A 72,089-nucleotide genomic window follows, 5' to 3' on the forward strand; every position below is an offset into this window, starting at 1 on the left:
TTGTATGGATTCTCAGTTTGATTCAGAAAATTAACCTAAGTCATCCTAAAGGAAAGAGGGGGAAAGATAAAGGGCACCTTGAAAGTACTTGGTTATCTATTTTAAACTGTTCTGTCTTTTCTTTTCTCTTCTCTTTTCTATCCTTTCCTTTCCTTTCTTTTTCTTTTCTTTTCTTTTTTTTCTTTTGAGATGGTCGTGCTCTGTCACTCAGGTTGAACTGCAGTAGCACGATCATGGCTCACTGCAGCTTTGACCTCCCAGGCTCAATCGATCCTCCCACCTCAACCTCCCAAGTAGCTGGGACTACAGGCATATGCCACCACACCTGGCTAATTTTTGTATTTTTTGTAGAGTCAGGGTCTCACTGTGTTGCCTAGGCTGGTCTCAAACTCCTGGGCTCCATCAGTCCTCCCACCTTCGCCTCCAGAAGTGCTAGGATTAAAGGCTTGAGCCACCACCCTTAAAGTCCTTTTGACTTGCATTATAATTCCCATTTGCACATGAGAAAATGAGGTCCTGGGAGATTAAGTGATCACTCAGAGTGTAAGGAAGTGGCAGAAGTAGTGTACAAACCCAAATCTGCCTGGCCCTAAACCCTGTTTTCTCTTCATGCAACACATAGCTAGGCAAGGAGGAGATGCAGTAGAATGGAAATTTCTAGCAACGGCTTTTGAGTTAGCCAGCCTCTTGCTGTGTTAGCTTGGGCAAGTTTCTTAACCTCCCTGATCTTCAGTTTTTGAATCTGTACTTCTGGATTTACAGTACTCCTGTCCACTTAGGTTGTTGTGAGGACTGAAGGAGCTAATTATAAATCACTTAGCAAGCGTGATGGCTCGGAAGATGATGCTATGTCAAAAAACGTGGGCCTGATTCACAAACATTAGACTCTGACATTAGAGAAAAGTAACTTATGTTGCTTGTATTTTTTTCTGTGCACAAAAATGATGTTCATAAAAACTATTCTAAGCTCGGTGTGGTGACTCATGCTTGTAACCCCAGCACTTTGGGAGGCTGAGGCAGGCGGATGGCTTGAGATCAGGAGTTCAAGACCAAACTGGGCAACATGGCGAAACCCCATTTCTACAAAAAACACAAAAATCAGCTGGGTGTGGTGGCATGAGCCTGTAGTCTCAGCTACTTGGGAGGCTGAGGTGGGAGGATGGCTTAAGCCCAGGAGGTTGAGGTTGCAGTGAGCCAAGATAGTGCCACTTCACTCCAGCCTGAGCTACAGAGTGAGACCCTGTCTCAAAAACAAAAACAAAAACTATTCTACAGCTACGTAAGCTTAAAGATCTCTTTACCTAAGAATAAAGTTGCTAAGTGACATATGTGTGCACAGACACATGAGAAATCTTAGCATGGTGCTTAGCAAGTGTTAAAGCAGAGGTTATGTGACTTGCAGGAGTCATGTGGCAAGCAGGTGAAATCAGTCTTTGAACTGAGTAGGTGCCTGGCTCCTGGCTCTTGGACAGACATGCACAGCTGCCTTGCTGCCTTCTAGACCATTCTGGTTTCCAGCAGTGTTGCATCATGGGTTGCCTTAGGAGATAAGACAGCACTTTGCAAACTCCCTCAGGGGACACAATATTTGGCCGTCATTGCAACTGCCCTTCCCCTTTGCAGCACTTGGGACAAAGTGGAGCACTTAGGAGACGTAGGACTGACCATGGCAGTGGGATGTGGCCAAATCCCATTAGCTCTCCTCTCCAGAGAGGGTTGTGGCAGCGCTGGGGTGCCCAGGTAGCCCTAGAGAGCCGATGGGGCAGGCAGACAGCTAATCAGGCCACTGCATTGAGCTGGGAATCAGACCCAGCAACGTTACTTCTGGCACTGGAAGAATGTGGTTGAAATGTGAGCAATACCCCCTATGCCTTCGGATGTAGGCAGCCCTCTATGGAGCTGCTGATCACCGGCTTCTGTGGCTGGGGTAATGACGGGGACCAGAAGGCAACAGTGGGGGACAGGAAATGGGAAGGCTGCAGCCTCTGTTCAGGGCAAGTCTCTGAACATACCCGCTGGGTGAGTTGCCCTGGCCTTCCTACACCTCCTTGAAGAGGTTCCTGCTTGGGGTGTCCTGTTCACCCGCGCTGAGTAACTTGATGGCCCTGGCTCGGACATACTTTGCGTAAGGAACAAGCATTCTGGAGCACCCTGCGCAGTCTGGGCAACATGCTCTGTGGGCTAAAAGAGGCACCTTCCGGTGTGAATTGGGGTAACAGCAGGGTCTGACGGCCATCCAGTACTGACCCATAGCCTGGGTAGCCATTTGCATTTCTTCCTCTTTCATAGGCTGAGATTTCCTGGAGAGCAGAAAGATCCAATTTGGGTTCAGATCCCAGCTCTGCCTCTTTTAACCACAGGATTGTGGAGAAATCCCCTCAAGTCCAACTCAGGCTCACTACGCTCATCTTTTATTTTATTTTATTTTATTTTGTTTTATTTTATTGAGATGGAGTCTCACTCTGTCGCCCAGGCTGGAGTGCAGTGGCGTGATCTCAGCTCACTGCAACGTCCACCTCCCGGGTTCAAGCGATTCTCCTGTCTCAGCCTTCCAAGTAGCTGGGATTACAGATGTGCACCACCACGCCTGGCTGATGTTTGTATTTTTTTAGTAAAGATGGGGTTTCAGCATGTTGGCCAGGCTGGTCTCGAATTCCTGGCCTCAAGTGATCTGCCCACCTCGGCCTCCCAAAGTGCTGGTATTACAGGCATGAGCCACAATGCCCGGCCACCATGCTCATCTTTAAAACTGGAATAAAAACATATCTGCTAGAGCCAAGGTAGAGGTACAACTGAAAGCGGTGTGGGTGATCGCATGAAGCACAGGGCTACTTTTAGGGCAAGAGTACAGGTTAAACTCAGGGGTTAGGTTTAGGTCTAGTGTGAGGTCAGAGTTAAAGGTTAGAGTTAGGGGTCACTATTGGGAACTTAATGAGTATTAGAATTAGTTTGGATTGACCTTAAGGACTGTGCATCTCCCAGGACTTTTGTAGAGTGATGAGTCAGCTCAAATTCAGTGCTTAGCATGTATTGAATCTTATCAATTCTGAGAGACTTTTTTGTTGTTTGCATTTTAACATCTCTGATATTGGGGTGGGTTTGACTTACACTTTATAGTGGGCCATAACTAAATTGGCAGCACACTTATCTTTTTTTTTTTTTTTTTTTTTTTTGAGATGGAGTCTCACTCTGTCACCAGACTGGAGTGCAGTGGCACAATCTCGGCTCACTGCAACCTTTGCCTCCCAGGTTCAAGTAATTCTCCTGCCTCAGCCTCCCTCCCAAGTAGCTGGGACTACAGGTGTGTGCCACCATGCCCAGCTAATTTTTTCATTTTTAGTAGAGACGGGGTTTTACCCTGTTGGCCAGGCTGGTCTCAAACACCTGACCTCTAGTGATCCACCTGCCTCAGCCTCCCAAAGTGCTGGGATTACAGGTGTGAGCCACCATGCCCGGCCACATTTATTTTTGTATACATAAAATAAGCGTGCATCTTTATGATGGACAGCATTTTTGGTTGGAAGGAATACATTATCTGGTTGCTGTTCCTGAGCACCTGCCTGCTGTGCACACGGTGTACACCATCAGCTTGGTCAGGCAAGTCACCTGCCCATTCCCGCTGGGCCTTGGAGGCGCCCGTCATGACTATGGCATGTGTTACATGGTGTTTTCTGCTCACTAAGCCAGTACTGTTCTATCCTGCTCCAGTAATATTCTCCAGGAAAGGAACTGGTCTTCCTCATACCTCCATCCCCACCTGGCCATCCCCAGCGCAGTGCCAGGGGAGCTGATAGGAACCATGATGTCAGCAAAAGCTGCCATTTTTTGGGTACTTACCACAAACAAGACCATTGCCACAGGCATTTTTTTCCCTCATTTAATTCTCAAAATAACCCTCAGAGGCAGGTATTATGATTACCACCCCAATTTATAGGTGAAAAAACTGACACCCATAGGGCTTAAGGGATTTATTCAAGGTCCATTTTTTTGTATTGTTTTTGGGGTATCTTTAAAGGCAATTTTTTTTTTTAAAAATGGCTTTATCATGATATGATTCACATCCTATAAAGTTGACCTTTTTAAAGCGTCTACTTCACTGGCTCTTAGTGTATTCGCCAGATGGTATAACCATCACCATGGCTATGGTGCGAATGTGTGTGGCCCTGCAAAATCCATGTTGAAATTTAATCCCCAATGCAGTAGCATTAAGAGGTGGGACTTGAGGAGGTGATGAGATGAGGGCTTCACCCTCATGAATGGGATTAGTGCCCTTATAGGAGGGTTTGAGTTTGGTCCTTCTGCCCTCTCTGTCATATGAAGGCACAGTGTTCAGCCCTTCTGCCATGTGGGGATACAACAAGAGGTACTGTCTGTGAAGCAGAGGGTGAGCCCTCACCATATACCAACCCTGGATCTGCTGGTGCTTGGATCTAGAACTTCCCAGGCCCCAGAACTGCAAGAAATACCTTTCTATTATTTATAAATTACCCAGTCTCTGTCATTTTGCTATAGCAGCCTGAACAAACCAAGATAGCCACTATCTAATTTTAAAACAATTTCGACCAGGCATTCTGGCTCATGCCTGTAACCTCAGCACTTTGGGAGGCAGAAGTGAAAGGATCCTTTGAGGCCAGGAGTTCGAGACCAGCCTGGCCAACATAGGGAGACCCTGTCTCCACAGATAATATAAAAAATTAGCTGGGCATAGTGGCATGTACCTGTGGTCCCAGCTACTTGGGAGGCTGAGACAGGAGGATCACCTTAACCCCAGGAGGTGGAGGCTGCAGTGAGCTGTTAGTACACAACTGCACTCCAGCCTGGGTGAAAGAGCGAGATCCTGTCTCAAAAAAAGACATTTTCATCCCATAAATAAATTATAGTCACACTCCATTCTCACCTCCCCCCATCCCCTGACAAACACTAATCTATTTCCTATGTCTATGGATTTGCCTCTGGTGAACATTTTATATAAATGGAATCATATGTGACCTTTTGTGTTGCCTTCTTTAACGTTACAGAATGTTTTCAAGGTTCATCCATGTTTAGCATGTATTAGTACTTCATTCCTTCTCATGGCTGAATAATATTTCATTATATGGATATGTTACATTTTGCTTATCCATCTATCGGTTGATGACATATGGATCGTTTCCATCTTTTTGCTATTACAAATGATGCTGCCATGAATGTTTGTGAACAGGTTTTTGTGTGGATGTCTGTTTTCATTTCTCTTGGGTACCTACCTGGGAATGGGATTACCAGGTCATGTGGTAACTATATTTAACCATTTGAGGAACTGTCAGATCATTTTCAAAGCAGATGCACCATTTTATATCCCAACAGCAATTGTATGGGGGTTCTAATTTCTCTGCATCCTCACCAACACATATTAGCCTTTCTTATTAATTTCAGTCATCCTCATGGTATGATGTGACATCTTATTGTAATTTTGATTTGTTTGTCCTAATGACTAATGATGGTGAGCATCTTTTTATATGCTTATTAGCCATTTGGATATCTTCTTTGAAGAAATATCTATTCATGTTATTTACCTTTTATTTATTTATTTGTTTATTCTTGCTCTGTCACCCAGGCTGGAGTGCAGTGGCATGATCTCGGCTCACTGCAACCTCTGCCTCCCAGGCTCAAGTGATTCTCCTGCCTCAGCCTCCTGAGTAGCTGGGACTACAGGCACACGTCACCACACCCAGGTAATTTTTATATTTATATTTATATTTTATTTTATTTTATTTTATTTTTTGAGACGGAGTTTCCCTCTTGTTGCCCAGGCTGGAGTGCAATGGCGCGATCTCGGCTCACCACAACCTCTGCCTCCCGGGTTCAAGTGATTCTCCTGCCTCAGCCTCCCAAGTAGCTGGGATTACAAACATGTGCCACCACGCCCGGCTAATTTTGTATTTTTAGTAGAGACGGGGTTTCACCATGTTGGCCAGGATGGTCTCCATCTCCTGACCTCGTGATCCACCCACCTCAGCCTCCCAAAGTGCTGGGATTACAGGCGTGACCCACTGCGCCCAGCCTTTACCCATTTTTAATTGGGTTATTGATATTTTTATGTTGAGTAGTGATTTCTTTTTTTATAAAAAGAGACAGGGTTTCACCATGTTGCCCAGACTTGTCTCGAACTCCTAGGGTCAAGTGATCCTCCTGCCTCAGCCTCCCAAAGTGCTGGGATTACAGGCATGAGCCACTATACCCAGCCAAAAATTATTTATGTATTCTGGATATAAGTCCCTTATGAGATATATGATTTGCAAACATTTTCTCTCTCACTGTCTTGACTATATCTATTGAAGCACAAAGGTTTTTAATTTTGTTTTTTTTCTCTTTTTAAAAAAGTCAACTGATTATAGGCTTTAACAATTTTGATGAAGTCTAATTTCTGTATTTTTTCTTTTGTCACTTATGCATTTGGTATCATATGTAAGAAACCATTGTGTAATTCACAATCCCTGAAGAATATTTTTTCCCTTTTCTAGAATGCCATATAAAGGAAATTATATAATAGGTGGCCTTTCGTATGGCTTCTTCTACTTAGCATGGTTTTGAGATTTATCCCTGCTATTCTGTGTATTAGTAAATTTTTTTCCTTCTTATTGCTCAGTAGTATTCCATTGTGTGGATATTCCACAGTTTATTCATTTACCAGGTGATGGACATTTGAATTGGGTCCTGGTTTTGGCTATTATAAATAATCTTATCAATATTCAGGGATAAGGGCCAGGTGTGGTGGCTCACACCTGTAATCCTAGCACTTTGGGAGGCCAAGACAGGCACATCACTTGAGGCCAGGAGTTCGAGACCAGCCTGGCCAATATGGCAAAACTCTGTCTCTAAAGAAAATACAAAAATTAGCCAGGCGTGTTGGCACGTTCGTAATTCCAGTTACTTGAGAGGCTGAGATATAAGAATTGCTTGAACCTGGGAGGTGGAAGATGCAGTGAGTTGAGATCATGCCACTGCACACCAGTCTGGGCGACAGAGAGAGACTCTGAAGAAAGAAAGAACGAAAGAAAGGGAGAGAAAGAAAGAGAGAAAGAGAGAAAGAGGAAGGAGAGAGGGAAGGAAGGAAGGAAGGGAGGGAAGGAAGGGAGGGAGGGAGGGGAGGGAGGGAGGGAGGGAGGGAGGGAGGGAGAGATCTGTCCACACAAATACTTATCCCTGAATTTTGTTTGTTTGTTTGTTTGTTTTTAAATAGAGTCTCACTCTCGCCCAGGCTGGAGTGCAGTGGCATGATCTTGGCTCACTGCAACCTCGCCTCCTTGCCTCCCAGGTTCAAGCGATTCTCATATCTCAGCCTCTCGAGTAGCTGGGATTATGGAGTTGCACTACCACACCCCGCTAATTTTTGCATTTTTTGTAGAGATGGGGTTTCGCCATGTCGCACAGGTTGATCTTGAACTCCTGGCCTGAAGTGATCTGCCCACCTCGGCCTCCCTCAGGGCTGGGATTCTAGGCATGAGCTATCCTGCCCAGCCCAAATGTTTTTATTTCTCTTGGGTAATCTTTTCCAGTAACCTAGAAGTGGAATTGCTGGTCGTCTGTTAACAGTATGTTTAACTTTGTGAGAAACTGCCAAAAATTATTTCCAACGTGATCGTACCATCTTGCATTCCTCTGCATAATATATAATGTATGTTCTTTTCCCTTTATTTACCAGTTTTCAAACTAATAAGCTGGTTCTTTTTTTTTTTTTTTTTCTTGAGACGGAGTTTCACTCTTGTCCAGGCTGGAGGGCAATGGCACGATCTCGGCTCACTGCAACCTCCGCCTCCTGGGTTCAAGTGATTCTCCTGCTTCAGCCTCCTGAGTAGCTGGGATTACAGGCATGTGCCACCACACCGGGCTAATTTTTGTATTTTTAGTAGAGATGAGGTTTCACTATGTCGATCAGGCTGGTCTCGAACTCTTGACCTCAGGTGATCTGCCGGCCTCGGCCTCCCAAAGTGCTGGGATTACAGGTGTGAGCCACCGCGCCCGGCTGCGGGTTCTTAATATACTCCAAGAATGACCCACTAAGTTCTTTTCTTTTCCCCCCAAGTACCAAGAATTCATGTATTTAAATGTATTTTATGGGCAAGGCATAGTGGCTCATGCCTGTAATCCTAGCACTTTGGGAGGCTAAGGCGGGAGGATCACTTGAACCCAGGAGTTTACAACCAGCCTGGGTAACATAGAGAGACCCTGTCTCTACCAAAAATTTAAAAAATTAGCAGGCATGATGGCATGTGCCTGTGGTCCCAGCTAGGGAGGCTGAGGTGGGTGGATCATTTGAGGCTGAGGTGGGTGGATCATTTGAGCCTGGTACATTAAGGAGCCAGGAGTTCGAGGTCGTAGTGATATATATATCACTGCAAACTCTGCCTCCCGGGTTCAAGTGATTCTCCTGCCTCAGCCTTCCAAGTAGCTCACAGTAAGTTTCTTTCCTCCAATCCAGGATGCAAACTGGGATCTCATATTCTATTTTGTTGTTACGTATCCTTAGTCTCCTATAATCTGGAAAAATTTCTCAGCCTTCCTTCACTTCTTAAGATGCTGGCATTTTTGAAGATTACAGAGCACCTGTTTTATAGAGTACCCCACCATCTGGATGTGTCTGATTACTTCTTCATTATTAGATTCAGGCTTAAAAGGCTTTGCAAATATGAGACCTAAATGATGCTTTTGGCTCCCACTGCACACTATAACAGGGCTCACGGTGTCAGTGGTCCCATCCTGGTGGGGGTAACTGTGATCACTGATTGAGGTAGTGTCTACCAGTTTTCTCCCTTTGAATTATTAAGAATTGTTTGGTCTCCTTTTGTAATTCATCACTAATCCCTAGCTCAAGTAATAAGTAATCCATAGCTCAAAAATTAGATATTTTTATTTATTTATATTAAATTTTTGAAATCTGGGTAATGTGTTACAGTGAGAGCACACTTTGATTTGTAGCAGCCATGCTTTAAATCCTCAGGAGCCACATGTGGCTGGCCACCACCATGTAAGACGTTTGTCACAGCATTAGACCATGAAACAAGACGACAGCATGGGGGTTCAAATCACAGCCCCATTACTTATTAGCTTTGTTAACTTTGGGTAAATCACTGAATCTCTTTAAACCTTAATGCTTCCTAAATTGTAAAATGGGATTTGACAAGGGAACCTATCTATCTCTTAGAGTTGTCTAGAAGAGAAAAGGTAATCATCTGTGTAAAGTGCTTTACGAAGTGTTTGTTCATTCATCCATTCAACAAGGAGGGCTTGCCACACTCTGGGTGGAGCTGAGCAAGAAACAAGCCCTCCACTCAAGCATTCTATTTATACTGAGCAAACTACTGATCAAGTATAAAGTAAGACAAATGTTGGCAGTGCCATGCTTGTGATAAATGCATTGAAGATGCTGAGGCTAGGGTGCTGGCTCAAGCCTATAATCCCAGCACTTTGGGAGGCCCAGGCAGGATATTTTGAGCCCAGGAGTTCAAGACTGGCTTGGACAACAAAATGAGACCCCATCTCTAAAAAGGATGAAAAAATTAGCTGGGCATGATGGTGCGTGTGTGTGGTCCCAGCTACATAGGAGGCTGAGGCAAAAGGATTACTTGAGCCTGGGAGGTGGAGGCTGCAATGAACTGTGTTCACACCATTGCACTCCAGCCTGGATGACAGAGTGAGACCCTGTTTCAAACAAAGAAAAAAAAATTAAAGTTGCTGAGAAGGGATCTGCATTACCTGTAACATCACCTGAAAATTGTGATGACTCTTAGCTCCACGGTGGACCATCTTCTGAGTGCTTGGGGGCTTAATTATTCAGGTTGTTCATTCTATAAGTATTTGTTGTGGATGAATCGTCGTGCCAGAAACTGGGAGAGGAAATAGCAATTCACTGAGACCAGGGCAGAGGAGCTTAAAGGTGAACCAGGCAACGAGCCTGGAGATGTGGGAGATGGGAAATGGGCAATGAGAGACAGTCAAGATGGAGAGGGAGAGAAAACAAGACAAAGCCCACAGTGAGGCAGAAGGATGACAATGCAGTACGTCGGGACTCTCTTTCAGACCAAAGGACTGAGAAGGTGGAAGAAGTAGCTCCTGACTCCACTGCCTGGACATTCAGTGGCATCTTTCACAAGTAAGAGGAAGGAGAAGCCAATGGCATTCTGAGAGAAAAGAGCTGCTTGTGCAAAGATGAAATATCGGAAAGGGGCAGGACTTTGGGGACTGGGCAAGGCTGAAAGCAGAGGTGGAATTGGAGGACGGAGAAGGAGGGTTGGAGGCAGGAGGTGGGAGCACGGTGCAGGGCCCAGTAAAGGTATTAAGGAAGTTTGGACTTTTATCTAACAGCATTAGAAAGGGGTTAAGTGGTTTTACTGAGGAACAGGAAGCAGGCCCTTGAGCGGAGGTGGGCTGCTGTCAGGGAAGATAGCAGAGGGATGGTCAAAGAGGAAGGGGTCCAGGCTCCCCTCAACTTGCCCTAGGTCTCAACTGGGGAGCGGAAGAGTCAGAACTACATTCCTGGAAACTTGGACCCGTGGAGAGGTGGGCTTGGCCTGCAGCCTGAACTGAAGAGATAACCCAGGCCCCAATTGCTTGACAATGGAGTTAGGGAGGAGGGCCGCCTTGGGTGGGTTCCTCCTGAGAGGATTAACAAATTTCGTCTGACAAATCTGTCTCAATCCATTCTTATCTCAAGGCCTTTACACTTGTCCTTTCTCCTTGAGCTAAGCTCACCCCTCAGTTTGCACAGCTGCCCTTTTCTCTGCAAGCAGGTCCTAGTCAAACGCCACCTACAGAAGGCCTTTTCCTGACCACAGCTCCTGGTGTTATCATCTCCTCACCCTCCTCTTTCTCTACCACCCTGAACTGTTGTCTTTTTTCCTTCTGTTTTAGGATATCTGGCAGACATTCAAAGATATTTGTGTCTGACTGACTACATGGATGATGAATGGACAAATGAATGAAGAATGAATAAACAAACTTGGTGACTTTCTTTTTTTCTTCTTCTTTGAGACAGAGTTTCCCTCTTGTCGCCCAGGCTGGAGTGCAATGGCGCTATCTTGGCTCACTGCAAACTCCACCTCCTGGGCTTGAGCGATTCTCCTGCCTCAGCCTCCCAAGTAGCTGGGATTACAGGTGTGGGCCACCACACTCGGCTCATTTTGTATTTTTAGTAGAGATGGGGTTTCACCATGCTGGTCAGGCTGGTCTCAAACTCCTGACCTCAAGCGATCCACTCACCTTGGCCTCCCAAAGTGCTGGGATTACAGGTGTGAGCCACCGCGCCCGGCCTGGTGACTTTCAATGCCAGTGAGAGAAGTGGCCTATAATCTGAATCTAGGGAAGAAAGTTTTTGGTGTAGTCCTCCTATTTGAGAAATATACCAGAGCTGGACTTGATCTTGGTGACTGACTATGGAGTTGCGCACGGAGGTGAGAGATAAGGAGACTGATTCCAAGACAGGAATGGTACATGGGCCACCCAGGAGCCACATCCAGTCTACACAGATGGTTGGTTAGGACTGCACCATGTTTTAAAAAGTTTTTTGAATTGGTTACCAACATCTAAAAAATCTCTAAAGATTTCAAATAACAAATTTCGATTTTTTTTCTTTTGAGACAGAGTCTCCAAAAAAGGCTGGAATACAATGGCACAATCGTGGCTCACTGCAAACTCTTCCTCCTGATTTCAAACAAGTCTCATGCCTCAGCCTCCTGAGTAGCTGGGATTACAGGTGCACACCACCACACCCGGCTAATTTTTTGTATTTTAGTAGAAATAGAGTTTCACTATGTTTCCCAGGCTCATCTCAAACTCCTAAGCTCAGGCAATCCACCTGCCTTGGTCTCCCAAAGTGCTAGGATTACAGGCGTGAGCCACTGTGTCCAGCCCAAATTTGGATATCCATTTTCACTTAACTAAAAAATCTGACAACATCAGGCCTGTATTTTTTTACAGGGAAAAAATTGGTTGGGGCCAGGCATGGTGGCTCATGACTGTAATCTCAGCACTATGGGAGGCCAAGGTGGGAGGATCTCTTGAGTCCAGAAATTCAAGACCAGCCTGGGCAACATAGCAAGACCACGTCTCTACAAAAAAATAAAAAAATTAGCCAGGCATGGCAATGTCTGCCTGTAGTCCCAGCTACTTAGGAGACTGAAGTGGGAGGATCCCTTGACCCCGGGAGTTCAAGGCTGCAGTGAGCAATGATCACATCACTGCTGTCCAGCCTGGGTGGCAGAGTGAGACCCTGTCTCCAAAAACAAAACAAAACAAAAGTCAATTGGAGCTGAGTAGCATTTGCGCCCATTGAGTACCACTTTGACCTTCAGGTTGGACTCCCCGGGCCCACTTCCTCATTCCCATCACAGGACTGGCCCCCAGTCTTTAGTTTGCTTCTCTTGCTCTAATGCTCTAAATAATCATTCAAAGCAGTGGTTCCCAACTTTTTTAAGTATGAGAGCCCCTTTGTAAAATAACTTTCTCTCTGTAAATATGAAACTAGTATTTACAGAGGCATGCTCACAGCAGGAACACAAGAAACACAGAAAAGTAACAGACAGAAGACAATATCACCCACACACCCAACGTCTAGAGCTAAGCGCTGTTTGCATTTAGTGGATATGGGGGTACTTGAAATTTTTATGGTTCTCACACATTCGTAGTTTTGTATATAGTAAATACTGACTGACCAAAATAAGACGTCATAGAAACTACAATGATTTTAGAAACACTTGACAGAATGAGGTTTCCCTCAGTACATGAGCACTGATGGCCATTTGAAAAATAGCCATACATGTACAGAGACACTCATTACAGATGCACTGCATGGGACTCCTTGGCGCTCACATGGAGGTTCAAATGCTTGTCTAATATTTGTGGGCCCAAAACCTCTACTTTAAGGAAGTAGAGTAATGACCACAAAGTGTGCCACTTTGGCTACATGGTACTATAGATACTCTCAGGAGCTCTTATCACAACTAGGTCCTGGATAAATTAAAGAAAACATATATTTTAATGTATTGATGGGATTATTGGAAATAAGTAAAGTTTTGAGGGCTGTGATAAATAAATAAATGTATGCCAGAGGACTGAAACCAAAGCAAGGAATGGTAATAAACAAGTAAATTGAATATTAACTATAAAACAGGATTGTCCTGAGTCTGAAGACCTATATCAGCACGACCAATAGAAAACTAACTTTTGGTCAGGTGTGGTGGCTCATGCCTGTAATCCCAGCACTTTGGGAGGCCAAGGCGTGTGGATCACTTGAGGTCAGGAGTTCAAGACCAGCCTGGGCAACATGGTGAAACTCCGTCTCTACTAAAAATACAAAACTTAGCCAGGCGTGGTGGCACACGCCTGTAGTCCCAGCTGCTCGGGAGGCTGAGGCAAGAGAATTTCTTGAACCTGGGAGGCAGAGGCTGCAGTGAGCTGAGATTGTGTCACTGCACTCCAGCCTGGGTGACAGAGCGAGACCCTGTCTCAAAAAAAAAAAAAAAAAGAAAAAAGAAAACTAACTTTCAGACTCTTATCAAACTAGAAGAGCTGAACCTGAGACATCCATACTGAGCTTTGGATTCTCTTAACAGGCAAGCAATGAAAAAAAAAAAAAAGCGTAGAAAAAGCACAAAATAAAATGATATAGACAAGTCCAATTTTTTTTTTTAGTTTAATAGACATTTATTCCTTTAGTTGAACAACCTCTACACAATCAAAATGTATGACTTAATATCTTTTCTTTTTTTGAGAAGAAATTTGGTCTCAAGAACTTTTATGAACTTGCTATGAGTACTTCCCAGAAATCAATTAACTGATCCTTTTGAAACAGCTAGAGAAGATAGGAGAAAATTGGTTCAGAGAAACGAGCATTTAAATTAAGTCAGCAAAGTCAGAATTTAGAATTTGGCAATTCCTTGTCTACATTTCCTTTACACTCAAATTCACCCTGGAAAACAGTAGCCTAGCCTCCTGGAAGACATGATACGAACAGAAATGCAATGTGGTGGTATACTTACAGTGAAAGTGGGCGTAGAAGTGATGGCCCAACTTTGTGGAACGGTAGGGATTTTTAGGGTACTTTGGCCAGGAATAAGAGAAACAATTGCAGAAAACACATATGGTTGGAATCCATGCACTTGTATGACTTTTTCTGTAGCCTATGAGAGTTGACAGAGTAGGTAACCCAAGATGTTTTTAAGACTGCCTGGACTAAAAATGAGGTACTTATAGCCAACTACTTTCCCCACTAATGTGACTGAAAGGATTCATAATGATCGCAAATTAGTGTTACGGTTAAGTATTTTAGGGTTGACGTCTGAGCTCACACTTGAAAGGTATTTATCTAATGGCCACCGGCTCGCCAGCTTCCCACCCTAGCATTGATTGCTAGCTTACCAACTTTAGGGCTAATAATTTTATCTCATATTCAATTTCAAAACACACCAGTGTTAAAACCACGACCACTAACCACTGAATGCCATGAAGCGATGGCACTGACCCAGGGGCTTTCACCTTTTATGTGAACCTAAAATGGTACCGTAGAGACTGAGGCAATTTTCTTCACGCTAACCCAGATTGGTGCCCATAATTTTCTGAATACACCATCACTTATTGTCTTCAAACATTATTGCACTTTAATTTTCTTGACAAAGCATTCAGGAAACAATCTGCAGACTAGTTTTAACAGAAAAATAACACCCGTAAGCAGACATGACTGTCCTAAATTGTTTATTAGACATGAATTTTACAAACTTTATTTATATTCACAGTAACGGTGGAGCTGGAGAGTATTGCGCCTTCTCCAAGCTGCCCGGCGAGAACTGCCAACAGTGTGGTGGAACTTATGGCCCTTTCCAAGGCCACGGCTCTTTCAGCCTGCAGATGTCAGCCCACGCATCTCCCTGTGCTTGTGGACTGGTTTGGTGATCCATTGGGTGTCAGGATTTCTTCTGATAGCTTTATGGAATGGATTAATGAGGATAACCTCAAAAAATTTGTATGTGGAATCTTCACCAACCCAGTAAGAATTCAGGACTCTTAAAGAGCCCCACAGTGGCATCCAGCTTGCTCCTCTGCAACGGACTGAAGGCTTCGAGCAAACTTTAGCTGGTTAACACCATGATGGACAGACTTGCCGTAAGTTGCACCCTTAGGAACCGGGTGTTTTCGGCCACCACGGCGAACACGAATCCTACATATAATGTAAACTTGTTTGGCCTTGTAGCCCAGTCAGTGCGCTTTATCAGGCCAGGTGGGGCAGGGAGCACTGTGGAGAGCGGAGAGTTGGCGGTACTGCCAGCAGCGGACCCTCAGAAGAAAGCGCGTGACATCAGACTGCTTCTTTCTCCATAGCTCCTGGATGCATCTTGGCTTACCTGATGGCTGCCTCCAGATGGAAAGGAAAGAGCTGTACTACCCCAAAGTCCAAATATTTTAATAATCACAATAAATGTAAGTGGACCAAACCTACCAGTCGAAAGACTAAGATTGTCATGTTAGATTTTTTCTAAATTTAGCCATATATTAATTATAAGAGACGTAGATGAAACTAAGAAAATAGAAAGTTTATAAGTAAAAGTAGGATAAGAGATACATCAGAAAAATAATAATAAGCATCAAACAAAATAGCTTTTAAGAAAAATGCATTATTAAAGGTAAAGAGGGTCAATATACAGTGATAAGAAGTTTAATTCACCAGTAAGATACAACAGTTATCTAAATCTAAAAAATATAAAACAAAAATTGAAAATAACTACAAGAAGTAGTTCAATCTGCCACAATAGTTGGAGATTTTAATGCACCTGAATTAATCACTGATAGGTCAAAAAGACAAAATGTGTAAAGACATAGAAGATTTCAATTAAAATTGACAGGCATGACTTAATGAACATAATCCCCCAACAGTTAGATTATACTCATTCTTCTCAAGCACATGTGGAAATGCTAACCTGTGTTTTAAGATTTCTTACCATTTCAAAAAATTGACTTCTAACTTAGTTGCATTGTGGTTAGAAAATATGATTGAAAGGTATACACTTTATTAGGCTACAAAATGTGTCATTGTATTGAAAACAATCAGTATCATACAGATATCTGTGGCCTCTGATCACAACAGAATTTAAAAAGTAGGTATAGATAATACAAAGACACATTTTAGTAATTTTTTTTTTGAGAGTCTTGCTCTGTCACCCAGGCTAGAGTGCAGTGGTATTATCTCGGCTTACTGCAGCTTCCTTCTCCCAGGTTCAAGCAATTTTCCTGCCTCAGCCTCCTGAGGCTTCCACGGCTTCCAGCCTATTTTATTTTTAAATAGAGACAGGATCTCGTTATGTTGCTGAGGCTGGTCTGAAACTCCCAGGCTCAGGTGACCCTCCCACCTTGGCCTCCCAAAGTGTTGGTTTTATAGGTATGAGCCACCACACCCAGACTCTCTATTCTGTAACAATACTTAAGTCTATGTATTCCCTTTCAAAGGACTATTTTTGCTTCATAACTGAATTTTCAACATGTAATATCTTCAGCAGCATTCAATTCTAATTATTTTTCAGTTTACATTACTATTTTTTATTTCATTCCGGTGTTATTTTGAAGTGTGCTTTTAAATTTCCAGACATTACTAAAATTTGGCTGGGTGTGGTAGCCAACGCCTGTAATCCCAGCACTTTGAGAGGCTGAGACGGGCAGATCACTTGAGCTTAGGAGTGTGAAACCAGCCTGGGCAACATGGCAAAATCCTGTCTCTACATAAAACACAAAAATTAGCCAGCTGCGGTGGTGTGTGCATGTAATCCCAGCTACTCAGGAGGCCGAGGCAGAAGGATTACTTGAGCTCTGGAAGTGGAGGTTGCAGGAAGCCAAGATCACACCACTGCACCCCAGCCTGGGCAACAGAGCAATATCTTGTCTCAAAAATACATAAATAAATAAAATAATTTTTTTAATAAAAAGAAAATATACCCCCCAAAAACATAGAAGGAAAGAGACAATAAAGATAAGAATAGAAATGACTGAAATAGGAAAAAAAGATACAATAGAGCAGATCAATAAGGCTAAATCTTGGTTCTTTGAATAAAATAATAAAATAGTCAAGTTTCTGGTAAGACTGATTAAAAAAAGAAAGCTCACACACCCAACAATATTAGAAATGAAAATGAACCAAAATTAGAGTGACAACAGAGATTTAAAATAGTAGACCAATAAAATATTATGCAAATCTTTATATCGAAAATTCAAATTCTAAGATGAGATAGTGAAATTCTTAGGAAAAAATGTAACTCCAAAATTGATTTGAAAATAATTTAAAAGCTCAAATTTTTATTTAACCATATAAATATGAATAAGTGTCTGGGTGCAGTAGCACGCACCTGTCATCCCAGTTACTTGAGAGACTGAGGGAGGATTGGCTGAGCCCAGGAGATCAATGTTACAGTGCTCTATTATTGCACCTGTAATAGACTCTGTACTCCAGCCTGGGCAATATAGCAAGACCCTGTCTCAAAATTTAATAAATGATTAAGAGGTTAACTATCTTTCTATTGAAAAATAATTTCATGTCATAGATATATATGTGTATATCCACATATATATATGTGGATATACACATATATATATCCATCCCATACACACACACACACACACACACACACATATATATATACACACACACGGGACCTGCAATTATATATATATGTGTGTGTGTATATGTATTATTTTAAACAGGGGAGTTCTACCAAACTTTCAAACTCATTCCAATCTTACATAAAATCTTCTGGATATTAGTAAAAAACAATTCATTTTATGGGGCTAAAAATGAGTTAGGTGTTGAGAATGAGAAAGGAATGAATAAGAGAAAGGAATAGGACAAGTTAGTCTTATTCATGAATATGAATACAATAGTCCTACATAAAATATTACCAAACAGAATCTGGTGATGAATAAAAATGATAATACATGAGAAACAAGTGGGTTTAATTCCAAAAATGCAAAGATGATTTAGTACCAAGAAAAAAAATTATAAATATTCACTACTTTAACAGATTGAATAAACAAACCATTTATTTTGAACTTATGTGTCAAAATAAAAATTTAGACTGAACACCGTGGCTTAAGGTTGTAATCCCAGCACTTTGGGAGGCCGAGGTGGGCAGATCACTTAAGGTCAAGAGTTTGAGACCAGCCTGGACAACATGGCAAAACCCTGTCTCTACTAAAAATACAAAATATTAGCTGAGTGTGGCAGTGCCTGTCCGCAATCCCAGCTACTCAGGAAGCCAAGTCATGAGAATAGCTTGAGCCAGAGAGGCAGAGGTTGCAGTGAGCCAAGATCATGCCACTGCACTCCAGCATGAGAGACAGAGTGAGAATCTGTCTCAAAAAAAAAAAAAAAAATTGAAAAATTTAATACCCATTTATAGTTAATCAATTAAATAAAAATTACCAAAATAGAAAATGGAAGGGAGCTTTTTTGACAAGGTGAAAGTATCTACCAAAATCACCAATCTTAATGGTGATAAGTTAGAACCTATTTCTAAGAAACTGGAGATAAGACAAGAGTGTATTCTATCATTACTATTGCCCTAGAGGTCTTAGCCAGCGCAATAAGGCAGGAAAAAGATGTAATGATTGGAAAAGAAGAAATACAACTGTTATTCACAGATAATGTGATTGTTTACATAGGAAATCCAAAAGAATCTACAAATTATTGAGATTAATGAGAGTTCAGCAAAGTAGCTAGATATAAAGTCAATAACTTAAACACTGAATTTCTATGTAATACAATAAGCAATAAGCAGTTAGAAAATGTAATTTCAAAAATAATACCTTTTATAATAGCAAAAAAGATAAACGGCACCTTGGGATAATTCCCTCCCCTCCCCTCCGCTCCCTTCCCTTCCCTTTCTTTTTTTCTGTGTTTTTTGTTTTTTTTTTTTGTTTTTTTTTTTAGACAGGGTCTTGCTCTGTCACCCAGGCTAGAGTGCAATGGCACAGTCCTAGTTCACTACAGCCTGGTCTCAAGGGATCCTCCCACCTCAGCCTTCTGAGTAGCTAGGACTGCACGCATGCACCACCACACCCAGCTAATTTTTTTTTTAAATTATTTTTTGTAGAGATGGGGTCCTGCTACATTGCCTATACTGGTCCCAATCTCCTGAGCTCAAGTGATCCTCCCACCTCGGCCTCCGAAAGTGCTGGGATTATGAGCATGAACCACTGTACCTGGCCGATAATGATTTCATAAACATGGAAGACCTTTGGGAGAAAATTGTACAATGTTAGAGAAAAAACATTAAAGTCATAAGCAGATGAAGAAACATTTTCAGTTCATGGCTGGGAAGACTTGATATGCTGAAGATCTCAAGTATCCCCCAATTGAGCCACAGACTTAATACAATTTCAATAGAAATCCCAATTGGATTTTTTTCAAGGAACTGAACAAATTGATTCTAAAATTTATATGGAAGAACAAAGGCCCAAGAATAGCCAAGACTTTCCTAAAGAAGCCTGAAGTAGGGCAGTTTGCCCGGACAACGTTGGAATTTATTGCAGAGCTATTTGGATTATGGCAGTATGCTGTTGGCACAGAGAAACTGACCAGGGAAGCAGAATGAAAAAGCTCAGAAACAAACCCAAACACTTTTGGTAACCTGATCTGTGGCTGCAGTGGCTTTGCAGGCCAGGAGAGAAAGGAGGGACTAATCTGTCAAGGATCCTAGAGGAAAGTGGTCCCTTATCTCCCATCACAGATAAAAACTAGATGCAGATAAATTAAATATGTAAATGAGAAAGGCACAGTTTTCAAACTTTCAGAAGAAAGTATAGGGGGATATTCTTGTGACCTCCAAGTGAGGAAGTATTTTCTGCATAAAGACAATTGTAGAAGATAAGATTGGTAAATGTGACTACAGTAAACTGTTGTTCATTAAATTCACTCTCAACAAACAAACCACAAACGAAGAAGACAATAGCAGCACTGTAACGAAGGATTATAATCCAGGATACATAAATAACTACTATAATCTAATTTGAAAAAAACAAGCAACCTTATAGAAACAATTTTGATATTAAAAAGGGATCTTCCTATCCCCCAAGACATAAACAGAGCAATTCTTTTGATTTTTGGTTGTCTCTGAGTTTGGTGCTAAGAAAAAGAGAAAATATATATTTTACCCAAGAGTCCTTTTACTTGAGAAATGGGTCACTAACTTCTTTGAGGAATGCTATGAAGGAGCGGGGCAGGGTTGTGCAGAGGTGGGGATGTGTAGCGACTCAAATGCAGGTAACCTGGCTCAAGAGGAGATGTAAGTCAGGTGAGATAGTCAAACTGTTTTGTAAATAGGAAAATAAAAATTCTAGTTTTCTAATTCCCTTCTAGAATACAGTAATTATTAAGTTAATGGGATTAACATATGTGCAAAGGATTTTACAAAGGGTAATTTTTATCAGCAGTAGGGTGGGGTCCCTTCCCAGCCAGAGTTATCCTGCTTCCAAAACTTGGTTCTACTGTGAGCTAGAGTAGCCTCCAGGAGCAAAAGCAGGAAGGACTGAGAGTAAATGTGCCTGTGGCGGGAGTTTTACAGACTCCCAGTCATTTAGTTTGCAAGCTGAGACAGCAGCCAGGGAGCAAGCTGCGGACACTGAGCTTCAGGTTCCTCTCCTATGGAAATGGGGTGACAACACCCACCCTCAGGATGTGATGAGATCACCTGTGTCACCTGGGTAGCGCACAGCCTGGCACATGGTATTAATAGTATCTCAGTCAAGTTCTGTCGCCTCCTTCTTTCTTGGGAGACATCTGCTGAGGTTTCAGTTTCTTCCTTCCTCTTAGCCTCCTTTGCTTGTCCCCTTTTTCCTACTCTTCTCCCTTCCACCTTCCACCTTCCACAAATATTTAGCCAGCAGTTTCCAGCTACATGTTGATTTCCAAACCCTAAACGGGGATGCAAGTGACTGTATCACAGAGCACACAGCCGTGAGAGCCATTAGACCTGGGAGAGACAGCTATAGTCGTGATGAAGATTAACATCAATAAAATAAACAATTACAGTAATGAAACTTGCCGCAATTTAACCATCACTTAATCTGTGCCAAGGTTTGCCTACTTTATCCCATTTAATCCCCATTCTTTCCCTAGGACCCTGGCAGCATTGTTATGCCCAGTTTGTGTAACTTGCTGAGGTCTCAAGGCTTGTAGTAGCAGGAATGTGCATTTGCTGTAGGTCTGTCAGTTACTGTTGCGCGGTGGTTGGGATCATGGTCCCTGGGCTGAGATTCCCAAGCCTATCACCTACCAGCTTTCGAACCACAGGCAAGTCCCTCTGACTGCTGTGAGACTCATGTCATCATATTAAAATGGGGCTTGGAAGGGCACAGTGGCTCACGCCTTTAATCCCAGCACTTTGGGAGGCCAAGGCGGGCGGACCACCTGAGGTCAGGAGTTTGAGACCAGCCTGGCCAACATGGTGAAACCCCATCTCTACTAAAAACACAAAAATGAGCCGGGCGTGGTGGTGAGCACCTGTAGTCCCAGCTACTTGGGAGGCTGAGGCAGGAGAATCGCTTGAACCCAGGAGGCAGATGTTGCAGTGAGTAGAGGTTGCAGTGAGTGGAGGTCACGCCACTGCATTCCAGCCTGGGCGACAGGGTAAGACTCTGTCTTAAAAAAAAATTTAAAATAAATAAATAAATAAATGGGGCTAACTTCAGCTTTAGAGCATTTTTGCAAGGATTCTACTATCAGCTAGAAATACCTAAAGAACTTAGAACAGTGTCTGGCACACAATTTGTGAGGATTAAAAGCACCAATTCATGTAAAGCGCTTAGAGTTGGGCTTGACACAGAGTAACTGCTATCTAACTGCTTGTTATGATTATTGTTTTTGTTGATAGGGATGATCCTGGGACCACCCAGGTTGCAGATATGACCCTGCTTATCAATGTGAGGATGTCACTATGGGCTTGCGGAGCCACAGAACCAGATCAGTCATGATCTGAGTCCTGAGTCAGAGCTTCAGCAGCACACAGTCTTCTTCCAGCCTGGATGTCTTTGGGGAAAAAAAGTAGACTTTACACAAAAATCTGAATATCCAGTTTCTCTTGGAAAACTAGATCTGGCAGCCCTGGGCCCACATCCTGTAGGGGACAATCAGTTTTCTCTTTAAGGCTAGCATGTGTGGGTCTTCCCTGCCAGCCTCAGTAGTGGGGCATCACTTACCTGGTCCCTATAGGCAGTGCAGTTGGTGACCCATGTTGGACGTCTCTCAGGAATACAGAAGAGGGTGTGACTTCTTCTTTTTTGTTTTTTGGGTGTTTTGTTTTGTTTTTTTAGATGGAGTTTCACTCTGCCGCCCACTCTAGAGTGCAGTGGTATGATCTTGGCTCCCTGCAGCCTCCACCTCCTGGTTCAAGCAATTTTCCTGCCTCAGCCTCCTGAGTAGCTGAGATTACAGACGCCTGCCACCATGCCTGGCTAATTTTTGTGTGTGTATTTTTTTTTTTTTAATAGAGATGGGGTTTCACCATGTTGACCAGGCTAGTCTCTAACTCCTGACCTCAGGTGATCCGCCCACCTCGGCCTCCCAAAGTGCTGGGATTATAGGTGTGAGCCACTGAGCCCAGCCGAGGTTGTGACTTCTTGCATGGTCCAACAAGGGTAAGAAGAACTTCTAAGAGAAGGTGACATTTCAGCAGGTCTTTTCAAAAAATTATGAGATATAGCATACGTAGTGAAGAACATAAAATATATACCCATAGTTGAAAGAACAGGAAGACCTGGGTGCACTGGCATGTGCCTATAGTCCCAGCTATTCAGGAAGGAAGATCACTTGAGGCCAGGAGTTTGAAGCTGCAGTGTGCTATGATCACATCTGTGAATAGCCACTGCACTTCAGCTTGGGCAACATAGTAAGACCCCCAAAACATCATTAAAAAAAAAAGAAAATGTATACTCGTTTACCTACTACCAGGTTGAGAAATTGAACATCACCTGGATCTCAGAACCTTGGTACCTTTTTGGCCCCTGGACCGGCAGAAGCAGCACCAGCCTCCTGTTGGGGCTAGCTGAAAATGCAGCATCTCCAGCTCCTCGCCAGCCCTAAGGAACCAGGTGACGCATGTGCGTGTTAGAGCTGAAAGGCTACTTCTGCAGCTCCGTGTACAATTCTCAGTTGTGCCCCTCTGTTTCCTGACACCAGAAGAGTCTCTGTCCAACTTGTAGCAGCTTTTCCACTTGTGTATGTATTTCCCCAGAATCCTGTTTCATTTTGAACAGCAGCATGAACCTGGTTGTCTCTAGGGCAAATCCCTTTCAGCTTCCCATTGAGCTCTGTGGAAAGGATTTCACAGGGAGGGCAGATGTGGCCCCCTTTGACCCCATGGGGCATCTGGAGGGCCTGCCACGTGATCAGGGACAGAGATCAGCAAGTGGCTGCTCTGTAGTTTCTGCTTGCAAGCTCAAGAGTAGGTCAAAGCAGAAGACTCCTTGGGGCTGGCATGAGTGTCTCCACTGGACCCAGACCCTGCTGGAGACAGCAGAAACTTCATCAGCTCACAGTCAAGAGCAAGATTGGGTCAGGCCAGGCTTGCCACAACAGCGCTTTGACAGTGGGGATATTAGTGATGGCACCATGGACAACCTGCTTAGGAGACCTCAGGACAGGGGGATCCGTGGGGAGTTGCACTGAGCCAAGAGGCGCAGCCAGTCCAGATTGGCCCCTTTGTTGAAACAAACTCCACGTTGTTTCCACCTTTCCTGCTCTTGCCATTGTGTGTGGAATGGTCTTCTTTAAAAATCCCTTTACTGGCCAAGTGCAGTGGCTCACACCTGTAATCCCAGCCCTTTGGAGCCTGAGCTGGGAGGATTGCTTGAGGCCAGGACTTTGAGACCAGCCTGTTCAACATAGTGAAACTCTATCTCTACAAAACAGAAAAAGCCAGGTGTGGTAGTGCACACCTACAGTCCCAGCTACTTAGGCTGAGAAGGGAGGATTGCTTGAGCTCAGGAGTTCGAGGTTGCAGTGAGCTATAATCGCACTACTGCATTCTAGCCTGAGCAACAGAATAAGATCTTGTCTTTAAAAAAAATCCCTTTAATGTAACTTAATGGGATTCTTTAAGGGAGTAGAATTTAAAATGTATGTTCAGGTTGGTGGTTCATGCCTGTAATCCCAACACTTTGGGATGAGGTGAAAGCATTGTTTGAGGCCTGGAGTTCAAGACCAGCCTGGGCAACGAAGTAAGGCCCCATCTCTACAAAAAATTAACAAAACTTAAAAAAAGAAAAAACAATAGAATGTGTTCTGCCCTCTTGAGCCCAGAAAGTCTTGGCCAGGTCTCTGGACGACAAGGAAGGTTCGGGAAGGCATTCAGGAAACGTGTTCCTGAAGGACTGGGGATATGTGAGGGGTGACTGATAGTGTGTTCCTTTCATAGGACTGCTACAAAGTGCCACAAATAACACAGATTTATTCTCTCATATATCTAGAGGCTGGAAATCCAAAATCAAGGTGTTAAGAGGGCTATACTTGCCCTGAGACGCTGGGTAGAATCATTCCGTCTGTCCTCTTCTTTTTCGCTTTTTTTTTTTTTTCTTTTTTGAGATCGAGTCTTACTCCCTCACCCAGGCTGGATTGCAGTGGCGTAATCTCAGCTCATTGCAACCTCTGCCTTTTGGGCTCAAGCAATTCTCATGCCTCAGCCTCCTGAGAAGTTGGGACTATAGGCACGCACCACCATGCCTGGCTATTTTTTGTTTGCTTGTTTGTTTTGGTATTTTTAGTAGAGTTTCACCATGTTGGCCAGGCTGGTCTCGAACTCCTGGCCTCAAGTAATCCACCCGCCTCAGCCTGCCAAAGCGCAGGGATTACAGATGTAAGCCACCATGCCTGGCGGCTGTCCTCTTCTTAGCTTCTGGTGGTGGCTGGCCATCCTTGGTGCTCCTTGGTTTGCAGCTGCGTCACTCCAGTCTCTGCCTCCATTATCACACGGCCCTCTCCCTGTGTGTCCTTCTGTCTCCTCTCCTTCTTTTTTTTAATTTTTATATTTAGAGATGGGGTCTTGCCATGTTGCCCAGGCTAGCCTCAAACTCCTGGCCTCAAGCCATCCTCCTGCCTTGGCTTTGCAAAATGCTGTTATTACAGGTGTGAGCCACTGTACCTGACCCTCTCCTCTTCTCCTAAGGACATCAGTCATTGGATTTAGGACCCACCTAATCCAGTATGACCTCATCTTAACGAATAACATCTGCAAAGCTCTATTTTCAAATAAGCTCACATTTTGAGATCCCAACTGGATGTGAATTTTGGGGGGACATTAGTCACCCCAATGCAGATGTGTGGCTGGATCTCAGGGGGAGGTGACAAGGTGAGATGGCAGGAGACAGCCAGAAAGCAGATGAAGGGCTGAGTTCCCAGACTTCCCTCACTATTTGGCCTTTATTCTTGGCCCATGGGGGGTTTTAAGGTTGACAGTGATGGCACAGGTTTGTTTTGGAGCAGGCAACATCCTGCCCCACCCCCATGCCCTTTTGTATCTCCACGTTTCTCTTTGCCTGTGATGAATTGTCCCATTCTCCCAGGCTCATGCCAGTGCCTCTGTGGACAGTCTCTGGCCAGCCCCGCCTGGTGAGTCTACCTCCCAATCCCTGCTCTGGCCTCCCTGGCCCTGGGCTCACGAAGCTTGGCTGGCTTGGGCTCTGCAGCGTAGCCTCTCTCTACGTTGTGCTGGGGCACCTTGGGGGCTAGGACTAGCTCTCATTCATTTCTGTATCCCCTGTACCCAGCAAGGGTAAGGCACAGTGGATGGAACATAGAATGGGAAGCCTGAGAAGATAAGACTCAGAGCCAATGCATCAACTTGCCATGGTCATTTTCCAAGGGGTATTTTCTGCATTGCTGTGAGTGATTTTTTTTTCCAGATGACAGATTCTTTACAGTCCCTCTCTGAAGTTATGAAATTAAATGTCCTTCTAAACATGCGCCTGTCCCTCAGCAGCCAGAAGAAGGGACGTCCACCTTTGGAGGCTGCACATCCCTGTGCCCCAGGCTCTGAAATCCCCACCTGCCTGGCCTTCCGGCCAGCAGCCCCCACGTTCCAGGCTGCCTGCTGCTGAGACCCCTCTGTTTGCAGCCCTCCTCTTTGATGACAGGCACCCACGTTGCCAAGACAAGGCATGGTCATAAAATCAACTGTCCACAGCCATTTAGTCTAGGCATGGTTAATGCCAAAACTGGCTTCCAAATTGACAGTTAATGAGGGAAAATGACGAGGGGGCGTGTTAACAGACACAGGCTCAAGGTAATAAACAGGCCGTTAAAGTCAGGTAGTAAACAGCTTGCCAAGGACCATTTATGAATTTATTTTTTTGAAGGAGAAAAAAATTAACCAACAAGGTTGGTCACCTTTGGTGACTGGGTCTGACTGGCAGTAGGAAGAAGTGAGAGATTCCTGGGAGACCTCAAATATCTCAGGAGGCCCCCTCAGGCTGGGATGTGCAGACGTGCGGGTGGAGCCAGGGACATGGGCTCACAGTGGGCTCGCTGTGGGTTCCCATGGACACGCTTTGGTCCCACCTGTTCCTCATGCCCTTGGATGTTGGATGGGGTGTCAGGAATCCCAGCAGTGGTCCTGGTTCTGTCTCTGGTTGATGCTGGGACTTGGAAGAAGTTACCTGATTTTCCAGGCTAGCTGCAAAGACCAGGATGAACTCGATGATCTCTGTAGAGGCTTGTGCTGAGTTACATAGTGTCCCCAACCCCCTAAAATTCATGTCCTTCCTAGAACTTCGAATTCCACTGGCCGGGCACGGTGGCTCACGCCTGTAATCCCAGCACTTTGGGAGGAGGAGGTGGGCAGATCACCTGACATCAGGAGTTCAAGACCAACCTGGCCAACATGGTGAAACCCTGTCTCTACTAAACATACAAAAATTAGCTGGGCGTGGTGGCGGGTGCTTGTAATCCCCGCTACTCGGGAGGCTGAGGCAGAAGAATCGCTTGAACCCAGGAGGTGGAGGTTGCAGTGAGCTGAGATTGCGCCATTGCACTCCAGCTGGGTGACAAGAGCAAAACTCCATCTGAAAAACAAAAACAAAAAACAAATCTGTAGCTCTAAAAGCTCTGCAGGGGGTGCAGATGAAAGTGGATTTCTGGAGGGCGGGCATAGAGAATTCCCATAAACCAGTGGCCCCTCAACAAGGGGAGATTTTGCCCTCAGGGGACACCTGCAACATCTGGGGACATTTTTGGTTGTCACAACCAGATAGCAGGACGGGGGTGGTGTGCTCTTGGCACTTTGTGGGTAGAGGCCAGGGGGGCTGCTAAACATCCTACAGTGCACAGGACAGCCCCCCCACAAATTATGACTCAGGCCAAAATACCAACTGGGCAGAGGTTGAGAGCCCTGACGTACATGAATGTTGACTCGGAGGCCCATCTCTACTGTATCAGAACCAACCCAGGACTGCCTGTGTCCAGTGTAGGCCACCAGAGGTATGAGAGCTACAGAATGATCCAACTTGACAGGGAAAAATGATCTTATCTCTACAAAGTAAACCTTCCAGTTAATATAATCCCCTTCCCTCCTTCCCACACACACATGCACATATTATCAGAATCAACGTAACAGGGTTTGCCAAATTTGTATAGATGGCCACTGCTGGGCTCACAGGTGGGAGTAACAGGGTTAGTGTGGACCTGAGGTCAACACATTGGGGTCATTTAGTATAAAGACCCCGAGAGTTAATAGCTGGAAGACACTTGGAGGGGTGTGTGCCTCCTTTGTTCTCTTGATGCTGGGTGGTGTCTCTGGTCAGGGCTCTGGTCTCTTCACCAGCTTCCAACCCACAAGGATGTAGCCATGCCCACAGGCAACTGATGGACCATTGTTGAGACCACTACAGGGGCTCTGAAGTCACCCTAAAAGAAGATGTGGGTGAGAGGACAGGATATATATTGAAAGGATTAGTTTAGATAGATTAGATAATTTTATATTATTGCGTTGAATAATTCCATAATAAATATAGGTAAATTGAAAAGGTCACCACTGGTTGGTTTCCATGATATTACACCAAAGCCAGTGACATCTTCCTACTCCTTCCACTTCCTTTTTTTTTTCTAACTTCTTGCACCCTCATATTTCACTCGGCGGCAGACAGTTAAACTCTGGGATCTGGCTTCAGAGTGCTCCTTGGTGGCATAGCTGGCCTGTGGCCTTCTATAAGTGACGGAAGCTGCCGAGCTGTAAGATGAGAGTCAGCCATTACAACAGCATAGAAGTCCCAGCAGCACGAGGATGGAGGAGACCCCCCTAGCTATCTAAAGCACTTGGCTCAGCGCCTGGCTTGGAGGACATGCACCAGAAGCCCCCGAAATGCCTGCCTTATACCAGTATCCCTGAGGCAGAAGCAAGATCCCCGCCGCCCCCAAAGCACAGGCTGTGGGAGGCAGACAAACACACAGGCAAACACCAGAAGGGTGGCTTCCGGTTAGTGACTGGATCTGTCTGATCCTCCGTTTGGGCAGCTGTAAAATGGGAATAGTGCTTGTCTTTGCAAATGTTGTTGGGAAAATTAAATCAGATGAAACTCTGAGCAAGGTGTCTGGGGCTTTACACTTACTAAACCTCTCTCCAGGTTCTGGTCAGGGGCTGCTTTTCCTGACACTGAGGTATTCCAGGGCCTGGCCAGGAGGAGAGCTGGGTTCTCTGGTACTTGGTTATTGACACCTGAAGACCGCCAGGCCTATCTATGGATACACATGGAGGCCCGCATTTTAGAATAGGCAATGGCTCCCAGCATTCTGATCTTATAAAAGGAAGCCTGAGACCTGGATAGGAAAGTGACTTCCCACCCCCAAGATCAGCCAACAGGTCAAGGAGGTCAAGGCAGAGGCCCCACTTGCTCCTTTTCTTTTTTTTGAGATGGAGTTTCACTCTTATTGCCCAGGCTGGAGTGCAGTGGCACAACCTCTGCTCACTGCAACCTCTGCCTCCCAGGTTCAAGTGATTCTCCTGCCTCAGCCTCCTGAGTAGCTGGGATTACAGGCGTGCACCACCATGCCCGGCTAATTTTTATATTTTTAGTAGAGACGGGGTTTCTCCATGTTGGCCAGGCTGGTCTTAAACTCCTGACCTCGAGCCATCCACCCGCCTTGGCCTCCCAAAGTGCTGGGACTGCAGGTGTTAGCTGCCGCACCCGGCCTCGCTCCTTTTCCTTATGCTTTGCTGACAGCTTCATTCAGTAAGTGCTTGTGATCTCTAAGGTGCCAGGCTCTGTGCGAGGGGCCTAAATCCCGTGTCTGCCCTCCCCACCTGTAGTGGGTTGAATTATGGACCCCCAAAGAGATACAGCCAAGCCCTTTGGGTTTATCTTTGGTATATAAAGGTTCTTCTTCGTAGACGTAATCAAGAATCTATTTTTTTTTTTTTTGAGATGAAGTCTCACTCTGTTGCCCAGGCTGGAGTGCGGTGGCACGATCTCGGCTCACTGCAACCTCTGCCTCCCGTGTTCAAGCAATTCTTCCACCTTAGCCTCCTGAGTAGCTGGGATTACAGGCGCCTGCCATCATGCCCGGCTAATTTTTTGTATTTTTAGTAGAGACAGGGTTTCACCATGTTGGCCAGGCTGGTCTCGAACTCCTGACTTCGTAATCCGCCCGCCTCAGCCTCCCAAAGTGCTGGGATTACAGGTGTGAGCCACTGCGCCTGGCTTGAAGTAAACAAGAATCTTGACATAGGATTGTCATGGATTATCCAGATGGGTCCTAAATCAAATGATCAAGTAACCTTTTAAGAGACAGAAGCGGAGGAGAGAGAAGAGAGGGCCGTGGGAAGAGAGAGGTGAGGATCAGAGTGATGCAGCTACAATGAATGCCTGGAGCCACCAGAAGCTGGAGGAAGCCAGGAAGGATTCTCCCCTAGAGCCTCCAGAGGGAGCCTGGCCCTGACAACACCCTCATTTTGGATTTCTGGCCTCCAGAGCTGTGAGAATAAATTGTTGCTTTAAGCCGTCCAGCCTGTAGTAATTTATTATGGCAGCTCTAGTAAACTAATACCCCGCCCAGAGCCAATTAAGAAAGATACATGTCACCAGCAACCATTGCCACCACCATTAGAAAATATTAAAAATGAATAGAGCACCGAGTCCCCTCTAACTCTTTCAACTCACTTAATCCTCTAGACACAGCTGAAGCAGGTACAATATTATCCTATTTTATAGGTAAGAAAACTCAGAGTGTCCAGGAAGTCAGAAAATTAAACAAACTTCAGTTTGTTCCTGACCTCAGTTTGCTCTTGATTTCAGTGCTGGACTGTCCAACACCAGGGGCCAGTCAGCAGCTTCTCTTAGGTCCTTTCACCAAGCCAACTTTTTATAGAGACCTTGACCAGGCCAGTGGCTTTAGGGAAACTGAGTCAGCCAAGAAAGAATAATAATACCAACAACAGCAAGGACATTTACTGAGCATCTACTATGTGCCAGGCATTGAACAAAGTATATCCACGAATTGCCTCATTCTGTACTCCTAACAGCTCTACAAAGTAACAACTATTATTATTATCCTATATCACAGATGGGAAAACTGATGCTTCCAATACAGGCCTGTCTGGCCAGAGTTCATGTTCTCAAGTGACCAACCTCACTGCTGCTGCCTCTAAGAGGGGCACAGGACATTGGCTGGAGCATTGGCACATGGCTTGAGTATCATACTCTTCTTATGTCTTCCACTAAAGCTCTTAGAACATCATGAGGTGAGGCCGGGTATGGTGGCTCATGCCTGAAATCTCAGCACTTTGGGAGGCCAAGGCAGGCCGATCGCTTGAGACCAGGAGTTCGAGGCCAGTCTGGCCAACATGGAGAAATCCCATCTCTACTAAAAATACAAAAATTACCCAGGTGTGGTGGTGCGCACCTGTAGTCTCAGCTACTTGGGAGGCTGAGGCAGGAGAATTGCTTGAACCCAAGAGGCAGAGGTTGCAGTGAGCTGAGATTGCACCACTGTACTCCAGCCTGGGTGACAGAGCGAGACCCTGTCTCAGAAAAAATGAAAACAAAAACCAAACAAACAAAAAGCAACAACAAAAAAACATTGTGAGATGTTCACTTGTTCACTTGTTTGTTTTTCACTTGTTCATTTTCCTATGCTAGAAAGGAACCTCACCAAGGGCAGGGAGCAGGCCTGTCTCCATCTGTATTATGAGTCCAGTGCTTGGTACTGAGAAGGAGCTCAGCAACATTGGAGGATTAGTCAAGTATCTGTCACCCCACTGGACTCCGAACGCTTTGGGGCACCAGCATCTAGCATAGCTCGAGACTGAGAGCCTGCATAGCAAATGACCTCAAAGGAGCCATAAACATAAATATGGAGGAGACAGAAACCCAAGGGAGAATTCCTCCTAATCACAAATACCCCCATTTCTGGGCCTGATAGATGTAAATGAAAATGGTACTTAATTAGCTAAAACCAAAGCTGTCATCACCTAATCCAGGAGCCTGATAATAAATTTTCAATGCCTTCCACTTATACTCTGAATCAATGGTGCAGCTGCCCTGGCAGATGGAGGCAGTTGGAGACATCCACAGGCATCTGTCTTTCCAGGGAGCAACTGTGAACTTGGTGATTCCATTGGGGAAGTCTACTGCCACGGAGAGCACTCAGGTGCTGAGGAAATCTTCATTTCCAGTAAGGCAGACACCCCCGTTTGTCACCGTTGCCTAAAGAATGGTCATCATTAGGCTGGGCGTGGTGACTCACGCCTGTAATCCCAGCACTTTGGGAGGCCGAGGAGGGTAGATCATGAGGTCAAGAGATGGAGACCATCCTGGCCAACATGGTGAAACACCACCTCTACTAAAAATACAAAAAATAGCTGGGTGTGGTGGTGCGCACCTGTAGTCCCAGCTACTTGGGAGGCTGAGGCAGGAGAATCTCTTGAACCCAGGAGGCAGAGGTTGCAGTGAGCCCAGATCACGCCACTGCACTCCAGCCTGGTGACAGAGCGAGATTCCATCTCCAAATAAATAAATAAATAAATAAAATAACTGGTCATCATTGTTCTCTTAGGTCCAGCACTTAGCAGTTTGCAGAGCACATTCACAAGTCTTTCCTATGACTGCATGGATGGGGACAGATTGGAATGTGGCCCCAGTGTTATGGTTGAGGGAACTGAGGCCCAGAGGGCAGCCTAGACATGAGCTGTGTCTCCTGCCTTCTCACAAAGTGGTTGCCAGTGTGATTTCCCACCTCCGGGTATTACAGGATCTGTGGGGTGTCGATTTTTCTGGCCAGAAACCTCTGTGGCCATGGTGCCTTTGCCTGAGTTCTTGTCCTGCAACCAGGAAGAATGAGGTACCGAGACAAGTGAAGAGTGAAGAAGAAAAAGAATTTTATTTAGTGTTAGAACAGCTCAGAGAAGTGGGTAGCTCCTCTCTGTAGACAGGTTGTCCTGCCAAGTGCTCAACTCTCAGCAGAGAGGAGGCCCAGAGAGGGTGGCTCTTCTCTGCAGGCAAGTCATTTCGGCATCTCTGCAGGTCTCTGAAGCTCTCAATAGAGAGGGTAGCTCCTCTGCCAGCAGGTTGTCTCTGCAGCTGTCAGTTCTCTGCAGCTGGTCATCCCATCATCTCCAGCTATCACCAGAGAGGGTGCTCCTCTCATCCAGGTATCGTCCCATACAATTGTCTCTCTGCCCTCTTCGTCCTCTGGCCATCCTCTCACCTGCTCTGGCTGAGCCCAGGGCTTTTATGGACTTCAGAGGGGAGGAAGTGCATGCCGATTGGTCCATGGGTGGCCATGGGGGTGCCTAGAAGAGGCATTACAGTCCCCACTCCAGTCCATAGGACTGGCTGCCTGGCCCCCAGCCTTCAGGCCCTCGCTGGCCTCAAGATGTGGCCTTCCTGGGGATCCATCCCCTTCCACCAAGGAATTAATCTGCCTGCCGCTGCCATTCATGGCCCTGGGGCTCAGCCCTAACCCCCACTCTGAGATTGGAGCAGGTGCCAGGAGTGGAGAGAGGCTGGGCAGTGGGAGAAGACACCCCTGAGCCTGCAGGGATGGGTGGGTGGGGTCCTTCCTGAGTCCCTGAAGGGTGCAGGCTGTAGAGACACCCAGCTCCTGCACCTGGGAAGGTGGTCCCAGCAGCACCTGGGAAGGCCAATCCTGCCTACTGCTGGTCCTCCCCCAAAAGCACAGACAGGTTCATATCCACAGCTGCAATTTGGGCGGCTATAGCCCCACCCAAGAGGGTGAGGCTTCTGTCTGCTCTGTAGACCAGGAGGCCTGGGTCTGCAGCTGCAGTTTGAGTGGCTGCAGCGGCACCCAGGGACCTCCTGCACTAAGCCAGCCACTGCTCTGGCTGAGCCCAGGGCTTTTATGGACCTCAGAGGGGAGAAAGTACCTGCTAATTGGTCTATGGTGGCCACAGGGTGGCCTTGAAGAGGCACCATGTGTCCCCACTCCAGTCCATGGGACTGGCTGCCTGGCCCTCAGCCAGCGGCCTGGCCTCCTGCAGTGGCTTTGGCCCCTTTCCTGCCTCAGATAATCTAATTTAGTAGGTCTGTGAGTTGTCTCCAGGACCTGCCTTTTATTTTATTTTATTTTTAAAATTATTTTCTTCTTTTGAAATTTCAAATTTTATTTATTTTTTGATACAGATTTGGCTTTGTTGTTCAGGCCAGAGTGCAGTGGCACAAACATGGCTCACTGCAGCAGCCTCTGCCATCACAGGCACACCCCTCCTACTAGTGGGGCTTTCAGAACTTGCTCTCCTCTGAAGTCTAACGAAGCCATCTATGGGACCCCTGTCACAGTATTCCTCACCCTCCCTGGCCACCCCTCTCCTTTCCTCCTCCTGCTGGGCCCTCATGGGCTCCTGGGGGTCTGTGTTGCTTGCAGGGGCCGCTGCCTCGTGTAAACCCAGCCCCTCCTCACTCTCCGCACCCAGCAATCTTCCCTCTCTGCCCCAGTGCAGGAATCAGGACAGGGTTGTCCAGGAAGCTGCCCCCAACCCCCAGGCTGGTGGACTGACCTTTTTCTATACTCCGATGGCAACCAGATTCCAGAACCTTCTCTCCAAGGCTGGACGTGGAGGCAGACTCCATGTTGACACCAATTGAGGGCTGTGTGGTTGGGGTCCCAGCAGGAAGTGGTTGCCTCCACAGGGGGTGTCACTGAAGAGAGAAGAATGAAGGGACTGAGGCTGGGCAAGGTCGAGGGGTTCTCCAGGGGCTCTGAGGTGCCCCAGGGCAAGCCACAGGGTGGGGAAGTAGCTGTCACTGTTGCTAAGTCTAAGTGGACAAGAGGAGGGAGTAGCTCTAAGAGGGCTCCCTGCAGGAGCCACAGCCTTGCCCACCTGCTGCCTAGCAGTGAGGGAGGATGGGCAGTGGACACCCATCCTCCCTATCCTGCTGTCTCTGGTCCTTACCCTGCCTCTCACAGCCAAACCCCACAGGAAGCTGGAGGGCAAGGCACCTGGGGATGCCTTCCAGGAGGGTCAGCCTCAGGGTGAGCAGGAAGGGTGGCCAAAGTGGGAGGGTGACCTGGGGGCCAGTGTAGGAAATCCAGCAGGGAGGCATAAAGAAAAGCATAGGTGCCCACACTTGCCCATTCTACAGGTTGCCACCTGCAGTGGCTTTGGCCTCTTCCCTGCCTCAGATAATTTAATTTAGTAAGTCTGTGAGGTGTCTCCAGGACCTGCCTTTTATTTTATTTTATTTTTAATTTTCTTTTTAAAATTATTTTTTCTTGAAATACATATTTCAAATTTTTTTTATTTTTTATTTTTTGATACAGATTTGGCTTTGTTGCTCAGGCTAGAGTGCAGTGGCACAAACATGGCTCACTGCAGCCTCGACCTCCTGGGCTCAAGTCATCCTCCCACCTCAGCCTCCATAGTAGCTGGGACTACAGCTATGCACCATCACCTGTGTCTAACTTTTGAATTGTTTTAGAGATGGGGTTTTGCTATGTTGCCCAGGCTGCTCTGGAATTCCTGAGCTCAAGCTACCCATCAGCCCCGGCCTCTCAAAGTGCTGGGACTATGGGCATGAGCCACTGTGCCCAGCCTTCTTTTCTTTTGACTTGTAAATTTCTTGCACAGTAGAATCTGCTTTTTATTTTTTATTTTATTTTTATTTTCATTTATTTATTTATTCATTTTTGAGACAGAGTTTGTTCTTGTTGCCCAGGCTGGAGTGCAATGGTGCAATCTCCGCTCACTGCAACTTCCGCCTCCCAGGTTCAAGAGAGTCTCCTGCCTCAGCCTCCCAAGTAGCTGGAATTACAGGCATGTGCCCCCACGCTCAGCTAATTTTTTGTATTTAGTAGAGACAGAGTTTCACTATGTTGGTCAGGCTGGTCTTGAACTCCTGACCTCAGGTGATCCACCTGCCTCAGCCTCCAAAAGTGTTGGGATTACAGGCATGAGCCACCGCACCCAGCCAGAGTCTGCTTTTTAAAAATCAGTCCTCTTGGGTGGATTTTAAATGCAGTGTCAGCACAATGTCAGTATGCTTTTCAGCAGCAGGTTTTGAGATCAGACCTCACGGGGAGGTCTGAGCTCTGGTATTATCCCACTTCTGCTGTGTGACCTCGGCCCAGTCACTTCTATGTGTGAGGCCTCAGTTTCCCCAATACTAAACGGAAGGATTTGGAGTCTTCCAGCCTGAGGTGCCAGCCATGAAGCCAGCCCTGTTAACTCTTACCGAAGCTGTAGAGGGAAGATGGTGGTAGCACGGGGGTGGCTGTTCATTCCCCAACTCCAGATGTCCCTCAGCTCTTTGCAGTTGACAAAAGCCAAAGGGATCAAGCCAGCTGCCCAGAGGTACACAGCTGCGCTCCAGGGCAGTCTGGGAACTGTATGCTGTCTTGATAGCAATGCCTGAATGGATGTCATTGATGTTGGGCACTCAAGACAGACATGGAGTTTAAAGGGAAGGATGGGTTTATACGGATTCAGGGTATAGCCACACCCCACCTATTTGCCTCCATGGCAAAAAGGGGCTGGCTGGATGATGATGAGTGATAGCTTATAATCCTCGGGGAGCCTCACAGGTCTTCCTGTACCCCTTTCTTTGGTTGGAGGACACCTAGGTAGATACAGAGATGACCCGCAAAGGGAAGGGCTGCAGAGCAGTCTGTTCCCAAAGGAGACTGTGTCCCCAAGAGGCTCTCATGCCCACTTCCCTGAACAAGACCCGTGAGGACAGCAGAGAGGAGCACTCTCACCTCCATCGTAGCCCTAGGCGCTTGGAGATGAGTGCGGGGCCGGCCTGCTCTTTTCCCCGTATGTTGTCACAGGGTCTCACTTATCTTTTTTTGTTTTTTCAGAGAAAAGGTCTCACTCTGTCACCCAGGCTGGAGTCCAGTGGTGCTATCACAGCTCACTGCAGCCTCGAACTTCTGGGCTCAAACGATCCTCCCACCTCAGCCTCCCTAGTAGCTGGGACTTACAGATGCAAGTCACTGCGTTGGGCTCTGGTGTTTCATTTATCTTTTATCCTGAGAGCCCAGCACAAGCCTGGAACCCAGGAGAGGGTCAGGCCATGTTTGGCATATAGACAAACACAAGATCTGCTTGTACTTTCCTTGGTTATTGCCAGAGCCTAAGGAATGCGTGTTACTTCCCTAACCTTCAATCCCACTGGCAGCAATTCCCACCACCTTCCCTACTGCCCAGTGGAAATCCAGTCACCATTTTGTAGCTGATTCTTGCACATCCTCTAGTGGTCGAAAAGGGCTGCAACAGAATTCAAAGAGCCTCCTGGGAACCAAGCCTCAGGGCAGGGATCCATCATCCTCAAGGTCTATTATTCCTCCTGAAGTTACTCTTCCTACTGAGAACAGTTAACTCTTAAAGAAGCTCAGAGAGGTTGGGGAATTTGCCCAAGTTCAGTCAGTGAATGAGCAGCCTCATCCCCACCGGGCATCTCTGCCAGCATCAGCTGCTGCTGGCCGCCACCTGTCCCTCCCCCAAGGGCTTGCTCTTTTCTCCCTTGATTCCTCTGTCATCAGCTCCTGAGAAGAGAGCATCTTCTTAGTGTCTTCAACTTCTCACACTTTTCCCTCTCAGTCTTTTCATCTTCCTGTCTCGAGTTGTTGCCCTCCCTATCTAGCTGTGGGCACTCTGAGGGGTCTAAGAATCCTCTCAAGGGCAACGTGCCATCTGGACGAATGGAGCCACAATTGCCTGAAGCTTGGTTGGCCAGTCATCTGCCAAGACCTGAATGCAACACTCTTGGAGGGATCCCTGGTCCTTGTAAATAAACTCTGTATCTGGAATCTCCCTGATTAGCTTCCCTCAAGACCCCACCCTCTTCCTCACCTTCCAGACAGTGCTGCTAGTTAAAAGCATTCCTCCCATTACTTGGACTCATGGGGGCAGAGGCAGGGGCCAGGCAGAGCCCAGGACTTTAATCCAGGTTGGTCTGAGTCCAGAGCTCAAGTGCTCAAGCTCTTCACCGCTCCGTGAAAGGGACAAATCAGTGATTAGGAGCATATTGGTTGTTGTGTTTTTTTAAACTGCAAATCTTTATATATAGACAGATTTATATAAATATATTTGAAGACTTTTCATCACTCAGCCACAGGCTTCCCCTACAATCATGCCGTGGTGTCCCTGTTGATGTTCTCAGAGGCCACTACAAAGAGAAGCCTCTTGTTTGAAGCCTGACATTGAGTCACGCAGCACTTGCACCCTGGTATTAAGCTGAGTCATGCCAGGTTTTATGTTTCTAAAGCACTGAGAAGCTCCTTGGTTGGCATTTCCCACCGCTAGGGACACTGTCAGAGCCTCAGGCCTCTGAGCTGGGGATGCTCCTTGCCTTGCGTTTATATATTCCCCAAATGTTTATTTTGCACCTAGACCCTGTTCTAGACTAGAGTACAGCAGGGAACAAGACAGATGAGGTCCTTGCCTTCCTGAGGCTGGTACACAAGTGGGAGAAAACATGATTACAAGGAAAGATCATTTCTGAGTGTGATAACATTAGGAAAAAAATAAGACTTATATGATATACAATGAGGGTGGGAGGCAACACCAGCTAGAATGGCTAGGAAAGGCTTCTTTAGGGTAGGGACATTGAAATGGTGAGAAAGAGCAACCCAAGTGGAGGGAGGAGTGGGGAGCAAGTGCAAAGGCCCTGAGGGAGGAGCCCTGGAGGAGGCCCATGAACCTGGAGTAGAGTGGATGAGGGGAGCGGGGTTAGGAGGGGAGGTCAGAGGGCAGGCAGGAGCCAGGTCACTCTGGGTCTTGAGAGCTGAGTTAAGTATCTTGAATTTTGTTTGAGATCAGTGGGCACTCACCTTACTGGATATGACACAAATGCCCAGCTCTGATCATTCACTTATTATGCAGGCAATTTCTCAAGGTTGTGTTTGCAGCCAGCAAGCTTGAGGGGTGAGGTTCTATCTCCCTCCATGGCAAAGAGCAGGCTTATTTCTTGCTTGCTATAAAATGGTGGGTTCCCAAGCTCAGAGCTCCTTTCCTGTAAGGGAACCCCCCAGCACATGCAGGTCTGTCTCTGTTCAAGTTGCCCCTGTGGCAACTGGGGCTAAGGAAACTGAAGGGAACATGCTATCACTCTGCCTATTGCATTCACTGTGAGTAACAACGTTTTTTGTCTCTGACCCGGGAATCTCATGTCTTCTGTCAGCATCCATGAAACTGGCATGCTAATTTGGTAAGTTCCAAGTAGGGTAAAATCTCAGCCCCTTCACAGTTCCTGACAAGGTGACTTTTGGAAGGCAGGGGAGGGAGGAAGAGGGACATGGATGGAAAGGAAGCAGAGAAACCAGTCATCAGGCTGACTGTGGAAATGGAGTGCAGTGGGCTGATTTGGGATTATTTGGGAGGCAGAGTTTTTAGATATTGCCAATGTAGGGGACAAGGGAAAGAGAGGAACTGAAGATATCCCCTAGTTTGTGGTTCAAGCATCTGTATGGATGGTGGTGTTACTTAGCGAGATGGGGAAGATGAGTGGCGGGGCGAGTTTGATGAGCAAGCTTGAGGGATGAGGTTCTATCTCTCCCCATGACAAAAAGCAGGCTTCTATGAAGCTATCATGAAGCTTGGCTGTGGGAGGTCTGAGATCCCCGTGAGACAACCAGGGAAGGTATGAAGGTTTGAAGCTTGTGGAGAGGCCTGGGATGGAGATGAAGATGTGGACTTGGTGAAATGGAAGCCATGCGATGGAATATTGGCCCATTCCAGCCAGGAGCTGAGCCCCATGTGTGTACTCTGCAGAACCTCCCATGCTCTCTAAAGTGGGAAGAGCAACTGGGTCTGAAGGTTCCTCTCTGGCTCTCAGTCCTCCCTAAACTCCCAGTAGCCACTCAGGTTCTGAAATATACTTTCCCTGGACCTATCCTGAAGAATGTCATTTAGTGAATAAGAGGGAGGCCCTAGAGCCAAATGACCAGCCTTCAGGATCCTTGGAATCTAGAGTGTACCATCTACTGTCAGCTTGCCATTGAGCACATTATTTTGTTATGGCAGCCCAAGCAGACTAACAAACTATCCATCCTCAGTTTTGTTCATGAATTCTTACTGTGTACTTACTCTGCATCAGGCACTGTTCTAGGCTCTGTGGAAACAGCAATTAACCAAGCAAAAGTCTCTGTCATCATAGAGTTTGCATTCCAGGGCAGAGGGGACAGAAAATGAAAAAATAATCAAATGGAGAACCACAAAGCAGGGTGTGGTGGGGCATGTGCTGGGCCACCAGATGCCCGTTCTTCAGAACGGCAACCCTCATTCCCCATTCACTGGGAGCACTGGCTGCCAATGGCTGTCAGCTGAGTCCTTCTCTGCCAATCACCCTCAGCTGAAGAGAGCCACCTCATGCAAGGTCATCCTCACTTCCCGGAGCATCTGCATCCAATGACTGGTTGATGTGGGGATATAAAGGCCTTGCCTCAATTTGGGACAATTCAAAATGGTCATCCCAGGTCTACAGTTCCCTGTGAGAAGCTCCCTGACTGTTTTCTTGGCTTCCTTTCCATTCACACCCCAGCTTTCCGCCACTTTCCAAAAGTCATTCTTTCAAGAACTTGTTATGTAGTAGAGTTAGAAACTATTGGATGAACAGATGGCTGTACAGATGAATGAATGGGTGAAGGGAGGGATAAATGGAAGGAGGGACAGATGGATGGATGGCTAGACAGATGGACAGATAGATGAACAAACAGATGGAAAGATGGATGGAGGGCCAGGTGCAGTGGCTCACGCCTATAATCCCAGCACTTTGGGAGACCAAAGCAGGAGGATTGCTTGAGTCTAGGAATTCAAAACCAGTCTGGGCAACATAGTGGGACTTTGTCTCTATTTTTTTTAAAAAAAGAAAGATGGATGGACAGATGGAAGGTTGGATGGAAGGGTGGATGGATAGATGGACGGATGGATGGATGGATGAACAGACAGATGAACAGATGGACAGACACAATGGATGGATGAATGGATGCCTTGGGCTTGCTGTATTTAACCTGTTCACTTGAAGTCCACTCTCTTTGGACCTCCTTGTTGACACAGCCAAACATCCTCTCTGCCCTTTAGCACATGGAATTATGCTTTTCACAGGCACATTGTACCACCGGCCGGCCTGTCCCCCATTAGCTGTTTGAAGAATGGCATGATAGCATGGAGCACACACTAGATCTGCACTCTGAGAGGCTTGGGTCCAAGTTTGACTCAGCTATTCTATCTGAGAGAATCTGCTATGCAGATTAAATTTTTAAAAAAGTTTATGTAAAGTGCTTACATAATGCAGGACACATAGTCTGTGCCCATTAAGGGTCATTTTCCTCCTGTCCTTCTCTCCAACCTGTTTTTTTTTCTGTCATTTCTTATGTCTTGTGCCTCATCCAGTCTGAGCTTCCATTTTGAAAGCAGCAGGCACTAAAAATAAAAACTATTCTAAAACTTATTTCTTCGCATCCTGCCTCTTTCAATTTCATTAAGGGTAATCAAAGGGGAAATCAGGAGTTAGGAAAATAAAAGACTTATAGGCAGTAACTATAAGGCATCTGCAATTGCTGGTGCTGAGCTACCTGGCAGGCCAGGTGAAAAGGGGGATATGATCTATTGCATAGCCCTTATTATCAGAACAGGAAGAATTCACCAGCCATCTCAGGGGATCAGAAATGGAGTATTCTTTATGCAGCAGAAACAATTACATTACATACCCTTCTAAATTTCTTGAATTGAAAGAATTTTGGAACACTGCTTCTGGGGAAGATTTCTGAGGCAGGGAGGAGGGGAGGATTGGAAAGAAAGGAAGTAGGTGCTGTGAAAAAATTATTATTACACATAGCAGTGGACTTAAACTAACATGTCTGATGTGCTGTGACTTTTGTTGGAGAAATGAAACTAGTATGCACACTGGTTGGAAAAATGCTTCCACCTAATTTCCTGGGGATGAAGCACTTTATTTATAGACATCAGAGGGAAATTTGGCTCCCTTGCACTATAATACGGTAGGGAACGGGGCCAGGTAGCTGCTGGTTCCAGGACGATCTGTGTTCCACAGGATAGGAATGTGGAACCACTTTCCATGTAAACATAGTGGGCTCTTCTCTCTTTCTTTTTTTTCTTAGACACTTTTTTGTTTTAAATGTGAGATACCTTTGAAGAAGAACCTGCCTAGCCATGAGTGTCAAGGGTTAGTAGCCCTCTCGGTGGGTTGGTGGTGGGATTTGGGGGTGAGGGACTCTGCCAAACTTCATTGTTCTTCCTCGTGCTTTCATTAACCCCCAAGGAGATAAGATGGATGGATTCCACCCAGCCCTCAGATTCTGGAAAGACTGAAAATGCAATGTGACATTCTCATGAGTTCTCTGGATCAGAGGGAAATAGGAATTTGGGAAACAGTAGAGAATCTACTGCCAAATCCATGGGCCCTATGCAGCTGGACTGTCCCTTAAGAGGGTAACCTAGGGGCCGGGTGCAGTGGCTCAGGCCTATAATCTCAGCACTTTGGGAGGCCAAGGCAGGTGGATCACCTGAGGTCAGGAGTTCGAGACAAGCCTGGCCAACATGGTGAAACCCTGTGTCTACTAAAAATACAAAAAATTCGCTGGGCATGGTGGTGCCTGCCTGTAATCCCAGCTGCTCAGAATGCTGAGGCAGGCGAACTGCTTGAACCAGGAGGCGGAGGTTGCATTGAGTCGAGATCACACCATTGCATGCCAGCCTGGGCAACAAGAGCGAAACTCAGTCTCAAAAAACAAAAAACAAAACAAAACAAAAAAATAACAAGAGGGTAACCTTTGCTTTACTGCACTTGAGGGAGGGTCAAGGGAAGCCAGAGAGAACTGTTGCACCTGGGCTGTGGAAGCTCTGTTCCACATGGAAATGGATTTGGGCAGCAGTAGTTTCCTCAGATGGCGCTTCAGTTCAAGGGAAGGCAGTGGGGCAGAGGAGGCCTGTGGGTGACAACAGAACATATGGACAGTGTTTTACAGTTTGCAGAATGCTCTCAGCTACTTGTTTTTTCATACATTTCTCGTCAGCAAGCATTGATTGTGCACCTGCTGTGTGCCAGGCACAATGCACACTGGACTGGTTTCTGGGAGGACAGAAACAAACAGCATCTGCCAACTCTACTTTCACAGTACAGCCCCATGCAGGTGTGTTTGCAGCCTCTGAGCCACCGTCCCCTCCCAGCTCCAGGCCCCCAGCCCCTGCAGCCTCACGTGATCTCCACAGAGGCCTCCTGACTCATCTCCTTAGTAGCAGCCAGCTGTGCCCTTCCAGTCTGTTCTCTACGAGAAAGCCAGAGGAATCCTTTTCAGAGTAAGCCAGGTCATGTCACTTAAAAGTCAGAAACTCCACCACGTACGTGAACAGAGAGGATGCCATCTGCATAAAACCTTCCAGGAGCTTGGTGATGGTGAGTTTTCTGTGTCAACTTGGCTGGGGTCTAGTACTCACCCAGTTATTCAATCAAACATGGCTCTAGACCTTGCTGTGGAGGTATTTTGCAGATGTGGTTAACACCTGTAATCTGTTGCCTTTAAGTAAAGCCTATTACTATTTTTTTTTTTTTTTTTGAGATGGAGTTTCGCTCTTGTTGTCCAGGCTGGAGTGCAATGGCACAATCTTGGCTCACTGCAAACTCTGCCTCCCGGGTTCAAGCGATTCTCCTGCCTCAGCCTCCCTAGTAGCTGGGATTACAGGCATGCACCACCATGCCTGGCTAATTTTGTATTTTTAGTAGAGATGGGATTTCTTCATGTTGGTCAAGCTGGTCTTGAACTCTCGACCTCAGGTGATCTGCCTGCCTCGGTCTCCCAAAGTGCTAGGATTACAGGAGTGAGCCACTGCTCCTGGCCCCCTTTTTTTTTTTTTTTTTTTTCAGACAGGGTCTTGCTCTGTCACCCAGGCTGGAGTGCAGTGGAGTGATCTTGGCTCACAGCAACCTCTGCCTCCTGGGTTCAAGCAATGTTCCTGCCTCAGCCTCCCAAGTAGCTGGGATTACAGGTGCCCACCACCACACCTGGCTAAATTTTGTATTTTTAGTAGAGGCGGGGTTTCACCATGTTGGCTAGGCTAGTCTCGAACTCCTGGCCTCATGTGATCTACCTACCTGGCCCTCCCAAAGTGCTGGGTTTACGGGCGTGAGCTACCGCGCCCAGCAAGGCTATTACTCTTGATAATGTGGGTAGGCCTTATCCAATCCATGGAAGGCCTAGGAGCAAAAACTGAGCTTTCCAAAAAGAAGAAATTCTGCCTCAAGACTGCAGCCTCAACTCCTGCCTGAGTTCCCAGACTTCAGGCCTGTCCTGTGGGTTTTGGATGTGCTAGCCTCCACAGTCACGTGGGCCAGTTTCTTGAAATAAATCTCATCTCACACACACACACACACACACACACACACACACACCCTGTTGGCTCTGTTTCTCTGGAGAGCCCCGACTGATACAAGCCTTCTATTTTCTTCAGAATAAATGCCCAGGTCCTCTGAGTAGCCCCCAGGCTCTCTGCTCTCTTTGCTCCTCCCCCAGCCAAGCCCTCTCTAACTTCATTTTAGCACCTGCTCCCTGCTCATCAGGCCACACCTCATCATGCGTTTTCTCACACAGGGCCTTTGCACATGCCATTTCCTCTGCAGCGCACTCTCCCCCATATACCTGCATATTGCTGGATCCTTCACCTCTTGTTACAGTCTCCACTAAGCTGTCACTTTTCCCGAGCACCTAAATGCTATACCCTGCCACTCCCTACTCCTGAACTCTGCTCTTTTCCCTGCTTGAACTTAGTACCCTGGGATGTAACACATCTTTACCAGCACTTTTTAAACATTTTCTTTCTCCTCACCAGAGAATGGAAGCAACCTGAGGGCAGAGCTTTTCGCTTATTTTGGTGACTGTTCTACCCTCAGCATGAAGATCTGTCTGGCACACAGTAGGTGCTTGTCTCAGTCAGCTCAGGCTGCCATAACAAAATACCACAGACTGGGTGGCTTAAACAACAGAAATGAACTTCTCACGATTCTGGAGGCTGGAAGTCCCAGATCAAGGTTCCAGCAGGGTTTAGTTTCTGACAAGGGCTCCCTTCCTGGCTTGCAGACAGCTGCCTTCTTGCTGTGCCCTCACATGGCCTTTCTTCAGTGCAAGGGTTCAGACAGACACAGAGAAAGAGAGCTCTCTGGTGTCTCTTCCTATATGAACACTAGTCCTATTTGGCCTGACATTGTGGCTCACACCTATCATCCCAACACTTCGGGAGGTTGAGGCGGGAGGCTCACTTGAGCCCAGAAGTTTGAGACCAGCCTGGGCAACATATATAGTGAGATTCTATTTCTAAAATAAATAAATAAATAAATAAATAAAGAACATTAGTCCTATTGAATCAGGACTCCGCCCCCGTGACCTTATTTAACCTTAATTACTCCCTAAAAACTGCAGTTACACGGGGGTTAGGACTTCAACATATGATTGCGAGAGGGATACAACTCAGTCCATGGCAGCACTCAACAAATGCATACTGAATGAATGAAATGGTAAGGTCTAGGGAACCATGTGCTCACAATTCAGGGGACCCCAGCCACCCTGGAGGGTGCAGGAAGCTTCTAGAAGAGGGACTGAACCCAAAAGGTGCTTCAGTGCTAATGGTGTTTTGTTATCATTCTTTCTACTTTAACACATCAAAAAGCTGAGGCTCTGTGATGTTCCACACCCACCACGGTGGGAATGGAGGGCAGAAGGCCTGGTGTGGGGCTAGCAGTCAGGTCCAGCTGGGAGACAGAAAACATGGTAGTTGAAAAGAGAAAACTTTTTTTTTTTTTTTTGAAGTGGAGTCTCTCTCTGTCACCCAAGCTAGAGTGCAGTGGCATGATCTCCGCTCACTGCAACCTCCACCTCCTGGGTTCAAGCAATACTCCTACCTCAGCCTCCCAAGTAGCTGGGATTACAAGTAACCCCCCACCATGCCCGGCTAATTTTTGTACTTTTAGTAGAAACAGGGTTTCACCACGTTGTCCAGGCTGGTCTCGAACTCCTGACCTCAAGTAATCTGCCCTTCTAGGCCTCCCAAACTGCTGGGATTACAGGCGTGAGCCACCGTGCCCGGCCAAACAGAGAGAATTTGACACACAGAATGGTTAACGAGGCATCAAGTTGTTAGCTGGGTAACTGCAAGGGTGAAACGAGAACACTAAGGCATAATGCAGGTGGCAATGGCAGGAAGCAGCTACCACCTCCAGGGCTGGGGGAACAAAGTAAAGAGTCTGAGATTATTACAACTGAGAAGCTTACAGGAGAGTCCAGTGGTCTCGGCCCAACACCTCTGAGGTGGGGCACCAGCCCACCAGTGGGCTAGTGTTGGCATCCTCAGGGCAGGGCAACACAATGAGGCAGTATCTGTGAGTGCTGGAAAAACTGTGGACTGGATTCAGCCGATTCTCTAGATAAGAAGCCACACTGGGTGATGCTGAGGAAGAATTCCTAGCAAGGGAGGCTATGAACGTGGGTGGTTACTTTGTCCAGTCCCTTTCGTGGAAGCAGGTTCCAGAGATGGGTCTTGAGAAGTATGAACCAAACAGGCCGAATTTAAGAGACGAGGACGGGCAGTGTCTACTAACATAAACACAGGCTGACCCTTTGACCCACAATTCCACCCCTGGGTATAGACCCAAGAGCAAATGAACACATGCCCCACAGACATGCAGAAGAATGTTTATAGGAGCTTTATTCGTAATCATCCTATACTAGAAACAGCCCAAGCATCCATTTATTTATGGATAAATAGCGGTATATATAGAACTAAATAGTAATACTACACAATAATGAAAAAGAACAAGCTATTGATACATGCAGTAATGTGGAAGCATCTCACACATATAATGATAACCAGAAAAAGTTCTGCCAGTGTTTGAACTTCCTATAAATGGAATTTGGCAGTATTTACCCTTTTATGTCTACATACTCATAGTTCCATTTATAGGAAGTTAAGCCTGGGCAGAACTTGCTGATGGTGAAAGAAATCAGAGCAATGGTTATCTCAGGTGGGGTGCAGGATATTGACTGGGTAGGGACCTGAGGGAGCCTCTGGGGGTACTAAAAATGTTCTACATCTCGATCAGGTGGAGATATCAAGTATGTTCATATTTGTCAAGTTGTGCACTTGAGGTTTATGTACTTTACTGTCTGTAGGTTATACCTACATTGAAACTTATTTTTATTTACTGTTTTTTGTCTTGCTTTCTTTTGTTTTGTAGAGATGAGGTCTCCCTGTATTGTCCAAGCTGGTCTCAAACTCCTGGGTTCAAGTGATTCTCTTGCCTCGGCCTCCCAACATGCTGGGACTATACAGGAGAGAGCCACTATTCTCAGCCTGAAACTTATTTTAAAACACAAGTCAAGAGGACGATCATCAAATCCAAGTGTGAACAGGAGACAAAGGAGTCATTTTTTTTTTTCATCCAGGCACCAATAATAGTTGCCTGGTACGTAAAAGGCCTCAGTAAATTATTGTTAGAGGAATGAAGGAAAGAATGGCATCAATAATATTCATGAAAAAAATGTACCAACTCCTTATAGAAGGGAAGAAAATGGGAAGGAAATGGAAAATGAAGCTAGACAAAACATTCAGATTAATAAATCACAAATATCCATTTATCTATCCAATTTGGGGAAAGTAACAGAGTGCTAGGCAGCCATGATTATAATACCAGCCCCTGTTTTGGTTGACAAATTAATTTGCCCAGGGTTTGGGAAGTGAGGCGGCATCTCAATATATCATTCCACAGGCCCAGCAGCCTCATCTGATTTCAGGGGAATAGATGGAGGTCGCCTGATTTTCATGTAGATTGTTGGAGAGCTGAATGTAAATTGATGTAAATCAGGGAAACAGATCAGCGGCCACGGCACCTCATTCTCCATCATGGGGCCTCTCCTGTGCACAGACTAGCCAGTGGCTCTCTGGGTATCTTACCAATCTGAGCCAGGCAGCCTTCTGGGGGCGGAGAGGACCCAGGAAGCCAAAGGGGCGGTTATGTAGGCTCCGGGAGCCCTTGAGGAAATAGCATTTCCCCAGGAAAGATATCTATGACAACCACCAGCCGTGTAGCTCTCGGTGAGTGTCTCAGACACATCTCAGGCCTAATCGACACACCCTCAAGCCAGCAATGAGAAGATGGTTATGGTTTTTATAAAGGTAATAAATGTTCATCATAGAAGACTAGCAAATTCAGATAAGCAAAAAGAAAAGAAATAGCCACCCACAACTCCACAATTTTCATGTGTTGCAGTGTGAATGCAGATATTAGGTCTGTGTATAAAATTTGTGTTTTCAGTTTGCCATTTTTAATTGTTTCATTCCTTCAGCTCCATGTAATAAATTTAGAAATAGAATAGGGATAAATGAGGTTTATTCAGAGGTAGATTTTCTATGAAGTTAATGAAACACACTTCATAGAAAACCTCACTTGCTTGGTCCCTTCCTAGGCTTTGTACCTAAATTTGCATTCATAAATTTCGTATTCTTTTCCTTAAAGAGGACTTTCTAACTGTACAGTCTCTCTGCTTCACAAAATCTGATTCCATGCCTGGGTTTAATCACAAGCCAGTGTTATGGGCTGAATGGCATCCCCCCAAAAGATATGTCGAAGTCCTAATCCCCATGCCTGTGAATGTGACCTTATTTAGAAATATAGTGGACCTTTGCAGATAAAATCAAGGTAAGATGAAATCATATTGGATTAGGGTCCACCCTAATCCAATGACAATTGTTCTTATAAAATGAGGGAAATTTGGGAGCACACACAGGGGAGAAGACCATGGGATAACAAAGGCAGAGATGGGAGTGATACATCTATAAGTGAGAGGATGCTAGGGAAGGCTACCTGAGCATGTCTAGAACTACCAGGAGCTAGAAGTGGCAAGGAAGGAGTTCTCCAGGGCCTTTGGAGAGAGCATGGCCCTGGCAACACCTTGATTTCAGACTTCTGCTCATCAGAACTGTTAGAAAATAAATTTCTGTTGTTTCAAGCCACCCAGTGTGTGGTATTTTGTTATGGCAGCCCTAGGAGACTAAGGTAGTCAGTGACCCCTAGCGCTTGCTGAGCACCAGAATTACTGGGGAGACTGAGGGATGCCACAGGAGGCTGTTAGGTAAGGGAGGACCCAGGGCAGTGGAAGGGAGCCTGTCAATGGCATGTCCTTGGCTCACGGCTGAGGCCACCTCCCCAGTCAGCAAATATTCTCACAGGCAGTGCTGGATCAAAAAGAGACACCAATTCTTGTTATATGATGTCTCTTTTTCTCCAATGACCCAAGGAAAGGAAGGCCTGTTTATTGAGTATCTACTAAAAGTGTTAGGCCCTGTGCTATGTCTTCACTTTGGTCATTTATCTGCATCTCACTATAACTCCCTGCTATGGTTTGAATGTGTCCCCTAAAGCCCATGTGTTGGAAACTTAACCTCCAATGCAAGAGTGTTGAAAGGTGATAATTTTAAGCGATGATTAAGAGGATTAATGTCATATCACAGGTGTACATTCCTGATAAAAGGATGAGTTTGGCCTCCTTTATGTCTCTTTCTCTTGCCCTTCCACTTTCTACCATGGGCTGACACAGCAAGAAGGTACTCTTCAGATGCAGCCTCTTGACTTTGGACTTCCCAGCCTCTAGAGCTATAAGAAATAAATATTTGTTCTTTATAAATTGCCCAGTCTCAGGTATTCTGTTATGGAAGCATGAGAAAGACTAAGATATTCCCTAAGATATAAATAGTATTATCCTCATTTTACTGACAAGAATTTGGAAACCTCATACATTGCTTCCGGGAATGTAAAATGGTGCAGCCACTGTGGGAAACAGTTGGGTGATCCCCCAGTGAGTTAATCATAGAGTTACATAGTGGAATATGACATAGCAATTCCACTCCTAGGTATAGACCCAGAAGAATTGACAACAGGTGTTCAGAAAAAAATAATCCTGTATGTTAATATTCATGGCAGCACTATTTACAATGGCTAAAAGGTAGACACAACCCAAATGTTGAACAACAAATGAATGGGTAAAGAAAATGTGGCATATCCACACGTATGATGACATATGGTTCAGCCATAAAAGGAATAAAGAATGAGGTATTGAGGCACTCTACAACAGGAGTGAATGTTGAAAATATTATGCTAAGTGAAAGAAGCCAGACAGAAAGAGCCACATACTGTATGATTTGTTTTATATGAAATGTCCAAAAATACATCAATCCATAAAGACAAACCACAAATTGGTGGTTGCCAGGGGACAAGGGAAGGGAGGAACGAGGAGTGACTGCTTAACAGATATAGGGGTCTCCTTTTCAGGGGTGATGACAATGTTTTAGACCTAGATAGTGATGGTGCTTGCACAACAATGTGAATATATTTCATCCCATTGAATTATACACATTAAAATGAGTTTCATGTTATGTGTATTTTATCACAATAAAAATTTTTCCAAAAGAATTGTCAGTGGATTTCTCCTGCTGCTGCCTGTTCCTTCTCCTCCCTGTCCTAGGCAAACTTCTCAGAAGAGCTGTACATACAGGCTGTCTCCTGTTGCTACCAACCCTCACTCCCTGCTCCCCTCCAGTCTGGCTTCAGGCACCATGGCTTCAGGAAGACGTCCCATTAGATGACTGTTGTCCTTTTCCACTTACCTGACCCTCAGGCATCACCGCACAACACACACTACTCAAGCAGACAGCACACACACACCTTTTCCATTTGAAGTAAACTGCTCTCTCCGAAGACTGTTTTGTTCCTGGTGCAGCTCCCTTGACGTTGGAAACTTTCAGACTGACAACTCAATGCTGACCTTGAGCAAGGTTTTATTCCTCAACAGGAGAGACAGGCCCGAGCCCAGCAATTATGGGCTGATGGCCATCAACCTAGCTCATCCAGGGGACCAAGATTCTCGCCCAGGCAGGCGTCCGTTGCAGAATATATATTCATGAGAGTCAAAAGGTAATTTGCACATGTCTTAAATTGCACCCTACCTTTCTCCATCAATTTTCTTCCCCTGCAGAAGGTAAAATTAAAGGCTTCAGAATATTACACATTTTAGTAGTTACCAGGTGACAGGGAATCAAGGTGTCAAAGTTATTGACAGGCTGGCAGGTTGAACTTGGGCTTGGGATATCCTTTATCACGGCTACAATCAGAGCACTTTGTAACCACATCTCATGGACAATAGCAATTAATTTAGAGAAAATGCAACCACAGTGAAAACTATGAATAATTTTATTAATACCTGTGCATCTTCTGAACACTTTGAGCTCTTTGGGGTTCAACCTCTGTGGCAATCCGAGGAAATACAGCACAGGGGTTCAGAATGCCAGCTTTTCCACCAAGACAACCTGGGCACAAGTCTCAGCTCTGACGCTTACCAGCTATACGGCCTTGAATTCATCCATTACCTCTCTGAGGTTTTGTTTCCTCTCCTGTAAAATGGGGAGACTAATAGTTCCTATAGCATGAGGACTTTTGTGACATTAAAAGGAGCACATTTCTTCATTTGAGAAATTTGCTAGGTACTGTAGTCAAACCAGGAAAGTCCCTGGCCTTGTGCCATCTGCATTCTAGAAATACTGAAAGCACAGAGCTGGAACAGGGTCTGATTTCCTATAGCCCTTAGCAAGTGCTAGTTAATATTATTATGAAGAACATGTTTTCCTTTTTGATGGTATAGAGCACAAAGTATACAGTTCAGTAATTTTAAAAAAATAGATTATTTTTTTAAAACAGGTTTAGGTTCACAGCAAAATTGAGCAAGAAGTATAGAGAGTTCCCACGTACCCCCTACCTCCACAAGTGCATAAGATCCCCCATTATCAACATTCACCTCCAGAGTGGCACATGTGTTACAGTTGATGAATCTCACTGATACATCGTCATCACCCAAAGTCCATACTTTATATTAGGGCTCACTCTTAGTGTTGTACATTCTATGGCTTTGGGCAAATGTATAATGACGTGCATCCAACATTACAGCATCATTCAGAAGAGTTTCACTGCCCTAAACATTCTCTGTACTCTGATTCTTCATCTCTCTCTCCCCACAACCCTCAGCAATTGCTGATCTTCTTGCTGTCTCCATAGTTTTGCCTTTTCATACACACACACACACACACACACACCTGTATTTTATATAATAAAAATATATTACATATAATAAATATATATTTTTGAGACTCTGGTCTTGCTCTATCACCCAGGCTGGAGGGCAGTGGCAGGAACACAGCCCACTGCAGCCTCCACCTCCTGGGCTTAAGGGATCTTCCAACCTCAGCCTCCCATGTAGCTGAGACCACAGGTTCATGTCACCATGGCTGGCTAATTTTTTCATATCTTTTAGAGATAGGGTCTCACTTTGTTGCCTAGGCTGGTCTCGAACTCCTGGGCTCAAGTGATTCTCCCACCTTGGCCTCCCAAAGTGCTGCAACTACAGCCATGAGCCACTGCACCCAGCCTTTGCCTTTCCTAGAGTGTCATTACGGTTGGAGTCCTGTAGCATGCAGCCTTTTCAGATTGGCTTCTTTCACTTAGTGATAGTCATTTAAGGTTCCTTCAGGTCTTTTCATGGCTTGATAGCTCATTTGTTTTTAGTGCTGAATAATATTCTGTTGTCTGGATATACTACAGTAAACTGTAGTACATTTTTCCTGTGTGCATACCCACATAACACCATACGGATCAAGAGACAGGACATCCCCAGTCCACACCAGGCTCCTTTGTGTGCCCTCCCAAAACGTGACCAGTCTTCTCACCTGCATCACCAAGGATTCCTTTTCCTATTTTAAAACTTTATATAAATAGAATCTTACACGATTTCTCTTTTATGTCTTGCCTCATTCAACCTTATGTCTGACAGATTCATCCATATTGTGTGTAGCAGAGTTCATTTTTTTCATTGCCGTACTGCATGAAAAACTGTCTATTGCGCATTATTTCTTAGAAAATAAACATATTCTATAGATTAGACACTGTGCTAGGTGCCAGAGATACACAGATGTGTCCAGCGCAGGCCTTGCACTCAGAGAGTACACAGTTTAAAAGGTGGATGTGAAATATCCTCCACTTTTCCCAATATGAACTGTCTCATAACATAAATCCAAAACAGGGAGTCGTTATACTCTATGGAAACACTGTGCGGGAGGACATTTATTTATTTAAATATCTGAGCTCCTGCAAGATGTCAGGCCCCATGCAAGGTGAGTAAGGTGGATAAGATATGCTTCCTGATCTTGTGCAGCTTATGGCCTGGGGCCGGGGGAAGAGGCAAGTTGCAAAGTGAGGTGTCCTATAATCAAGGAAGAGCAACAGGCTGTTCCTGTTCCTCGGCTGTTCCCAGTAGTCTGGGAAGTCAGGGAAGGTACAGTACACATTGTTGGTGGCCTGGTCTACAGATAGTCTCTCCTTCCTCCTTCCCTCCCATCAGCTAAGTGGTCTTCCTGCAGCAATATTTTACAAAATATTTCAAACGTGGTGACCATGTATTCCCAGAAAGTTGAGCCTCACCCCTGCTCCGGAAGATGAACTCTGATTGGTCCAAGCCAATCCGGAGGCATCATTCTTTCACAAGCCATTGGTTAAGCCAGGGGCATGTGACACAATTCTGGCCAATTAGAAGTAAGGGGAAGTCCTTTGGCGTGGGTTGGGGGTGGGAGGTTCTGGGAAACATTTTCTTCACTAATTAAAAAAAACAAAAAAACAAAAGAAAACCTCTTCGGGGAGGAATTATCCCATTTTCTGCCTCTGGTCTTCATCATCAGTAGGTGACCCTGTCTTAAAGCCCATTAAACTGCCAGCACAATTCACCTAGAATTGCTTCATCTGTGACTTTTGGTTCTGTGTGATAATAAAGTTTTCGTTGTTGTTTATATCACCTTTTGTTGGATCTTCCCTTATTTGTAGGGAAAAACATTTCAGTTGGTAGGAAAGTCTTCTTAAGGGACATGATTTCTAAGCTAAGCATTTAAGGATGCCCCTGAGTTAACCAGGAGGGAACTCCACGGAAGGGATGACCAGTGATTTAGCCTCCAAACCAGGACACTGCACGAGAGAACGTGGACTTTGCTGATGATGACTCTGGGACAAGGGACCTAAACCAGCTCTGCCCCTGGTGACATGGGACATATGGACCCCCTGCCCACAGCTAGAGCTCAGGGTGAGCCGAGACACAAAGCTGCTTCTATTTTTTATTTAATTTTATTTAACAAACACAGCTTGCTTGCGCTGTGCCAGACATCGTTCTCAGCGCCTTATAAATATGAACCCAGAAGGTGATCCTGAGAGTGGTGAGGATACAGAAGGATAGGGCAAGAGCTGGCTTGTAAGACCATGATGGCTTCATCCAGTGGACGTATGTAAGCAAGACCTGGAGGTGGGACGGGCACACCAGGCAGGAGGTGCAGCTGGAGGAAGAGCACAAGATGCTCAACAATTGGCAGAAACTGCAATCCAGTCAGAGCTTGGGGTGTGCAGGGAGGTGGGAGAGAGGCCACGCCAGGCAAGGTTGCAGGAGTCAAGACTTTGTCTTGGAGACCTCTAAGGGTCTGAGCAGCAGTTGCAGATGCAGTTTTTGAGAGATCCGAAGCTGATATAATTTGAGCGATTCCCCTTAAGAAAAAAAGCATACAAAAGTATGGGTCATGGAAAGGGCCCATTCAAATAAGAGGTCCTGAGCTTACGCTTCACTAGCATGGCAGTAAATCACCTCCAGTGAGCAGAGATGTGACATAGTCACAAGTGGGCCTTAGAGAAGCAGTGTGGCCACCATACAAGCTGTAAAGGTGAGAGAGAAAGATAAGAAAACCACTGATGACAAAGAATGGAAAACAAATTGGGGAACTACATTTTGCATCCCGTCGGAAATTTTCACTTTGTGTGGTCAAAAGAGAGGTCTTTGACCAGCACAAGGAGATTACAGGGAAAGGGGATGTGGCCTGACCTGGGACATGTTCCAACTGCCCACTGGATCCTAGTCTCTCCCTCTGAGGGGTGAGGAGAACTGATGATATAGGGCCTTCCACCTCTGTCATTTGGTAATTTAAGGAGGCACAGAAAGCCACCTGAGGCCATCTTGGGTTCTGAGATTTTTCACTGGAAGTGACCTTATTATAACGTAAAACATTGCTGGCAGGAGGGATACTCTAGATCTGCCAGATCAGTTTCCAAAATCCAGCTGGTTGTCAGAATTTTCGGGGAGTTTAAAATAAAAAACATTTAAAAAAAGAAGAAGAAACTACATCCAGGTGCCCTGTGTGGGGCCATGGGCCGTGATCAGTAGACCAGGTGTGGGGAGCCGTTGGCCTGGGATGGGAGTTTCACACTGGGCCTAAGATACTGTGATGGTTAATTTAATTTTATTTATTATTATTATTATTATTATTATTTGAGATGGAGTCTTGCTCTGTCACCCAGGCTGGAGTGCAGTGGTGCAATCTCAGCTCACTGCAACCTCCGTCTGCTGGGTTCAAGTGATTCTCCTGCCTCAGCCTCCGGAGTAGCTGGGATTACAGGCATCCGCCACCATGCCCAGCTAATTTTTCTATTTTTGGTAGAAACGGAGTTTCACCAAGTTGGCCAGGCTGGTCTTGAACTCTTGACCTCAGGTGATCTTCCCACCTTGGCCTCCCAAAGTGCTGGGATTACAGGCGTGAGCCACCAAGCCCAGCCTGTGATGGTTAATTTTATATTGCATCTTGAGTGGCCACGGGGCACCGAGATTAAACATTGTTTCTGGGCATGTCTATAAAGGTGTTTCTGGATGAGATTAGCATTTGAATCACCAAGCTTGCTTAAGAAGATGGCCTTCCCCAGTGTGAGTGGGCACCATGCTATCCACTGAGGGTCTCAATAGAATGAAAGGCCAAGGAAGGAGGAATCCCCTTCTTTTTACCTTTCTCACTGCTTCAGCTGGAACATCTCATCTCATCTCCTGCCCTTGAGTTGTGATTTCCACCACTGGCTTCTATCGTTCTCAAATCTTCGGATTCAGACTGAGTTACACCATCAGTTTTTCTGAGTCTCCAGTTGCAGGCAGCCGATTGTGGGACTTCCCAGCCTCCATAATCGGTGAGCCAATTCCTTGTAATAACTCTAGGTCTATATGTCTATCTATCTATCTATCTATCTATCTATCTATCTATCTATCTATCTATCTATCTATCTATCAACATCTATCTATGTTTCTATCCATCCATCTCCTATTGGTTCTACAGTTATTTTTTAAACCACTGCTCCAGAGCCAGAGTTCTTAATGTGGAATCCATGGAACTAGGGGTCCTTGACTGGGCTTCCGAGAGTTGGGGAAGTTTCTGGAATTGTAAGCAGAAATCTCTGTGCATTTGCATATTAGAAGAACTCATGGCTTTCAGCTATTCTGAAGTTTTCCTGGGGCTCCTCCCATAAAAGGGTAAACTATAGTACAGCTCTTCTCAGACAAATGTGCACGTGGGGATCTTGTTAAAATGCAGATTCTGGCTGGGCACGGTGGCTCACGCCTGTAATTCCAGCACTTTGAGAGGCCGAGGCAGGCAGATCACCTGAGGTCAGGAGTTCGAAACCAGCCTGGCCAACATGGTGAAACCCTGTCTCCACTAAAGATACAAAAATTAGCTATATCTAGTGGCAGGTGCCTGTAGTCCCAGCTATTTGGGAGGCTAAGGCAGAAGAATTGCTTGAACCCGGGAGGCAGTTGCAGGGAACAGAGATCGCGCCACTGCACTCCAGCCTGGGTGACACAGCGAGACTCCATCTCAAAACAAATAAATACATAAATAAATAAATAACAAAATAAAATAAAATGCAGATTCTGATTCAGGAGGCCTTTTGTGGGGCCTGAGATGCTGCTTTTCTCATGCGTTCTCAGGTGATGCTGATGCTGCTCGCCCATGGACCACACTTTGAATAACAGGGCTGAAGGCTATCCTGTCCAATAATGAAGACACTGGCCACATGCAGCCACTGAGCTGTTGAAATGTCACATCCAATCTGAGATGTGCTGTAAGTGTGAAATACATGCCAGATTTCAAAGACTTAGTACCCCACAAAGGTAAAATATCTCCTTAATAATTGTTATATTGATTATATGTTACAATGGTAACATTTTGGATGTGTTGGATTTAAAATATATCATTTAAATTCATTTCACCTGTTCCTTTTTACTTTGTAAGAATGTGGCCAGTAAAAATATTTACATTACATAGATGACTTGCACTTGTGGCTCACATTCTATTTCTCTTGATTATTGATGATTAAATGGCAGCCAACTCAGGAATAAAGAGATGGCATAGGGTAATAGAAAGAGCCCCAGAATTTGGTCCTGGGGCAAATCCTAGTGGTGCAGCTGAACGGCCTAGAGACCTGGGTCAGTTGCTTTCCCATCCATACCTGAGTTAGTCGACCAGTATAACAGAGGTTAGGGGAAGGGTCACTGAAGGATCCTCTCAAGTCTCAAGAGTCATATGGCTTCTACAGAACCTCACCTCCCTAATGCAGCATCACACAAACAGAGAGGCAGTGTAGTGGTCAAGGTACGAGGTCTGGGGCAGACTGGCTGTGTTCAAGTCCTGGCTTGCAAGTTACCCCATTTGACCTAGGGCAAGATGCTGCATCTCTCTCTGCTGGGCCTTGTGTTTTCCACTTGTAAGATGCACATAATGATCATGTCCATCTCACAGTCTTGATGAGGGGAATACGTGAGCTAATCCCTAGGAAGGCTTAGACCATAGCCTGGCATATGCAAGCCCTTCACTAATGGGAACTAGTGTTTTGTATTAGTCTATTTTCATGCTGCTAATAAAGACATACCCAAGACTGGGTAATTTATAAAGGAAAGAGGTTTAATCAACTCACAGTTCAGCATGGCTGGGGAGGCCTCAGGAAACTTACAATCATGGCAGAAGGAGAAGCAAACACGTCCTTCTTCACATAGTGGTATGAAGGAGAAGTGCCAGAAAAAGGGGGAAAAGCCCCTTATAAAACCATCAGATCTCCTGAGAGAACTCACTCACTATCACGAGAACAGCAGCAGGGGGTAACTGCCCCATGATTCAATTACTTCTCACTGGGTCCCTTCCACAACACATGGGGATTGTGGGAACTACAATTCAAGATGAGATGTGAGTGGGGACACAGCCAAACTATGTCATGTTTTATTACAAACCAGCTTAAAATTCACATTCTATCCCTTCTGTATGAGGTGAGCTCGGCCTCTGACTTTGCCAACCCTCAGGTTCCTCTCTGTAAGATAAAAATTTCATTACTTACCGACAAGTGAATACGACAGTATATGTGAAGCGCCTAGCACTGTGCACAGCACATGGCAGGCCCCAAATAAATGGCAAATCATTGTCCTCTTCTGCTCCTTTCTGTTATTTTGGTGTCTGTTCCTGGGACCAAGAGATGCTGTGTTTGATCAAATCAGATGTCCCTTCTCCAGGGTATTGTTTCTCAGAGCAGCCAAGGGTTGAGCTTAGATGGCCTCTCTCACCAACATGGAGTCTGGTAACAGAGCCAGGTAAACTTTCACCTTGAACCTTCTGGGAACCTATTTTATGCCCCATGCAGAATTTGATCAAAAATTAAAAAGAAAAAATTATTGTTGTGAACCCGCTCCCATAGCAAGAAACCTCATGGACAGCCGTGGCAGGTAGTAGCATTATTTTATTCATTTGCAAGGCCTGGAAACTTTAAAATTTCACTTGGAGGCTGTGTCTTTGCCTCCTCTCCTCTCTGGGTTGTGTGTTTGGGTCTCAGTTGTAATCTATTTTAGGTTTGCAGCTCCACATGACATTTCTGGTTTTGTTTTGCCCGACTGATGGAGTCCAGAAGGCTAAACAGTCACCCTGCGTGGGACATTGCATCTCTGAAGTAGAGTTGCCCAGCAGAAAGGCCTGGAAAATGATTTATGGGTGGTGGGGAGTTGCCTTGCATGAAATAAAGGATGGGCTAATGGGCTAGTCCCCACTCGGGAAAGAGTGTTTTTGTTCCAGGAAGCTGAGGACCACAACTATTTCTGTCAAGCAGGCTTGGCAGTTCATTTCTGCAGGGCTTTCACAGAAGGTTTCAGGGCTCATCAACTTTTCCAGGCTTTGAAGCAAAAGGCGGCTGTGGTGTGCTGGAAAGCTCGCCAGCATTGTAGCTGAGAAATCTGGCTTCAGGTCCCAGCTCTGCCTCTTGCTACCTGGCCTCTGTTTCCTCATAGGTAAAATGGGGACAGTAATACATTGCTCCTGAGTGACCATGGGGAGTCACGGGCATAATGTGTGATGGTGTATCCAACATAGAACGGCCGCTTCATAAACATGTGTCGAATGGAAAACCATTAGACAAGTACACACAGTGTCAGGGAAGAATTAGTAAGAGAAAATTTCCAAGCTCTGTGGCTGTAAGGAAAATGCCAAGATCTCTGAATTCAAAATGCCCATTTTGAATGGCCCTGGGGAAGGGCTTCCTGAGGATTGACTACCATGAGTCCCGCTGTGGTTGTGAGCAGAGGAGACAGGCCTGCTGGCTCAGGGCTGGCTGTGCTGGAATCTTTGAGGACTGTCCCATGTAGATGAATTAGTATATTTTATACTGGCTCAGAAAAGACAGCTGTGTGTTCTGTGCCCACTGGCTGCCTGTTTTCCTTACTTTGTTCAAATGGCTAATTACACTCCAATATCCATTCTCTCCTTTTTTTTCTTCCATCATTATAAATAATACAACTGAGCCAGGCACAGTGGCACACACCTGTGTTCCCAACTACTCTTGAGACTGAGGTGGGAGGATCGCTTGAACCCAGTAGTTAGAGACCAGCCTGGCCAGCATAGTGAGACCCTATCTCAAATAAATACATAGGCTTGGCACAGTGGCTCAATCCTGTAATCCTAGCACTTTGGGAGGTTGAGGTAGGAAAATCACTTGCCAGGAGTTTGATACCAGCCCGGGCAACATAGTGAGACCTGTCTCAATTTTTAAAAATAAATAAATAAACAAAACAAAATAAAATAAAATGAATAAGTGAATATGTATATGCATCCCTATGTACATACCACAAACTCACCCATCTGTCCACTCACACTCACAGTGAACACCCTATTAGCCGGGATCTTGCTACCCAGCTGGACCTTCTATATTTCAGCCTCCCTTGCAGCTAGATGTGCCTTTAGGCACATTTGGCCAATTCTGGCTAGAACCAAAGTAAATGGGCACATTTTTGCTAAGACGAATTCTGTAATGGGAAAGTAGTTTATCCCACATGTGGCCTCAGAGCAACAGGATTTTTTTCTCTTGGGACTAAAAATTGCTTATTGTTTTATTATAATTATAAATGCAGCACATGCTTATGGTAGAAAATTTGGAAAGTAATGATAAAATTAATTTATAATCTCATCAGATATAGGTAATCCCCATTAATTATTTGATGAAATGTTCTAGTAATTGTGTCTGAATGTTTCTTTGGCACAAGAGGATTCCTACTAGACACTCAGTTTTGTATTTTGTGTGATTTTTTTAAACTGAAATTACCTTGTACCCTGTCTCTACAAAAAAAAATTACAAAAATTAGTCAGGCTTGGTGGCATGCATCTTTAGTCCCAGCCACTTAGGAGGCTGAGGTGGGAGGATCACTTGAGCCCAGGAGGCTGAGGCTGCAGTGAGCTATAATTGTGCCACGGCACTCCAGCCTAGGTGACAGAATGAGCCCCCGTCTCAAAAAAATAAATAAAATAAAATAAAATAAACACATTGTGAAACTTTTCTATCTTTTAAGCAAAGGAAGTACAGATGTATATGATGTAAATTAATCCAGGTAACAACTGCAAAGTAGGAATGAGATTATAATAGGAAAATAAATAACCCCCCAGTGGGGTTTAGCTTCTTTAAAGTGGAGTTATTGAGTCAAAGGACTTGCCTATATTTAAGGCTTTTAATATATCTTGACAAATTTCCTTCCAGAAAAATTGCAGCACAGCACATTCCCACCAGCAGCATATGATAGTAGGCCCTACAATCACAGCCTGGATCAGGGAGAGGTAGGGTCACCAGTCCCCTTCCCTGCCTGCTGTCCCCAGAGGGCTTTTTAAACCTCATTTGGTGAAGATGACAACATGGTTCACTGAGAATGACAGACACCTGTACTACAAAAGGGTCCTACACACTGTTAGGGAGCCGTCTAGCAAGATTCCATACCACACAGGGGCCACCGGGGCTGCTATACAGATTTCTAGTTTCCTCTTCACCAAGGCACCCGTGAGTGCTCTTAGCCAGAAGTGACCAAGGGGCTACCTGGGGACCTCGCCCTATCTAGATGTTTCATCCCCCACAGTCTGCATTTTCATTCCACACTGGACTGCTCTGGCTCGGTTACTTTTTTTTTCCACCCCCGGAGACGGAATCTTGCTCTGTCACCCAGGCTGGAGTGCAGTGGCATGATCTTGGCTCACTGCAACCTCCGCTTCCTGGGTTCAAGCAATTCTCCTCCCTCAGCCACCCGAGTAGCTGGGTTTACAGGCGCCTGCCACCACACTCAGCTAGTTTTTGTAGTTTTAGTAGAGAAGGGGTTTCAACATGTTGGCCAGGCTGGTCTTTAACTCCTGACCTCATGATCTGCCCGACTTGGCCTCCCAGAGTGCTGGGTTTACAGGCGTGAGCCACCACAGCCAGCCAGTTACTTTTATTCACATATTTACTCCTGGTTTCTGGCTAAGATCACTTTTATTATTATTATTATTTTTTGAGACGTAGTCTTGCTCTGTCACCCAGGCTGGAGTGCAGTGGTATAATCTCGGCTCACTGCAAGCTCTGCCTCCTGGGTTCAAGCCATTCTCGTGCCTCAGCCTCCGAAGTGGCTGGGATTACAGGTTCATGCCACCACGCCTGTCTAGTTTTTGTATTTTTAGTAGAGATGGGGTTTCACCATGTTGGCCAGGCTGGTCTCGAACTCCTGACCTCAAGTGATCTGCCCTCCTCGGCTTCCCAAAGTGTTGGGATTACAGGCGTGAGCCACTGTGCCCGGCCTCTAAGATCACTTTAAATCCAATTCTTATTAAGCATATTACCAAAAAAGGCAGTCTCTTTAGCTATCATCTGCATAAAGTCTGCCACCAGGGACTTAAGTCATGCACTCATCCTTACATTCATTCATTTTTTTATTCAACATATGTAATGCCCACCTCCTATGTGCCAAGCATAATGAGAAGCACAGTGGTAGACAAGACATACATAGTTCCTTTCCTCATGGAGCTTATTGCCTGGCGGTGGAGCAACGTAATAGACAGTAGACAAACAAAATAATATATAATTACCAAACTGTGCGACATACCGTAAAGGACACAGATGGAGCCCTATGAGAGTGCCCAGGGTGGGTGGATCTAGTTCAGAGGAGTGGGCTGGAATGCCTCTCTGAAGAGCACCTCTCTAAAGGTGTTTAAACTAAGACTTGGAGGATGAGAATGAGAATGGGATGATTGGGGGAAACATATTCTCGACAAAGAGCACAGCATGTCCTTGAGACAGGAGAGTGCTTGGAGCTTGTAATGGATGAGAAGACGAATAGGGTGACAGTGGCCGTAGGTGGGCTTGGAGCAGAGGTCAGTGAGCAGTTTTCCTTTTCTTCTAAATCCAGGCCACTGAATGGTTTCTAAGTAGAGGCATATAGAGGGAACAGGGCCCTCGTTCCCACTTACAAATGAGCACATTCCCATTTGTAAATGGATTAGAGAAAATGGAGCAGGAGAGTGGCCTGGCTGGACTATTGCAGTAGTCCAGGAGAGATGGCTGACACCAGGATGTAAAATGAAGCCAAGAAGAATTTTCATGGCATCTTGTCCAAGCCATCCTATCAGGCATCATGTAGCTCTGGAGCCAGATCAGGCTGGCAAAGGGGCTGCGGGTGCTGTCAGTTTTTTACACAAAGTCAGCTGCCACCTACAAAGCAGGGTAACAGAGTGCCAGACAGACCTGAGACCCTCCCTCATCTGTGAAGACCTTGAACTCCATTTGTAAAAGAGCAAAATCCCTCTCCACGGGCACATGTAATATTTAAAGGGAAAACCCCAGGGGCGGGCCTATTTCGACCTCTTCTCAGTTGTTGATGCCTCAGTGGGAAGGAGTGTCTGAGACCTGACCTTAGGCAAGTCACCCATTCGTATGGATCTGTTTCCTCACCAACGAGATGAGAGGGTTTGTCTCTTCCCTCCCTTCATCACTCATTCATTCAACAGCCCGCCCAGGTGCTGGGGAGGGAGATAGTGAGATCCCATGAAGCTGAAACTCCAGCAGGCCTCTTCGGTTCCTGTTAGTCTGTAGAAATATCACATCACTAGTTTCCCCATTTTGCTGAGGACCTCCCTGAGTCCAGGGAACTTCGGAGAGTCACGCTCGAGTCTCCTTCCCAGGGCCCTGTCGCTCCTCCTCCCAGCTCATCTGATATGTCCTTTTCACTGGCCTGGACTCCTCCTGCGGGCTTTCGCTCAATGTCTGGACTACAATGGAGGTTAGAAGCTCACCCCGATTTACCAGGCTGGTGTGCCCCAGAAACACAGGATGCTCACTCAGACAGACACCTGGAGTTTGTGACAACTGCCGAGCAAAGTGACATTCCTGCCTCTGGGACCCATTCTCAAACCATTTCCACCTTGCTCCCCCCAGCCACCTCCTCAAAATCCCCCCCTTGCATCAGCCTGGTCTCTGCGCAGGCCAGAATCTGGTCCCAAGTGATTGTCAGAGTGAATTTCCACAGCCTGAAAACACTCACACAGCAACCAGGGCTAATGCCAAAGCTTGTTATTATGGATCTAACGTGAATTCTTTCTAGAAGGGTCTTGCTCTACAGGCCAAAAACCTGTTGGCTTTTTTTTTTTTTTTTTGAGGGGAAAAATGAAATGAGATCAAAGAACAGAAAGAAAGGGAAGACATTGAACAGACGCTGAAGGCCTACTGTGCACCAGTGGATTTTACATGCGTTAACTTTCTGGTAGCCCATTTTAAAGGTGGGCCTTTTGAGCCTGGGAGAAGTTTGCACGGGAACGTTCAGCCAGTAAGTTTCAAGACTGGGAATCAAATCAAGCTTGTTTGTCTCCAAAATTTTCCCTCTTTACTACCTGGCACCCGGATGAAAACAGGCCTGGAGTAAAGACGGATGGCATTTTGGACATGGCCTCCATATCCCATATGGCTGCTGACTGGCTCTGCTTAATTCAGTCAATAAATGTGAGTCGCTACATGCCCGGCCCAGGGGGCAGAAAGCTTCCCAAGATATGTGCCCTGCTCCACAGAGCTTATAACTAGCAGAGAGGTAAGATACACGCAGCAGGGAAAGGAAAGAGAATGCTGAGGAACCTGGTTCTAAGTAAAAGAATGGAGGCAGTGGGGTGAGGTGGCTCACGCCTGTAATCCCAGCACTTTGTGAGGCTGAGGCAAGAGGATCGCTTGAGCTCAGGAGTTCGAGACCAGCCTGGATAACATAATGAGACCTTGTCTCTACTAAGGAAAAGAAAATCAGCCAGGTGTGGTGGCACACGCCTGTAGTCCCAGCTACTCAGGCTGGAGGCTGAAGTGGGAGGATCACCTAAGCTTGGGAGATCAAGGCTGTAGTGAGCCATTATTAAGCCACTGTATTCTAGCCTGGGCGACAGAGTGAACCCTGTCTCAAAATAAATAAATAAAAATTTTAAATAAGATGGAAACTCCCAGGGACCCAGGAGTGGTCCTTTCTGGGTATGTCGCAACTCAGATTTCTTTCCTTGGGAGATTTTCTCTTTGATTGTCAGTAGGAAGCTACCCCTTCCATCAAAGGAAATTAACGTGGCAAAACCTGCCCTTCGGGAGAACAATATGTTTTATAGTTATCTGGGAACACAGCTCTGGCTGAGTACGTGCCTCCCGGCTTGGGTGTGCTCCAGGGCGAGGCCTCTCTGGGTGGAATTTCGCCAACACTCATTTTACAGAGAACATGAGGAAAATCTATCCCGAGGTTTATTTCTGCAGAATCTGTAATAACAGGGGAAGACGTCCATGATAGGTTTTAAAAAAGAAAGGAAGGAGTGGAGGGAGGAAGGAAGGGAGGGAGGAAAATGTATTCATTTTCTCTGGCTGCATAACAAGTCACCATGCATTTAGCAACTTGATATAAGTTCATTACCTCCATGTTCCTGTGGGTCAGGAGTCAAGGCCCAGACCTGCTGGGTTCCTGCTAAAGGTCTCCTGCAGCTGCAGCCCAGGTGCTGACTGGGGCTGTGTCTCATCTGGAGCTCCTCCAAACTCATTCAGGTTGGTTGCTGGCTGTTGGATGGGAGAGGTGGGGACCACTCTCAGCTCCCAGAGGCCACCACACCTTGCCACATGCCACCCCCACCTTTAACCCAAAACTGGAGAGCCTCTCATACATTGAATCCCCCCACGCAGCTCAGCCCCCATGCTCCAAATCTCTGCCTTCCCTGTCTCTGATTTCCTGACCCAGATTTTTTTTTTTTTTTTTTAAGACGGAGTTTCACTCTTGTTGTCCAGGCTGGATGGAGTGCAGTGGCGCGATCTCAGCTCACTGCAGCCTCCGCCTCCCCGGTTCAAACAATTCAAGTTATCAATATAGATACCTGGGAACACAGCTCTGTCTGAGGACATGCCTCTTGGCTTGAGTGTGGGGCAGGGCGAGGCCCCTCTGGGTGGAATTTCGCCAACACGCTTCAGCCTCTCAAGTAGCTGAGACTACAGGCTGCCTCCGCCACACCCAGCTAATTATTGTATTTTTAATAGAGACAGGGTTTCACCATGTTGGTCAGGCTGATCTCAAACTCCTGACCTCAGGTGATCCACTCACTTCGGCCTCCCAACCAACGTGCTGGGATTACAGGCGTGAGCCACTGCACCTAGCTTTTTTTTTTTTTTTTTTTTTGAGACAGGGTCTTACTCTGTCACCCAGGCTGGAGTGGAGGGGTGTGATCAGAGCTCACTGCAAACTTCACCTCCAGTGCTGAAGCAATCCTGTCACCTCAGCTTCCCAAGTAGGTGGGACTAAAGGTGCATGCCACCAAGCCCGGCTAATTTTTTGTATCTTTAGTAGAGACGGGGTTTTGTCATGTTGCCCAGGCTGGTCTTGAACTATTGGGCTTAAGTGATCCGCTCCGCTCAGCCTCCCACAGTGCTGGGTGTGAGCCACTGAGCCAGGCCTTCTGACCCAGATTTTAAAGACTCATCTGATGAGGCCAGGCCCACTAGGATATCTCTTAAGGCAGCTGACTTGGGACTTTAATTACATCTGCAAGATTCCTTCACAGTAACACCTAGGTTTGTGTTTGATTGAAGAACTGAGAGAAAGCCTATGTCCACCACGGGCCAGGAGTTTGAGGGGCTCCCTGAGACTTCTGCCTACAAGACAGATAAAGCGAGATGGAGAGAGAGAAAGAAGTCAAGATTGAAACTTAGTAAAGTAAGATGTTATAAAGGTGGGCCAGGTGCGGTGGCTCCTGCCTGTAATCCCAGCACTTTGGGAGGCCGAGGCAAGCAGATCACCTGAGGTCAGGAGTTTGAGACCAGCCTGGCCAGCATGGTGAAACCCAGTCTCTACTAAAAATGCCAAAATTAGCTGGGCATGGTGGCATGTGCCTTTAGTTCCAGCTAGTCAGGAGGGAAGCTGAGGTGGGAGAATCGCTTGAACCCAGGAGGTAGAAGCTTCAGTGGGCCGAGATTGCACCACGGCGCTCCAGCCTGGGCAACACAGAGACTCTGACTCAAATAAGTAAATAAATAGGTGGAAAGCAAATAAAAAATTTAAAAAAAAAAAAAGAAGTTGGGAAGTTCCCTGATGGAACAGGCTCCAAAGAGGCTGCTGTTTGGTGTGGTCTGTGGTGGAGCATGGAACAGTAGGTTAAGCAACACAGTTGTTGCAAAGACACTGCTCATCCTCCAGCACACAGAGATCCCTGCAGACCATCCACACTTCCCGGAGCTGCAGTCCAGCACCCAGCATGTGAAACTGGCCAGATGGGCACAGCTGTGATCCCTTGTCAAAGCAGCATAGCAGCCGGGAATCATGGAGAACCCCCACCTCAGTGGCCAGCTGGACTTTGCTTAGCCACACGAGCATTTGCTTAGCTAAGAGTACTTGCATTTCATCGATGAGGCCAAGGGTGGGGTCCATCTGTCCAAATGGACAGTCCATCTGATTCATTATCTTTTCTAGTTGCCTGAAGCTCTCTCATTTAAGTAGAAAACTTTTTTAAAAAGAATTTAAAGTGACAACTTGCCTTGTTTTTCTCTTCCTTCAAGTGCAATATATATTCATTGTAGACAGAGAAGAAGAAACCACAAATTAACAGAATGATAAAATACTCCTACACATAATCTCATCCTAGAGAAAACCGCTTTTAGAACCTTGTATATATTTTTGTCCAAAATGGGAGGATATTATAGGCATTGCTTTATAACTAATTTTTAACTTATTGTATTGAGAAGTTCATTGCATATCAGTATTTTTCTACCGTTGTAGATATATCATCATTTATTTCACCAGTCTCCTGTTGTAAATAATGTTGCAATGAACATCTGAAAACTGTCTTAATTGTTCCTTAGAATCAATGCCTGGAAGAGGGATTAGTGGAGCAAGTAATCTTGTGTCTCAGTTTCTTCACCTATAAAATGAGGATAGTAGTAGTATACATGTCCAAGGAAATGGAAGCAGTTAAATGAAAAAAAAAAAAAAAAAAAACATATAAAGCAATTTAAACAGGGTGCAGCACAGAGGAAATGCTTGATGAAAGTTGATGGTTAGCAGCACCTTTTTCGAAAACATGCTTGTTAATGGAAATGTTTCTAGCATATATCACATACATGCACCAGCCTAGCCAATGGCAGAACCTGGGTGTCCACATGCCCACAGTGGTAAAAGTCCAAGGTCCCTGTGGTTATCTCCAAAGATGGCCACCATCAGTTCCCCTTCCCTGAGAGGGCATGCTGCTCCTCACAGCAATTTCCCCTCCAGTTGAATTGGATATGGCCTTTCGACTTGCTTTGGCTAACAGAAATCAGCAGAAATGACTGTGCAGCAGCCCCAGCACCAGCCTTTAGAGGACTTTATACAGTTTCCTTCTCCCACTTAGAAGCAGCCACTGTGTATAGGTTCAGCTACTTTGAGACCATGATGCTGTGGTCCAAGCTGGCCATGTGGAGAGAGGGATAGATGCCCAGGTAGCCCCAGCTGGTCCAGCCACACAACCGAGGAGCCAGACACAGGAGTGAAGATGCCATCTTGGTGTTTCCAGCCCTAGAAGAGGCCATGTGGAGCAGAAGAACCACCCTGCTGAGCACAGTTAATAAATGGCTATTTAAACCACTGAGCTTTCATTGAGTATTCCACAATAAATAACTGAAATACCTTCAACAATCTTCAGGGGAACTTGTGCATATACCAAGAACCAATCCTGGCTGTTCTTGCCCAGATGGGAAACTGAAAGCTGGACCCTGCTCTTTGAGGCCAGAGGCCCCCACACCCCACCTGCATGTGGTTGCTGTAATCAGTGGTTCATCCTAGGAGTGGTAACCATCTCCCCAGGGGGACATGAATTTTGGATTTCTGTGGGTGGGGTTGGTTGTTACAATAATTGAGGAGGGAGGATAAATGTCATTTCTTGGGTGGAATAGATGCCCCTGAGGCACGGGACAGTTCCACAGAACAAAGGATTGCCCAACTAGGCATTCATTGAAGTAAAAACCATTATGCAATTAACCAAGCTTAGAGGTCTGTGCTGAGGGTGATTTTGTCTCCTAGGGAACATTCAGCTTTTCTTGGAGACAATTTTGTTTGTCACACTGTGGGAGGGGGTGCTCCTGGCATCTGGTAGGTAGAGGCCAGGAATACTGCTAAATACCGTACAATGCGTAGGACAGCCCCCATCACAAAAAAATTGTCCTGCCCCTAATGTCAATAGTGCTGGGAAATCCCGACCCAGAGCTTTACTCTGTTTTATGTATAAATGCAGTCTTTTCTACAAGTTTGTAATATGCACTAAAATTTTCTGGAGTTAAACTGTGGAATTAAACTACCATAAAAATCAATGAAACTTTAGTAAAAAAAAATCATCCACCTTTCAGAAAAGTACCTATCTGGGCACCAAGGCTTTTTCTATGTGAGTTGCCAGCCCACACTGGCTCTCACATTAACAGCAGTTTGCCCAGTAGATGCAAGCACTCCCCTGCCTCACTGTGTCTTCCAGTGTAGTCAAGCCCAAGCATTTACTTACTGAAATGCACACCATTTTTATTATAAATCCTTTTCTTTCTATTTCTTCTTTCCCTAACATGTAGGGCATTCTAATGATTTTTAAGATTTTGTGTGTAGTTAACTTATGTGTGTAGTGCTATAAGACCAGGGATTTTTATTTCAGAATTGTAAAGGAGAGGCTACAAAATATTTTAGGATAATAGAGGGGAGATGACACTAGTTGTTAGGAGGTGACATTGAGTCAGACAGGTGGAGGACTGTTTCTCGAGAACGTATTATGATGCTGTCCCCAAAGCCACAGACACACTTGACACTGAGCAAAAGTGACACTCACCTCCCTAAAGAAGGCACCCTGGCAGAACAATGAGGTGGGCACAAGCTGAGCTCCCTGAGAGGAGTCACCACTCATGGGAGTTCCCAGGTCATGAAGGGGCTCCTCCAAGCTCCAGGTGGGCTCATTGTCCCTCTGTGTCCTGTCCATGCCAACGAAAATCCCAGGACCCCAGCTTCATTTAGACACCACCTTCCTCAAAGCTCACCTGCATCAGAATCACTGGAATGGGACCAGTCCTGGGATCAGTGGCCTTACACACCAGAGCCACCATCCCGTTTCCACCTGTGCAGAAGCCTCTGCAGGCCCTCTCTCTTCACGTTACCTAGGTCGAGCTTCCCCCCTTGGCTGCATTACTCTGGCCATTCTGTCCCTGTGCCTACAGACCCAGTTCACGTTCAAGGTCCAGTTTCCCAACTTCTCTGCCTCTTTGTGCTTTTGTTTATTTGGTTATTCTATTTGTTTTTTTTTTTTGTTTTTTGGGTTTTTTTGTTTTGTTTTGTTTTGTTTTGAGACAGTGTCTTGCTCTTTCGTCCAGGCTGGAATGCAGTGGCATGATCTCAGCTCACTGCAACCTCCGCCTCCAGGGTTCAAGCAATTCTTGTGTCTCAGCCTCTCAAGTAGTTGGAATTACAGTCGTGTGCCACCAAGCCCAGCTAATTTTTGTGTTTTTAGTGGAGATGGGTTTTCACCATGTTGGCCAAGCTGGTCTTGAACTCCTGGCCTCAAGTGGTCTGCCCACCTCAACCTCCCAAAATGCTGGGATTACAGATGTGAGCCACTGCGCCTGACCTTTTAGTTATTTTTAATAACATAATAAGCACCTGCCAATACCACCCAAGGCACAGTTAAGATCTCAACAGTACATGCCATTTAACAATATGGTCCTTCCCACAACCCCACTCCCAGTCTTGCATTCAACATTACCTTGCTTTCCATTTAATATAGTTTTATTGCCTATATGAATTCCCATAAAATGTATTTATTTACTTTACTTACATGTAAATGTATTCAAAGGGTATTATACTGTATGCAATCTTTGGGGCTGTTTTATTTTACTCAATACTATCTCTTTTAAAACTTCACAGTATACTGCTAAAACCCATTTCTGTTTTGCATTCACTCATTTTCCGTTGCATCGTATTCCATCCCGAGCACATTCTGCAGCTCCACCCCCGACCTGTGTTTGGCTTTGGGGAGCTGTTAGGGCCTTGCTCTTGTAAAGATCGCTGCTCCAAACAACCAAGGAACTCTTGTCTTCCAGGAACTTGGATTTCTTTCACACACAGACGCAGAAGAGCATCTCTCACTTGGCTCTTCTTGAAGAGCAAACTGAATGGAACAAGCCTACACCCTTCTAGTTTATTTGAGGTTGCCATTAAGATGGAAAGAGCAAACGTTCTGCTGCAGAAAGAACTTGCCATGGCCCTGCTCCACCTTGTGCCAGCAGTGACTCTAAGTGAGTCATTGTCATCTCAGAGCCTCAGTTCCTTCTTCTCTGCATGGGGGACCATGACCCATTCCTCCCAAGGATATGTGAGTTTCAAGATGCTTCCTGCACCTCCAAGTGAGGCACAAATGGCCCTGGGGAGCAGGTCCGTGTTCCCCTGGGGAACACAGCGTGGCTTCCCAAAAGATTGTTAGGCCAGAGTGGGAGTGGTGAGGGGCTAGATATTTTCATGTAAATCAAACACAACCATGCTAGGTAGTAAGAACAGTATATACATGCAAGTATCAAGCTAAATCAGCTGTAAACATGAGAGGCAACTTGTAGGCCATTGGTTTCCCCAGGACACCAAGGGAGCCCAACTCTTAAACTCTTACCTCCGAATGAATCTGTCCACCTGTCTACTCGGTGTCACCATTCTTATTTATTCATTTATTTATTTATTGAGATGGGGCCTTGTTATGTTGCTCAGGCTGGTCTCAAACTCCTGGTCTCAAGCGATCCTCCTGCCTTGGCCTCCCGAAGTGTTAGGATTACAGGCATGAGCCACTGCACCCTACTGGCATCTCCATTCTGATGGACCGTGTCATGCATCTTAAACTGAGTGTATGCAAAGCAGCCCAGCTTCACCCTGACCCCCAAACTTGACTCTCCCCCAAGGTTTTCTGTACCTCTGAGCAACCCCCAACCTCATGCACAGCCAGTTGTAGCCCCAAGATACAGTCAGTCCCCAAGGCCCTCAAATTTTGTCTCAGATGCATCTCTTCCATTTCATTTTTACTTCTGTTGTCCTAAAAAATAATAAAAATAACAGTAAATAAATATATAGAGAGTGCTTCTTAAATGCTGGGAACTTTTTCAAGCATTTTGCATATAGCAATTTATTTAATTGGATTATTGTTATTGTTATTATTATTAAGCCAATCCAAAATGCAAATTTGTAAAAGGCAGAACTGGGATTTGAACCCAAGGAATCGGGCTCAGAGCCCATGGGTATGAACACTATCCTATACTGCCCCCTGCATGTTCCCAGCCTAGAAACCAGGACAAGGACCTCTACAGAGCACGTAGCCAGCAGGAGGGCCTCCAGGGGTTGAACTTCTCATGTCCCTTCTGAGGCCCGGGTGGACTCAAGGCCAGGGTTGGGTCACACATTTTGCTGAGGCACTCAGGGAAGTCACGGAGTACACGTGGCATCTACTATAGAAAAATTAGCTAGCTACACAGTTCCCAAATTAAATGCAGCCTGATGTAGTCTCAGTTGGCTGGTGCACAAAGTAATATTTGTTCCTCTCCAGTCCTAATATCATGACCCTATTAACAAGGGAGCATTACCTAAAACGCTGGGAGAAGAGCCCAGAGATGCTGGTGAAGGCGGCCAGGAAGCCCTGCTAGCGCCCAGCAGTTGCAGCCGGGGATCAAGTGCTATGCTGGACGCTATGCATGTGGCTTCTCTGGAGCCAGATCGTCGCTGACTACATGCTCCCGATAACCACCACCAACCATAAGTCCTTCCCCTGCATGCTCAGGCTATTTCCCATCTCTTTTCTGCTAGGCATACCCTCCTTTTGGGGGAGCTCAGGGAAGGAAGGGATGGGGGGTAGTTCTACGTCAACTCCTCCCTGCCTAGGGCTCTCTCCTAGACC

At 45.8% G+C, this 72,089-nt stretch overlaps 1 pseudogene; it reads right to left on the reverse strand.

Moving 5' to 3' along the window:
• Positions 1–14,749: 14,749 nt before the first annotated feature.
• Positions 14,750–36,211, reverse strand: LOC129012373 (large ribosomal subunit protein eL15-like; annotated as a pseudogene).
• Positions 36,212–72,089: the final 35,878 nt, after the last annotated feature.

Source organism: Pongo pygmaeus, chromosome 15 (genome assembly GCF_028885625.2).
Source record: "Pongo pygmaeus isolate AG05252 chromosome 15, NHGRI_mPonPyg2-v2.0_pri, whole genome shotgun sequence".
Lineage (NCBI taxonomy): Eukaryota > Metazoa > Chordata > Mammalia > Primates > Hominidae > Pongo > Pongo pygmaeus.